Below are 72,089 nucleotides of genomic sequence, written 5' to 3'. Positions count from 1 at the left end.
ATTCTATCATATGTTGTTTTCTATCCCAAAAAGCATTAGGAATGTCTGCACAAATTTCTTTTTTAAATAATTCTTCTAATTCTGATATTCTTTTTTGTATTTTAATATCATTTAGTTGTTCCTCAATTTTTAAATAAGATTTTTCTTCTTTAATATAGTTTATTTGTTGTTGTACTTTAGTAATGGTATTTATTGTTTTATATATTGAAGATGTTTGTAAGGTTTGTAATTCTCTTTGTCTTATTGGAGTTAAGAATTTAAAGGTAATGATTTTTCCCATTATATTTACTGAAATTCCTTCATTGCTTACTAAAAATGGATAAATTTGAATTAAAAAAGGTGTTCCTAATATAACATCATGATTTATATTGTTTACAATTATGAAATTATGTCTAATGCAATATTCATTATTACATATTGATCCTTTTGTAAATTTATATTTTACTTCTAAATCTTCTCCATTTGCTGCCATTAGTTTTTCTTTTGTTCTTTCACAATATTTAGTTGGAATTATTCCTTCTTTAATACAACTTGTGTCAGCTCCACTATCAATTAGAGCTACAAATGTTTCTTTGAAATCTTCAATTGTGATAGTTACTAAAGCGAACCATTTTTGAAAAGTCATTTTTTCTATAGTATTTATATATTGGTCTTCTCTAACTGGGTTTTCTGCTATTAATATTTCATTTGTTTCAGTATTAGAAGTTGAAGGTTGATTGTTATTTATTAATGTTATTTTTGATTCTATTTCCAAATCTTTTAGTTTTAATTCTATGATTTCTTGTTGTAATTGTTTTACTTGTATTTTTAAATTATTAATTTCGGATTGAAGATCCTTAGTAGTTTCTTTTTTCATTATATTTATATTTGGATATTTATCTATTAATTTTGAAATGCTAAAGGGTTCTATTATCTTTGGCATTTTATCTTCTTGAATAATTAAGCTTTTTAATCTTTCTAAATATTCTTTTTTAGCTATTGGGTCTTCAATTTTTTCTATTATATCTAATAAAAATTCTTTATCTTCTTTTTTAGTTATAACATTTATATATTTTGGATTACAGTTACAATCTTCTTCACTTTCGGAACTAGTAATATCATCATAATAGTCTTCTTCAGAACTTTTATCTTTTTCATTTATTAACAAATTTATTAATTTATTTTTAATTTCTTCGTCATTTACACAGATTTCTGTAATTTTTTCTTTTAATCTACATTTGTTTGCTTTATGTCCTATTTTACCACATTTGTAACAAACAATTTTCTTTTTAATGAATTTCTTTCTTTTAGTTGGTTCATTTTCCTTAGATTTTATATTTCTTGGTTTCTTGGAATATTTTTTAATTCTCTTTTTATATGCTGATGGTGATTTGATTCGTTTGATTCCAAATGCATCACAGAATGATCCTACTTCTTTTTGTTTTGATCCATATTTTATTTGTAATCTTAATTCTGAACATAATATTAATCCTTCTTTTTTCACAAAAGCAAATAATTGTCCAAAAGTAATATTTTCGAATGAAATTACATCTGTTCCCATTTCCTTTTGTAAATTATCCATTATCCTTTGAGAAAATAAACTTGGTAATCCTGTTATGAATCTTTCTTTCCAAAATAAAGCATTACAATCTGGTCTTCTTAATACATTTGTTAAAAACATATCTTTATACCATCTAAAATCTGATAATGTTGGGCATCTTAAATTTGTTAAGAATGTTTTATTTGAATTTAATTCTTCTTTAGGATTTCCTATAAAATACATTACTATTGTTACTATTAAAAATTCTGCAGCATCTGACTGTATTTGAATATTTCCTTGATCATCTTCTATTTCTTGTGTATGATCTAATATTGATAATTTATCTTGTAATGTTAAAGCATTATCCCACCAATTCTTTAATTGTCCAGTAAATCCTGAGACTAATAAAGTTGCAATATTTCTTTCTTGAATATTTTTAATTTTATAGGCTAATCTCGCCATTCCCATTTCTTGCAAATTATTTAATACTTCATATTCTGCTTTGCCATCTATGTTCCATTCATATATTGAGTCTCCATCATATTTAGTTGTTCTAAATTTTGATCTTTCTTCATATTGAATATCTGGAGGACTTGGTCTAGGATAATAATTTTTTGAACTTACCATTTTCCAATTTTTATTATTACTATAGTTCTTTCTTTTTATTCTATTTATTTGATTATTTTCTTCTTCAAATTGATTTTCTATCGGTAAAAGTATATTTTCTTCTATGTCTGAATTTGCTGATTCTTCTGATAAATCTTCTAATTCTTCAGTAGAGTTTTCTTCTATTATTTGGTCTAAGGTATTTATTTTGGGTGTTGTTGTTTTTGAATCTGTAGTTAGATTTTGTAATGCATTAGATATTTTATTTAATAAATTATCTGTATTACTTATCTTTTGAGTACTAATACTTTGTACTAAATCTTGTTCTTTTTCTCTTGTCAGACTTCTAGGTTGAAAATGAGGTGCTGATATATCATTTGGAAATTTTAAATCTGGTTTCTTTAGTGTATCAATTTTTGTATTTAATACTTCCATATGTTGAGATATTGTATGAAGAATTTGATTTGTATAATTATTTTGTTGATAAACTTTTTTAAGATCTTCAAGATTTATTGAATTATTTGTACTTGATTCAGCTTCTCTTCCCTTTTTAAAAGGTGAGGCTATTACTTCTCCTTTTCCTAGATTAATTTTTACTTCTTGTAATGGAGGGTGTATTGATGTTAATATTTGATCATCTTTCAATTTCCATTTTTTATATAAATTAGTTTGAACATTTATTTGTGGAATATTATAAACATCACTTATTCCTAATTTTGATGTATAAAATGTTAACCATGTAAAGAAAGGAAAGTCAAACTTTTGTTTTTCTATTTCTATTTTCCATTCTAATATTAATTTTTCTTTATATTCTGATTCTAATTGAAAAAACCAAATTCTTTTTTCTGTGTTTTCTTCATCATCAAAATCTTCTTGTAAATATTTATGATTTATTTTATATGGTCTATTTATAACATTTATTTCTCCTTGCATTTGAGAATGTGTTGGGGAATAGTCAGATTTATTTTGATTTACAACTTCTGGAATAGGAGTTTTATATTTAAAATTTGATGTACTTTCCATAGGGAAATTAATTTCAGATGACTCATAATTTGAACGTCTAGCTGGTAACCATGAATAAGATGATTCTGGTCTTTCTCTTAATGATGTAAATCTTATTAAAGTACTTCCATCCGATTTTTCTATAATATCTTCTGCAATAGTTTGTTCTATATTTCTTGCTACTTGTGGATTTTTAATTTCAAATTCACTAGGTATAGTAATTTCATTCCATTTTAATCTTTTTGGAATATATGTAGTAGGTCGATCTGCATCTACTTGTAATAAAGTTGTTTCGTCTTTAAGAGTTGGAGTCATTATGAATTTTGGATTTAAATGTGAAGATAAAGGTCTATAATATATTCTGTATATTATTGCAAAATTCTTTGTATGTTTTTCAAATTCATTTCCTTGTAGATGAATATCTAGTATAACTGAATTTAATATATGAGGGTCTGTTAAATCTATTGAAAAATTTGGAGCACAGTTAAAATATATTGGTCCGTTGCAAACATTAGTTTGAATCATTGATAACAAAGATGTTTTATATCTTTTGAGTCTAGTGTCTCTTAAAGCTAGGTATATTGGAGCATCAACTCCTAAATGGAATAAGGGCTTTACAGCAATTTGTATTAATCCAATATGAATATAACGATATCCTTTACTTAAATATTTTTGAATTGTACTATGATTTAATAATTGTATAGTTTGATATTCTTCTTGAATAGATATTGTTTCTTCATGGGTTTTGACTGATAAAGCAGTTTTGAAATCTAAAGGGCCAATTCTATATATGTGTTCAATTTTTTCTTCTGGGATTGTCCAATCTGAATTGTTTATAGGCATATGATATTCATGACTTTGTACTACATTTTCTTGCTTTGAATTAGATCCTATTTTTAATTGTCTAAGAAATGCAGCCATGCTTAATATTTATTTAAATTTTACTTAGACGGGAACAACCGAGCCTATGCCTGGAACATCCTATCATGGACTTACCAACGGTCTGACAAAGCATCAAGTCTTACCAACGTTTTCAGTAAAGTTTAATAAAATATGTAACATAAATGCATGAAATAGCCAAGTTAAAATAGAAACGTAATTCAAATAAAGTAAATGTAAATGCAAAGTTTAAATATGCGTATGCAAATTAAACAAGGGTGTGGCTCTGATACCACTTCTCACCCAGGTATTGAAATGCAATAAACATAAGTAGTTGGACTTACTTTTGATTGTTGAGTGACTAACGGAAGCTTGTAATGAAATGCAATAAACATAAGTAGTTGGACTTACTTTTGATTGTTGAGTGACTAACGGAAGCTTGTAATGAATTCCAACCTTGAAGACTTTAAAAATTGAGGAACAACTAAATGATATTAAAATACAAAAAAGAATATCAGAATTAGAAGAATTATTTAAAAAAGAAATTTGTGCAGACATTCCTAATGCTTTTTGGGATAGAAAACAACATATGATAGAATTACCATATGAAAAAGATTTTAATGAAAAAAATATTCCAACAAAAGCTAGACCAATACAAATGAATGCTGAGCTACTAGAATTCTGTAAAAAAGAAATAAAAATATTAATAGATCCAAAAGATTAATAACACCTTCAAAATCACCTTGGAGTTGTGCTGCATTCTATGTAATGAATCAAGCCGAAAAAGAAAGAGGAGTTCCAAGATTAGTAATAAATTATAAACCTTTAAACAAAGTTTTACAATGGATTAGATATCCTATTCCCAACAAAAAAGATTTGCTTAATAGATTATTTAATGCAAAAATATTCTCAAAATTTGATATGAAATCAGGATATTGGCAAATATTAATAGATCCAAAAGATAGATACAAAACAGCATTTACAACACCTTTTGGACATTATGAATGGAAAGTTATGCCATTTGGATTAAAAAATGCACCATCAGAATTTCAAAATATAATGAATGATATTTTCAATCCTTATAGTTCATTCAGCATAGTCTATATAGATGATGTATTAATATTTTCAGAATCATTATAACAACATTTTAAACATTTAAGTATATTTCTAAAAATAGTTAAGAAAAATGGATTAGTTATTTCTGCTCCAAAAATGAAATTATTTCAAACAAAAATAAGATTTTTAGGACATAATATATATCAAGGAACAATAAAGCCAATAAATAGAGCTTTAGAATTCGCTACTAAATTTCCAGATGAGATAAAAGAGAAAAATCAATTACAAAGATTTTTAGGATGCTTAAATTATATAGCAGATTTCTTTCCAAAATTAAGGCAAGAATGTTCTATATTATATAATAGATTAAAGAAAAACCCAAAACCTTGGACAGAAGAACATACTCAAAAAATAAAATATTTAAAGGAAAAAATTACATCTTTACCATGTTTATGTTTACCCCATCCTAAAGCATTCATGATAGTTGAAACAGATGCTTCAGAATTAGGATACGGAGGAATATTAAAACAAAAAATAGATAATTCAAAAGAAGAATTAGTTAGATTTCATTCAGGAACCTGGTCAGATCCTCAAAAGAATTACTCAACTATTAAAAAAGAAATTCTATCTATAGTTTTGTGTATATCAAAATTTCAGGATGACTTATACAATAAGAAATTTTTAATAAGAATAGATTGTAAATCTGCAAAAGAAATTTTACAAAAAGATGTTCAAAATATAGTTTCAAAACAAATCTTTGCTAGATGGCAAGCTATTTTATCTGTATTTGATTTTGAGATAGAATTTATTAAAGGAGAAAATAATTCTTTACCAGATTTTCTAACCAGAGAATTCCTACAAGGACATGGATCCAGCAATGATGGCTCAAAGAAATGATCGTGAATACACAACTTATTTGAGAACTCAACGAGATTCTCCTAGCCTTCAAAATAAAGAAAAATCAATTCTATCCAGAGGATACGTCTATTCCATTCAGACTCCGAATGGAAGACAATTTATTCCAGCCTACCAAATTCCTAAATATGATGAAATATATATTCATAAAAGTTCCTATGCAACCATTACTCCAAAAGAAAGAGCCTTTATTCTACAAAGACAAATTCAGAAAAACACCCTTCGACTTCTTACTCATCAGAGATTAAGCAGAAGTGGAGATTTTCTTCACAACGAATTTATTCAGCACTATCAAGAACAAAACAGACAATTAGCTGACCAACTTAAAGATGTTGTTTATTAATTTTGCAGGAACATGGATTCAAAAGCAGGAAGTTCTCGGCCAAAGACTCCTCAGGATTATGAGATGAGTCTTACCCCTGTAACTCAAAATAGATTTCAACTTTTATCAGATTTCCCAGCATTGACTTACAGTCAGGCTGCTACTCCAATTACTTCTCCAATTAGACCCATTCAACAACTGGCAAAATCCCCAGAAAAATCTCAAGGAAATACTTATTTTACAAAGCCATTTACTCAACATATTACTTTAACTAGATTCCAAGAAATACCCATATACTCTACTCTTCATCAAGTTACTCAAAGGATCTTTCCTCCAAAATGCTATTGGCAACCAGATGACCCTTCAAAAAATCTAGATTATTATGAATTAATCCTTACAGATACTCAATCTGTAGAGATTTACCCCATTCCAGATAAAAAGAATCCAAATATTATTAGTCATTCCAAGTGTATTATAAAGAAAGTTTGTTCTCCTAATGAATGGACTTCTCTTTATTCCAAAAAATCCTTTTCAGTAAACTTTATTCCAGATGGATTTACATATCAAGATTACAAAATGGCATGGTATTGTGCTTTCCTTTTTAGACCATTCAACCATTCCTGGTTCTTCACATTCAAAGATAGTTGCAGCAAAGAATTCCCAATTTGGTTCAATCACTGGTGGAAATGGTTTGGACCCCAACCAGAGATTCTACCTCCAAATGTTCTCATAGGATTTCAAACATATCTAAAAAGAGCAAAGGGGGAAGAATATACGAGACCAATTTTATTCCATATGGAATTCAAAGTGCCATGGATATTTTGCTGGAGTTTCAAAATTCATCAAGAACTGGAAAAACCTCTGCCAATGTCATTGGTAAGAGAATTCAAAATAAAATGGTGGACTGGATTCAATCAAGAATTTGGCGATCAAACTAATGTGATCAGATTCCTGACCACTGGAGACAAATTAAAGTGGACAGCTACTACCACTACTCAAAAGGAGACAAGACAGTCAACAATCATTCCAACCACTACACCAACTCCACTCACTCCAAAAAGAGACAAAGAAAAAGTGACGGAAATGGCATCCGAAGAAACAGCCAGTAACTTTTTAATAAAGCAAATCATGCAGAATCCCGAGATGCTAAAAGAATATCTGAATTATTTACAAAAGCCAAAAGAAGAAGACAAAATAGAGGAGCCAGCAGGATCATCAGAATCTACTTTTGATCCTTTTGATGACCCCATCGGTGGACAAAATCCAAACGACTTTTGAAAAAGAATGTCGGCCACAACAAATGAAAGCAAAATTGAAATGAAGATGAAATGCAGAACCGAGCCTCTATAAATAGATTCAAGATTCAGAAGACAGGCATCGGCAAAAAAATATCAGAAGTTGTAATAGACTTGTCTTAGTTTTTCTACTACTCCCACTTACTCTTAGTTCTCCTACTATTCCCACTCACTCTAAAATAACCATTGTACTCAAAGTCTTTGTAGAAGTGGATTTCATCATTACAATAAAGTCTTCAAGGTTGGAATTCATTACAAGCTTCCGTTAGTCACTCAACAATCAAAAGTAAGTCCAACTACTTATGTTTATTGCATTTCAATACCTGGGTGAGAAGTGGTATCAGATTAACTATAAGAGTTGCATTGTTGAGTGATAATTTAATAGCATTTCAGGTAAGACCAATATATAAATGACTTTGTACTACATTTTCTTGCTTTGAATTAGATCCTATTTTTAAATGTCTAAGAAATGCAGCCATGCTTAATATTTATTTAAATTTTACTTAGACGGGAACAACCGAGCCTATGCCTGGAACATCCTATCCTGGACTTACCAACGGTCTGACAAAGCATCAAGTCTTACCAACGTTTTCAGTAAAGTTTAATAAAATATTTAACATAAATGCATGAAATAGCCAAGTTAAAATAGAAACGTAATTCAAATAAAGTAAATGTAAATGCAAAGTTTAAATATGCGTATGCAAATTAAACAAGGGTGTGGCTCTGATACCACTTCTCACCCAGGTATTGAAATGCAATAAACATAAGTAGTTGGACTTACTTTTGATTGTTGAGTGACTAACGGAAGCTTGTAATGAATTCCAACCTTGAAGACTTTATTGTAATGATGAAATCTACTTCTACAAAGACTTTGAGTACAATGGTTATTTTAGAGTGAGTGGGAATAGTAGGAGAACTAAGAGTAAGTGGGAGTAGTAGAAAAACTAAGACAAGTCTATTACAACTTCTGATATTTTTTCGCCGATGCCTGTCTTCTGAATCTTGAATCTATTTATAGAGGCTCGGTTCTGCATTTCATCTTCATTTCAATTTTGCTTTCATTTGTTGTGGCCGACATTCTTTTTCAAAAGTCGTTTGGATTTTGTCCACCGATGGGGTCATCAAAAGGATCAAAAGTAGATTCTGATGATCCTGCTGGCTCCTCTATTTTGTCTTCTTCTTTTGGCTTTTGTAAATAATTCAGATATTCTTTCAGCATCTCGGGATTCTGCATGATTTGCTTTATTAAAAAGTAGTTTTGTAAAAAAAGAAGGATTAATATTATGTTCAGAATTAAGATTACAAATAAAATATGGATCAAAACAAAAAGAAGTAGGATCATTCTGTGATGCATTTGGAATCAAACGAATCAAATCACCATCAGCATATAAAAAGAGAATTAAAAAATATTCCAAGAAACCAAGAAATATAAAATCTAAGGAAAATGAACCAACTAAAAGAAAGAAATTCATTAAAAAGAAAATTGTTTGTTACAAATGTGGTAAAATAGGACATAAAGCAAACAAATGTAGATTAAAAGAAAAAATTACAGAAATCTGTGTAAATGACGAAGAAATTAAAAATAAATTAATAAATTTGTTAATAAATGAAAAAGATAAAAGTTCTGAAGAAAACTATTATGATGATATTACTAGTTCCGAAAGTGAAGAAGATTGTAACTGTAATCCAAAATATATAAATGTTATAACTAAAAAAGAAGATAAAGAATTTTTATTAGATATAATAGAAAAAATTGAAGACCCAATAGCTAAAAAAGAATATTTAGAAAGATTAAAAAGCTTAATTATTCAAGAAGATAAAATGCCAAAGATAATAGAACCCTTTAGCATTTCAAAATTAATAGATAAATATCCAAATATAAATATAATGAAAAAAGAAACTACTAAGGATCTTCAATCCGAAATTAATAATTTAAAAATACAAGTAAAACAATTACAACAAGAAATCATAGAATTAAAACTAAAAGATTTGGAAAATAGAATCAAAAATAACATTAATAAATAACAATCAACCTTCAACTTCTAATACTGAAACAAATGAAATATTAATAGCAGAAAACCCAGTTAGAGAAGACCAATATATAAATACTATAGAAAAAATGACTTTTCAAAAATGGTTCGCTTTAGTAACTATCACAATTGAAGATTTCAAAGAAACATTTGTAGCTCTAATTGATAGTGGAGCTGACACAAGTTGTATTAAAGAAGGAATAATTCCAACTAAATATTGTGAAAGAACAAAAGAAAAACTAATGGCAGCAAATGGAGAAGATTTAGAAGTAAAATATAAATTTACAAAAGGATCAATATGTAATAATGAATATTGCATTAGACATAATTTCATAATTGTAAACAATATAAATCATGATGTTATATTAGGAACACCTTTTTTAATTCAAATTTATCCATTTCTAGTAAGCAATGAAGGAATTTCAGTAAATATAATGGGAAAAATCATTACCTTTAAATTCTTAACTCCAATAAGACAAAGAGAATTACAAACCTTACAAACATCTTCAATATATAAAACAATAAATACCATTACTAAAGTACAACAACAAATAAACTATATTAAAGAAGAAAAATCTTATTTAAAAATTGAGGAACAACTAAATGATATTAAAATACAAAAAAGAATATCAGAATTAGAAGAATTATTTAAAAAAGAAATTTGTGCAGACATTCCTAATGCTTTTTGGGATAGAAAACAACATATGATAGAATTACCATATGAAAAAGATTTTAATGAAAAAAATATTCCAACAAAAGCTAGACCAATACAAATGAATGCTGAGCTACTAGAATTCTGTAAAAAAGAAATAAAAATATTAATAGATCCAAAAGATTAATAACACCTTCAAAATCACCTTGGAGTTGTGCTGCATTCTATGTAATGAATCAAGCCGAAAAAGAAAGAGGAGTTCCAAGATTAGTAATAAATTATAAACCTTTAAACAAAGTTTTACAATGGATTAGATATCCTATTCCCAACAAAAAAGATTTGCTTAATAGATTATTTAATGCAAAAATATTCTCAAAATTTGATATGAAATCAGGATATTGGCAAATATTAATAGATCCAAAAGATAGATACAAAACAGCATTTACAACACCTTTTGGACATTATGAATGGAAAGTTATGCCATTTGGATTAAAAAATGCACCATCAGAATTTCAAAATATAATGAATGATATTTTCAATCCTTATAGTTCATTCAGCATAGTCTATATAGATGATGTATTAATATTTTCAGAATCATTAGAACAACATTTTAAACAGTTAAGTATATTTCTAAAAATAGTTAAGAAAAATGGATTAGTTATTTCTGCTCCAAAAATGAAATTATTTCAAACAAAAATAAGATTTTTAGGACATAATATATATCAAGGAACAATAAAGCCAATAAATAGAGCTTTAGAATTCGCTACTAAATTTCCAGATGAGATAAAAGAGAAAAATCAATTACAAAGATTTTTAGGATGCTTAAATTATATAGCAGATTTCTTTCCAAAATTAAGGCAAGAATGTTCTATATTATATAATAGATTAAAGAAAAACCCAAAACCTTGGACAGAAGAACATACTCAAAAAATAAAATATTTAAAGGAAAAAATTACATCTTTACCATGTTTATGTTTACCCCATCCTAAAGCATTCATGATAGTTGAAACAGATGCTTCAGAATTAGGATACGGAGGAATATTAAAACAAAAAATAGATAATTCAAAAGAAGAATTAGTTAGATTTCATTCAGGAACCTGGTCAGATCCTCAAAAGAATTACTCAACTATTAAAAAAGAAATTCTATCTATAGTTTTGTGTATATCAAAATTTCAGGATGACTTATACAATAAGAAATTTTTAATAAGAATAGATTGTAAATCTGCAAAAGAAATTTTACAAAAAGATGTTCAAAATATAGTTTCAAAACAAATCTTTGCTAGATGGCAAGCTATTTTATCTGTATTTGATTTTGAGATAGAATTTATTAAAGGAGAAAATAATTCTTTACCAGATTTTCTAACCAGAGAATTCCTACAAGGACATGGATCCAGCAATGATGGCTCAAAGAAATGATCGTGAATACACAACTTATTTGAGAACTCAACGAGATTCTCCTAGCCTTCAAAATAAAGAAAAATCAATTCTATCCAGAGGATACGTCTATTCCATTCAGACTCCGAATGGAAGACAATTTATTCCAGCCTACCAAATTCCTAAATATGATGAAATATATATTCATAAAAGTTCCTATGCAACCATTACTCCAAAAGAAAGAGCCTTTATTCTACAAAGACAAATTCAGAAAAACACCCTTCGACTTCTTACTCATCAGAGATTAAGCAGAAGTGGAGATTTTCTTCACAACGAATTTATTCAGCACTATCAAGAACAAAACAGACAATTAGCTGACCAACTTAAAGATGTTGTTTATTAATTTTGCAGGAACATGGATTCAAAAGCAGGAAGTTCTCGGCCAAAGACTCCTCAGGATTATGAGATGAGTCTTACCCCTGTAACTCAAAATAGATTTCAACTTTTATCAGATTTCCCAGCATTGACTTACAGTCAGGCTGCTACTCCAATTACTTCTCCAATTAGACCCATTCAACAACTGGCAAAATCCCCAGAAAAATCTCAAGGAAATACTTATTTTACAAAGCCATTTACTCAACATATTACTTTAACTAGATTCCAAGAAATACCCATATACTCTACTCTTCATCAAGTTACTCAAAGGATCTTTCCTCCAAAATGCTATTGGCAACCAGATGACCCTTCAAAAAATCTAGATTATTATGAATTAATCCTTACAGATACTCAATCTGTAGAGATTTACCCCATTCCAGATAAAAAGAATCCAAATATTATTAGTCATTCCAAGTGTATTATAAAGAAAGTTTGTTCTCCTAATGAATGGACTTCTCTTTATTCCAAAAAATCCTTTTCAGTAAACTTTATTCCAGATGGATTTACATATCAAGATTACAAAATGGCATGGTATCGTGCTTTCCTTTTTAGACCATTCAACCATTCCTGGTTCTTCACATTCAAAGATAGTTGCAGCAAAGAATTCCCAATTTGGTTCAATCACTGGTGGAAATGGTTTGGACCCCAACCAGAGATTCTACCTCCAAATGTTCTCATGGGATTTCAAACATATCTAAAAAGAGCAAAGGGGGAAGAATATACGAGACCAATTTTATTCCATATGGAATTCAAAGTGCCATGGATATTTTGCTGGAGTTTCAAAATTCATCAAGAACTGGAAAAACCTCTGCCAATGTCATTGGTAAGAGAATTCAAAATAAAATGGTGGACTGGATTCAATCAAGAATTTGGCGATCAAACTAATGTGATCAGATTCCTGACCACTGGAGACAAATTAAAGTGGACAGCTACTACCACTACTCAAAAGGAGACAAGACAGTCAACAATCATTCCAACCACTACACCAACTCCACTCACTCCAAAAAGAGACAAAGAAAAGGTGACGGAAATGGCATCCGAAGAAACAGCCAGTAACTTTTTAATAAAGCAAATCATGCAGAATCCCGAGATGCTGAAAGAATATCTGAATTATTTACAAAAGCCAAAAGAAGAAGACAAAATAGAGGAGCCAGCAGGATCATCAGAATCTACTTTTGATCCTTTTGATGACCCCATCGGTGGACAAAATCCAAACGACTTTTGAAAAAGAATGTCGGCCACAACAAATGAAAGCAAAATTGAAATGAAGATGAAATGCAGAACCGAGCCTCTATAAATAGATTCAAGATTCAGAAGACAGGCATCGGCGAAAAAATATCAGAAGTTGTAATAGACTTGTCTTAGTTTTCCTACTACTCCCACTTACTCTTAGTTCTCCTACTATTCCCACTCACTCTAAAATAACCATTGTACTCAAAGTCTTTGTAGAAGTGGATTTCATCATTACAATAAAGTCTTCAAGGTTGGAATTCATTACAAGCTTCCGTTAGTCACTCAACAATCAAAAGTAAGTCCAACTACTTATGTTTATTGCATTTCAATACCTGGGTGAGAAGTGGTATCAGATTAACTATAAGAGTTGCATTGTTGAGTGATAATTTAATAGCATTTCAGGTAAGACCAATATATAAATGACTTTGTACTACATTTTCTTGCTTTGAATTAGATCCTATTTTTAAATGTCTAAGAAATGCAGCCATGCTTAATATTTATTTAAATTTTACTTAGACGGGAACAACCGAGCCTATGCCTGGAACATCCTATCCTGGACTTACCAACGGTCTGACAAAGCATCAAGTCTTACCAACGTTTTCAGTAAAGTTTAATAAAATATTTAACATAAATGCATGAAATAGCCAAGTTAAAATAGAAACGTAATTCAAATAAAGTAAATGTAAATGCAAAGTTTAAATATGCGTATGCAAATTAAACAAGGGTGTGGCTCTGATACCACTTCTCACCCAGGTATTGAAATGCAATAAACATAAGTAGTTGGACTTACTTTTGATTGTTGAGTGACTAACGGAAGCTTGTAATGAATTCCAACCTTGAAGACTTTATTGTAATGATGAAATCCACTTCTACAAAGACTTTGAGTACAATGGTTATTTTAGAGTGAGTGGGAATAGTAGGAGAACTAAGAGTAAGTGGGAGTAGTAGAAAAACTAAGACAAGTCTATTACAACTTCTGATATTTTTTCGCCGATGCCTGTCTTCTGAATCTTGAATCTATTTATAGAGGCTCGGTTCTGCATTTCATCTTCATTTCAATTTTGCTTTCATTTGTTGTGGCCGACATTCTTTTTCAAAAGTCGTTTGGATTTTGTCCACCGATGGGGTCATCAAAAGGATCAAAAGTAGATTCTGATGATCCTGCTGGCTCCTCTATTTTGTCTTCTTCTTTTGGCTTTTGTAAATAATTCAGATATTCTTTCAGCATCTCGGGATTCTGCATGATTTGCTTTATTAAAAAGTAGTTTTGTAAAAAAAAAAGGATTAATATTATGTTCAGAATTAAGATTACAAATAAAATATGGATCAAAACAAAAAGAAGTAGGATCATTCTGTGATGCATTTGGAATCAAACGAATCAAATCACCATCAGCATATAAAAAGAGAATTAAAAAATATTCCAAGAAACCAAGAAATATAAAATCTAAGGAAAATGAACCAACTAAAAGAAAGAAATTCATTAAAAAGAAAATTGTTTGTTACAAATGTGGTAAAATAGGACATAAAGCAAACAAATGTAGATTAAAAGAAAAAATTACAGAAATCTGTGTAAATGACGACGAAATTAAAAATAAATTAATAAATTTGTTAATAAATGAAAAAGATAAAAGTTCTGAAGAAAACTATTATGATGATATTACTAGTTCCGAAAGTGAAGAAGATTGTAACTGTAATCCAAAATATATAAATGTTATAACTAAAAAAGAAGATAAAGAATTTTTATTAGATATAATAGAAAAAATTGAAGACCCAATAGCTAAAAAAGAATATTTAGAAAGATTAAAAAGCTTAATTATTCAAGAAGATAAAATGCCAAAGATAATAGAACCCTTTAGCATTTCAAAATTAATAGATAAATATCCAAATATAAATATAATGAAAAAAGAAACTACTAAGGATCTTCAATCCGAAATTAATAATTTAAAAATACAAGTAAAACAATTACAACAAGAAATCATAGAATTAAAACTAAAAGATTTGGAAATAGAATCAAAAATAACATTAATAAATAACAATCAACCTTCAACTTCTAATACTGAAACAAATGAAATATTAATAGCAGAAAACCAAGTTAGAGAAGACCAATATATAAATACTATAGAAAAAATGACTTTTCAAAAATGGTTCGCTTTAGTAACTATCACAATTGAAGATTTCAAAGAAACATTTGTAGCTCTAATTGATAGTGGAGCTGACACAAGTTGTATTAAAGAAGGAATAATTCCAACTAAATATTGTGAAAGAACAAAAGAAAAACTAATGGCAGCAAATGGAGAAGATTTAGAAGTAAAATATAAATTTACAAAAGGATCAATATGTAATAATGAATATTGCATTAGACATAATTTCATAATTGTAAACAATATAAATCATGATGTTATATTAGGAACACCTTTTGTAATTCAAATTTATCCATTTCTAGTAAGCAATGAAGGAATTTCAGTAAATATAATGGGAAAAATCATTACCTTTAAATTCTTAACTCCAATAAGACAAAGAGAATTACAAACCTTACAAACATCTTCAATATATAAAACAATAAATACCATTACTAAAGTACAACAACAAATAAACTATATTAAAGAAGAAAAATCTTATTTAAAAATTGAGGAACAACTAAATGATATTAAAATACAAAAAAGAATATCAGAATTAGAAGAATTATTTAAAAAAGAAATTTGTGCAGACATTCCTAATGCTTTTTGGGATAGAAAACAACATATGATAGAATTACCTTATGAAAAAGATTTTAATGAAAAAAATATTCCAACAAAAGCTAGACCAATACAAATGAATGCTGAGCTACTAGAATTTTGTAAAAAAAGAAATAAAAATATTAATAGATAAAGGATTAATAACACCTTCAAAATCACCTTGGAGTTGTGCTGCATTCTATGTAATGAATCAAGCCGAAAAAGAAAGAGGAGTTCCAAGATTAGTAATAAATTATAAACCTTTAAACAAAGTTTTACAATGGATTAGATATCCTATTCCCAACAAAAAAGATTTGCTTAATAGATTATTTAATGCAAAAATATTCTCAAAATTTGATATGAAATCAGGATATTGGCAAATATTAATAGATCCAAAAGATAGATACAAAACAGCATTTACAACACCTTTTGGACATTATGAATGGAAAGTTATGCCATTTGGATTAAAAAATGCACCATCAGAATTTCAAAATATAATGAATGATATTTTCAATCCTTATAGTTCATTCAGCATAGTTTATATAGATGATGTATTAATATTTTCAGAATCATTAGAACAACATTTTAAACATTTAAGTATATTTCTGCTCCAAAAATGAAATTATTTCAAACAAAAATAAGATTTTTAGGACATAATATATATCAAGGAACAATAAAGCCAATAAATAGAGCTTTAGAATTCGCTACTAAATTTCCAGATGAGATAAAAGAGAAAAATCAATTACAAAGATTTTTAGGATGCTTAAATTATATAGCAGATTTCTTTCCAAAATTAAGGCAAGAATGTTCTATATTATATAATAGATTAAAGAAAAACCCAAAACCTTGGACAGAAGAACATACTCAAAAAATAAAATATTTAAAGGAAAAAATTACATCTTTACCATGTTTATGTTTACCCCATCCTAAAGCATTCATGATAGTTGAAACAGATGCTTCAGAATTAGGATACGGAGGAATATTAAAACAAAAAATAGATAATTCAAAAGAAGAATTAGTTAGATTTCATTCAGGAACCTGGTCAGATCCTCAAAAGAATTACTCAACTATTAAAAAAGAAATTCTATCTATAGTTTTGTGTATATCAAAATTTCAGGATGACTTATACAATAAGAAATTTTTAATAAGAATAGATTGTAAATCTGCAAAAGAAATTTTACAAAAAGATGTTCAAAATATAGTTTCAAAACAAATCTTTGCTAGATGGCAAGCTATTTTATCTGTATTTGATTTTGAGATAGAATTTATTAAAGGAGAAAATAATTCTTTACCAGATTTTCTAACCAGAGAATTCCTACAAGGACATGGATCCAGCAATGATGGCTCAAAGAAATGATCGTGAATACACAACTTATTTGAGAACTCAACGAGATTCTCCTAGCCTTCAAAATAAAGAAAAATCAATTCTATCCAGAGGATACGTCTATTCCATTCAGACTCCGAATGGAAGACAATTTATTCCAGCCTACCAAATTCCTAAATATGATGAAATATATATTCATAAAAGTTCCTATGCAACCATTACTCCAAAAGAAAGAGCCTTTATTCTACAAAGACAAATTCAGAAAAACACCCTTCGACTTCTTACTCATCAGAGATTAAGCAGAAGTGGAGATTTTCTTCACAACGAATTTATTCAGCACTATCAAGAACAAAACAGACAATTAGCTGACCAACTTAAAGATGTTGTTTATTAATTTTGCAGGAACATGGATTCAAAAGCAGGAAGTTCTCGGCCAAAGACTCCTCAGGATTATGAGATGAGTCTTACCCCTGTAACTCAAAATAGATTTCAACTTTTATCAGATTTCCCAGCATTGACTTACAGTCAGGCTGCTACTCCAATTACTTCTCCAATTAGACCCATTCAACAACTGGCAAAATCCCCAGAAAAATCTCAAGGAAATACTTATTTTACAAAGCCATTTACTCAACATATTACTTTAACTAGATTCCAAGAAATACCCATATACTCTACTCTTCATCAAGTTACTCAAAGGATCTTTCCTCCAAAATGCTATTGGCAACCAGATGACCCTTCAAAAAATCTAGATTATTATGAATTAATCCTTACAGATACTCAATCTGTAGAGATTTACCCCATTCCAGATAAAAAGAATCCAAATATTATTAGTCATTCCAAGTGTATTATAAAGAAAGTTTGTTCTCCTAATGAATGGACTTCTCTTTATTCCAAAAAATCCTTTTCAGTAAACTTTATTCCAGATGGATTTACATATCAAGATTACAAAATGGCATGGTATCGTGCTTTCCTTTTTAGACCATTCAACCATTCCTGGTTCTTCACATTCAAAGATAGTTGCAGCAAAGAATTCCCAATTTGGTTCAATCACTGGTGGAAATGGTTTGGACCCCAACCAGAGATTCTACCTCCAAATGTTCTCATGGGATTTCAAACATATCTAAAAAGAGCAAAGGGGGAAGAATATACGAGACCAATTTTATTCCATATGGAATTCAAAGTGCCATGGATATTTTGCTGGAGTTTCAAAATTCATCAAGAACTGGAAAAACCTTTGCCAATGTCATTGGTAAGAGAATTCAAAATAAAATGGTGGACTGGATTCAATCAAGAATTTGGCGATCAAACTAATGTGATCAGATTCCTGACCACTGGAGACAAATTAAAGTGGACAGCTACTACCACTACTCAAAAGGAGACAAGACAGTCAACAATCATTCCAACCACTACACCAACTCCACTCACTCCAAAAAGAGACAAAGAAAAGGTGACGGAAATGGCATCCGAAGAAACAGCCAGTAACTTTTTAATAAAGCAAATCATGCAGAATCCCGAGATGCTGAAAGAATATCTGAATTATTTACAAAAGCCAAAAGAAGAAGACAAAATAGAGGAGCCAGCAGGATCATCAGAATCTACTTTTGATCCTTTTGATGACCCCATCGGTGGACAAAATCCAAACGACTTTTGAAAAAGAATGTCGGCCACAACAAATGAAAGCAAAATTGAAATGAAGATGAAATGCAGAACCGAGCCTCTATAAATAGATTCAAGATTCAGAAGACAGGCATCGGCGAAAAAATATCAGAAGTTGTAATAGACTTGTCTTAGTTTTCCTACTACTCCCACTTACTCTTAGTTCTCCTACTATTCCCACTCACTCTAAAATAACCATTGTACTCAAAGTCTTTGTAGAAGTGGATTTCATCATTACAATAAAGTCTTCAAGGTTGGAATTCATTACAAGCTTCCGTTAGTCACTCAACAATCAAAAGTAAGTCCAACTACTTTTAGATCAGGAATTACTCAGATTAAAATTCAAAAAGGAATTCCGTTAGGCTATTACACTAAAGAAACCAGATTTAAAATTTCCAAATGATATATCAGCACCTCATTTTCAACCTAGAAGTCTGACAAGAGAAAAAGAACAAGATTTAGTACAAAGTATTAGTACTCAAAAGATAAGTAATACAGATAATTTATTAAATAAAATATCTAATGCATTACAAAATCTAACTACAGATTCAAAAACAACAACACCCAAAATAAATAACTTAGACCAAATAATAGAAGAAAACTCTACTGAAGAATTAGAAGATTTATCAGAAGAATCAGCAAATTCAGACATAGAAGAAAATATACTTTTACCGATAGAAAATCAATTTGAAGAATAAAATAATCAAATAAATAGAATAAAAAGAAAGAACTATAGTAATAATAAAAATTGGAAAATGGTAAGTTCAAAAAATTATTATCCTAGACCAAGTCCTCCAGATATTCAATATGAAGAAAGATCAAAATTTAGAACAACTAAATATGATGGAGACTCAATATATGAATGGAACATAGATGGCAAAGCAGAATATGAAGTATTAAATAATTTGCAAGAAATGGGAATGGCGAGATTAGCCTATAAAATTAAAAATATTCAAGAAAGAAATATTGAAACTTTATTAGTCTCAGGATTTACTGGACAATTAAAGAATTGGTGGGATAATGCTTTAACATTACAAGATAAATTATCAATATTAGATCATACACAAGAAATAGAAGATGATCAAGGAAATATTCAAATACAGTCAGATGCTGCAGAATTTTTAATAGTAACAATAGTAATGTATTTTATAGGAAATCCTAAAGAAGAATTAAATTCAAATAAAACATTCTTAACAAATTTAAGATGCCCAACATTATCAGATTTTAGATGGTATAAAGATATGTTTTTAACAAATGTATTAAGAAGACCAGATTGTAATGCTTCATTTTGGAAAGAAAGATTCATAACAGGATTACCAAGTTTATTTTCTCAAAGGATAATGGATAATTTACAAAAGGAAATGGGAACAGATGTAATTTCATTCGAAAATATTACTTTTGGACAATTATTTGCTTTTGTGAAAAAAGAAGGATTAATATTATGTTCAGAATTAAGATTACAAATAAAATATGGATCAAAACAAAAAGAAGTAGGATCATTCTGTGATGCATTTGGAATCAAACGAATCAAATCACCATCAGCATATAAAAAGAGAATTAAAAAATATTCCAAGAAACCAAGAAATATAAAATCTAAGGAAAATGAACCAACTAAAAGAAAGAAATTCATTAAAAAGAAAATTGTTTGTTACAAATGTGGTAAAATAGGACATAAAGCAAACAAATGTAGATTAAAAGAAAAAATTACAGAAATCTGTGTAAATGACGAAGAAATTAAAAATAAATTAATAAATTTGTTAATAAATGAAAAAGATAAAAGTTCTGAAGAAGACTATTATGATGATATTACTAGTTCCGAAAGTGAAGAAGATTGTAACTGTAATCCAAAATATATAAATGTTATAACTAAAAAAGAAGATAAAGAATTTTTATTAGATATAATAGAAAAAATTGAAGACCCAATAGCTAAAAAAGAATATTTAGAAAGATTAAAAAGCTTAATTATTCAAGAAGATAAAATGCCAAAGATAATAGAACCCTTTAGCATTTCAAAATTAATAGATAAATATCCAAATATAAATATAATGAAAAAAGAAACTACTAAGGATCTTCAATCCGAAATTAATAATTTAAAAATACAAGTAAAACAATTACAACAAGAAATCATAGAATTAAAACTAAAAGATTTGGAAATAGAATCAAAAATAACATTAATAAATAACAATCAACCTTCAACTTCTAATACTGAAACGAATGAAATATTAATAGCAGAAAACCCAGTAAGAGAAGACCAATATATAAATACTATAGAAAAAATGACTTTTCAAAAATGGTTCGCTTTAGTAACTATCACAGTTGAAGATTTCAAAGAAACATTTGTAGCTCTAATTGATAGTGGAGCTGACACAAGTTGTATTAAAGAAGGAATAATTCCAACTAAATATTGTGAAAGAACAAAAGAAAAACTAATGGCAGCAAATGGAGAAGATTTAGAAGTAAAATATAAATTTACAAAAGGATCAATATGTAATAATGAATATTGCATTAGACATAATTTCATAATTGTAAACAATATAAATCATGATGTTATATTAGGAACACCTTTTTTAATTCAAATTTATCCATTTCTAGTAAGCAATGAAGGAATTTCAGTAAATATAATGGGAAAAATCATTACCTTTAAATTCTTAACTCCAATAAGACAAAGAGAATTACAAACCTTACAAACATCTTCAATATATAAAACAATAAATACCATTACTAAAGTACAACAACAAATAAACTATATTAAAGAAGAAAAATCTTATTTAAAAATTGAGGAACAACTAAATGATATTAAAATACAAAAAAGAATATCAGAATTAGAAGAATTATTTAAAAAAGAAATTTGTGCAGACATTCCTAATGCTTTTTGGGATAGAAAACAACATATGATAGAATTACCATATGAAAAAGATTTTAATGAAAAAAATATTCCAACAAAAGCTAGACCAATACAAATGAATGCTGAGCTACTAGAATTCTGTAAAAAAGAAATAAAAATATTAATAGATCCAAAAGATAGATACAAAACAGCATTTACAACACCTTTTGGACATTATGAATGGAAAGTTATGCCATTTGGATTAAAAAATGCACCATCAGAATTTCAAAATATAATGAATGATATTTTCAATCCTTATAGTTCATTCAGCATAGTTTATATAGATGATGTATTAATATTTTCAGAATCATTAGAACAACATTTTAAACATTTAAGTATATTTCTGAAAATATTTAAGAAAAATGGGAATGGCGAGATTAGCCTATAAAATTAAAAATTGAAGACCCAATAGCATTTTGGAGGAAAGATCCTTTGAGTAACTTGATGAAGAGTAGAGTATATGGGTTTTTCTTTAATCTATTATATAATATAGAACATTCTTGCCTTAATTTTGGAAAGAAATCTGCTATATAATTTAAGCATCCTAAAAATCTTTGTAATTGATTTTTCTCTTTTATCTCATCTGGAAATTTAGTAGCGAATTTTAAAGCTCTATTTATTGGCTTTATTGTTCCTTGATATATATTATGTCCTAAAAATCTTATTTTTGTTTGAAATAATTTCATTTTTGGAGCAGAAATAACTAATCCATTTTTCTTAACTATTTTTAGAAATATACTTAAATGTTTAAAATGTTGTTCTAATGATTCTGAAAATATTAATACATCATCTATATAGACTATGCTGAATGAACTATAAGGATTGAAAATATCATTCATTATATTTTGAAATTCTGATGGTGCATTTTTTAATCCAAATGGCATAACTTTCCATTCATAATGTCCAAAAGGTGTTGTAAATGCTGTTTTGTATCTATCTTTTGGATCTATTAATATTTGCCAATATCCTGATTTCATATCAAATTTTGAGAATATTTTTGCATTAAATAATCTATTAAGCAAATCTTTTTTGTTGGGAATAGGATATCTAATCCATTGTAAAACTTTGTTTAAAGGTTTATAATTTATTACTTTTATTAAACTTTACTGAAAACGTTGGTAAGACTTGATGCTTTGTCAGACCGTTGGTAAGTCCAGGATAGGATGTTCCAGGCATAGGCTCGGTTGTTCCCATCCTCAAAATTTAAATAAATATTAAGCATGGCTGCATTTCTTAGACAATTAAAAATAGGATCTAATTCAAAGCAAGAAAATGTAGTACAAAGTCATGAATATCATTTGTTTATAAACAATTCAGATTGGACAATCCCAGAAGAAAAAATTGAACACATATATAGAATTGGCCCTTTAGATTTCAAAACTGCTTTATCAGTCAAAACCCATGAAGAAACAATATCTATTCAAGAAGAATATCAAACTATACAATTATTAAATCATAGTACAATTCAAAAATATTTAAGTAAAGGATATCGTTATATTCATATTGGATTAATACAAATTGCTGTAAAGCCCTTATTCCATTTAGGAGTTGATGCTCCAATATACCTAGCTTTAAGCGACACTAGACTCAAAAGATATAAAACATCTTTGTTATCAATGATTCAAACTAATGTTTGCAACGGACCAATATATTTTAACTGTGCTCCAAATTTTTCAATAGATTTAACAGACCCTCATATATTAAATTCAGTTATACTAGATATTCATCTACAAGGAAATGAATTTGAAAAACATACAAAGAATTTTGCAATAATATACAGAATATATTATAGACCTTTATCTTCACATTTAAATCTAAAAGAAAGAAATTCATTAAAAAGAAAATTGTTTGTTACAAATGTGGTAAAATAGGACATAAAGCAAACAAATGTAGATTAAAAGAAAAAATTAAAGAAATCTGCTATATAATTTAAGCATCCTAAAAATCTTTGTAATTGATTTTTCTCTTTTATCTCATCTGGAAATTTAGTAGCGAATTCTAAAGCTCTATTTATTGGCTTTATTGTTCCTTGATATATATTATGTCCTAAAAATCTTATTTTTGTTTGAAATAATTTCATTTTTGGAGCAGAAATAACTAATCCATTTTTCTTAACTATTTTTAAAAATATACTTAAATGTTTAAAATGTTGTTCTAATGATTCTGAAAATATTAATACATCATCTATATAGACTATGCTGAATGAACTATAAGGATTGAAAATATCATTCATTATATTTTGAAATTCTGATGGTGCATTTTTTAATCCAAATGGCATAACTTTCCATTCATAATGTCCAAAAGGTGTTGTAAATGCTGTTTTGTATCTATCTTTTGGATCTATTAATATTTGCCAATATCCTGATTTCATATCAAATTTTGAGAATATTTTTGCATTAAATAATCTATTAAGAAAATCTTTTTTGTTGGGAATAGGATATCTAATCCATTGTAAAACTTTGTTTAAAGGTTTATAATTTATTACTAATCTTGGAACTCCTCTTTCTTTTTCGGCTTGATTCATTACATAGAATGCAGCACAACTCCAAGGTGATTTTGAAGGTGTTATTAATCCTTTATCTATTAATATTTTTATTTCTTTTTTTACAAAATTCTAGTAGCTCAGCATTCATTTGTATTGGTCTAGCTTTTGTTGGAATATTTTTTTCATTAAAATCTTTTTCATAAGGTAATTCTATCATATGTTGTTTTCTATCCCAAAAAGCATTAGGAATGTCTGCACAAATTTCTTTTTTAAATAATTCTTCTAATTCTGATATTCTTTTTTGTATTTTAATATCATTTAGTTGTTCCTCAATTTTTAAATAAGATTTTTCTTCTTTAATATAGTTTATTTGTTGTTGTACTTTAGTAATGGTATTTATTGTTTTATATATTGAAGATGTTTGTAAGGTTTGTAATTCTCTTTGTCTTATTGGAGTTAAGAATTTAAAGGTAATGATTTTTCCCATTATATTTACTGAAATTCCTTCATTGCTTACTAGAAATGGATAAATTTGAATTAAAAAAGGTGTTCCTAATATAACATCATGATTTATATTGTTTACAATTATGAAATTATGTCTAATGCAATATTCATTATTACATATTGATCCTTTTGTAAATTTATATTTTACTTCTAAATCTTCTCCATTTGCTGCCATTAGTTTTTCTTTTGTTCTTTCACAATATTTAGTTGGAATTATTCCTTCTTTAATACAACTTGTGTCAGCTCCACTATCAATTAGAGCTACAAATGTTTCTTTGAAATCTTCAATTGTGATAGTTACTAAAGCGAACCATTTTTGAAAAGTCATTTTTTCTATAGTATTTATATATTGGTCTTCTCTAACTGGGTTTTCTGCTATTAATATTTCATTTGTTTCAGTATTAGAAGTTGAAGGTTGATTGTTATTTATTAATGTTATTTTTGATTCTATTTCCAAATCTTTTAGTTTTAATTCTATGATTTCTTGTTGTAATTGTTTTACTTGTATTTTTAAATTATTAATTTCGGATTGAAGATCCTTAGTAGTTTCTTTTTTCATTATATTTATATTTGGATATTTATCTATTAATTTTGAAATGCTAAAGGGTTCTATTATCTTTGGCATTTTATCTTCTTGAATAATTAAGCTTTTTAATCTTTCTAAATATTCTTTTTTAGCTATTGGGTCTTCAATTTTTTCTATTATATCTAATAAAAATTCTTTATCTTCTTTTTTAGTTATAACATTTATATATTTTGGATTACAGTTACAATCTTCTTCACTTTCGGAACTAGTAATATCATCATAATAGTTTTCTTCAGAACTTTTATCTTTTTCATTTATTAACAAATTTATTAATTTATTTTTAATTTCTTCGTCATTTACACAGATTTCTGTAATTTTTTCTTTTAATCTACATTTGTTTGCTTTATGTCCTATTTTACCACATTTGTAACAAACAATTTTCTTTTTAATGAATTTCTTTCTTTTAGTTGGTTCATTTTCCTTAGATTTTATATTTCTTGGTTTCTTGGAATATTTTTTAATTCTCTTTTTATATGCTGATGGTGATTTGATTCGTTTGATTCCAAATGCATCACAGAATGATCCTACTTCTTTTTGTTTTGATCCATATTTTATTTGTAATCTTAATTCTGAACATAATATTAATCCTTTTTTTTTTACAAAACTACTTTTTAATAAAGCAAATCATGCAGAATCCCGAGATGCTGAAAGAATATCTGAATTATTTACAAAAGCCAAAAGAAGAAGACAAAATAGAGGAGCCAGCAGGATCATCAGAATCTACTTTTGATCCTTTTGATGACCCCATCGGTGGACAAAATCCAAACGACTTTTGAAAAAGAATGTCGGCCACAACAAATGAAAGCAAAATTGAAATGAAGATGAAATGCAGAACCGAGCCTCTATAAATAGATTCAAGATTCAGAAGACAGGCATCGGCGAAAAAATATCAGAAGTTGTAATAGACTTGTCTTAGTTTTTCTACTACTCCCACTTACTCTTAGTTCTCCTACTATTCCCACTCACTCTAAAATAACCATTGTACTCAAAGTCTTTGTAGAAGTAGATTTCATCATTACAATAAAGTCTTCAAGGTTGGAATTCATTACAAGCTTCCGTTAGTCACTCAACAATCAAAAGTAAGTCCAACTACTTATGTTTATTGCATTTCAATACCTGGGTGAGAAGTGGTATCAGAGCCACACCCTTGTTTAATTTGCATACGCATATTTAAACTTTGCATTTACATTTACTTTATTTGAATTACGTTTCTATTTTAACTTGGCTATTTCATGCATTTATGTTAAATATTTTATTAAACTTTACTGAAAACGTTGGTAAGACTTGATGCTTTGTCAGACCGTTGGTAAGTCCAGGATAGGATGTTCCAGGCATAGGCTCGGTTGTTCCCGTCTAAGTAAAATTTAAATAAATATTAAGCATGGCTGCATTTCTTAGACATTTAAAAATAGGATCTAATTCAAAGCAAGAAAATGTAGTACAAAGTCATTTATATATTGGTCTTACCTGAAATGCTATTAAATTATCACTCAACAATGCAACTCTTATAGTTAATCTGATACCACTTCTCACCCAGGTATTGAAATGCAATAAACATAAGTAGTTGGACTTACTTTTGATTGTTGAGTAACTAACGGAAGCTTGTAATGAATTCCAACCTTGAAGACTTTATTGTAATGATGAAATCCACTTCTACAAAGACTTTGAGTACAATGGTTATTTTAGAGTGAGTACTAAGAATATCTAATATGACTGAATTTAAAATATGTGGGTCTGTAAGATCTATTGAAAAATTTGGAGCACAGTTAAAATATATTGGTTCATTACAAACATTGGTTTGAATCATTGATAATAAAGAAGTTTTATATCTTTTAAGTCTAGTGTCTCTTAAAGCTAAATATATTGGAGCATCTACTCTTAGATGGAATAAGGGTTTTACAGCAATTTGTATTAATCCAATATGAATATAGCGATATCCTTTACTTAAATATTTTTGAATTGTACTATGATTTAATAATTGTATGGTTTGATATTCTTCTTGAATAGATATTGTTTCTTCATGAGTTTTAACTGATAAAGCTGTTTTGAAATCTAAAGGGCCAATTCTATAAATGTGTTCAATTTTTTCTTCTGGGATTGTCCAATCTGAATTGTTTATAGGCATATGATATTCATGACTTTGTACTACATTATCTTGCTTTGAATTAGATCCTATTTTTAATTGTCTAAGAAATGCAGCCATGCTTAATATTTATTAAATTTTACTTAGACGGGAACAACCGAGCACTATGCTTGGAACATCCTATCCTGGACTTACCAACGGTCTAACAAGGCATCAAGTCTTACCAACATTTTCAGTAAAATTTTAATAAAATATGTAACATAAATGCATTAAATAGCCAAGTTAAAATAGAAACGTAATTCAAATAAAGTAAATGTAAATGCAAAGTTTAAATATGCGTATGCAATATAAACAGGGGTGTGGCTCTGATACCACTTCTAACCCAGGTACTTATATGAATGCATGTATTTAATTGAACTTGCAATAATCATAAAGTATAAGGACTTACTATGAAAGTTTGGAGTTTGGAGTAGCACACGGAAGTCTTTGATATGTAAAACTTGCTTTCTTATTCAAACTTTTGACAATATGGTACAATAGCTTTGAAAACTAGTAGGAGTAAGTGAGAGTAGGTATTGAAAGTTTTGAGAAGATTTCAAGAGGTTTGTCTAAAATTTCTCTAGTGTGTGGTCACCGATGCCTATCTTCTAAAGTCTGGTTCTATTTATAGAGGCTCGGGTCTTCACTTGAATCTTCATTTCAGTCTTCATTTGAATTTGAATTTCATTTGCTTTTTGAGAAGTGGCCGACATCTTTGAGTGATTGCTTTTTCTTTTTGAATTTGCCAGCTCCTTTGATTGACTTTAAAAATCATTTGGGTCTTGTCCGCATGGTCCCCCAAACGGATCAAATGTTGATTCAGATGAGCCTGCTGACTCCTCTATTTTGTCATCCTTATCTTGTTTTTGTAGATAGTCCAAATATTCTTTGAGCATTTCTGGATTCTGCATCATCTTTTTCATCAGAAAGTCATTTGAAAATGCCTCGGATGCCATACTTGTAACTTTTTCTTTATCTTTTTTCTTTGGAGTGGTTGGATTAGGTGGCATTGTTGTTGGAGTGGGTGACAGATTTGTTGAAGTTGTGGTTGAATCTTTTGTCCACTTGAGCTTATCTCCAGTTGTTAGAAATCTTATCACATTTGCTTGATCTCCGTATTCCTGATTGAATCCTGTCCACCATTTAATTTTGAATTCTCTGACTAGAGACATTGGAAGTGGCTTTTCTAATTCTTGATGAATTTTGAAACTCCAGCAAAATATCCATGGTACTTTGAATTCCATATGGAATAAAATTGTACTCTTGTACTCATACTATTGTATAGCATTTTCCAAATAAAGTTTTAATAAGAAGATTCAAGGATTATACATTCATCAGCTTCCGTTTGCAACTCAAAAATTTTATAAGTTCAACTATTTATGATTATTACAAGTTTTAATTGCCTGGGTAGAAGTGGTATCAGAGTCACATATTTACACATACATTTACATGCAAATGCATATTTAAGATTTTGAATTATTATTATTTCATTTGAATTACATTTCTATTTTGATTTGGCTAATTCATGCATTTATGTTTACATATTTTATTAAACTTTTACTGAAATCATTGGTAAGACTTTGAAGCCTTGTGAAACCGTTGGTAAGTCCAGGATAGGATGTTCCCAGTATAGTGCTCAGTTGTTCCCTGATTAGGTAAAAACTTTAAATAAATATTAAACATGGCTGCATTTCTTAAACAATTAAAAATAGGATCTAATTAAAGTTCAGAAGATGACTTTTATAATGATTTAACTAGTTCAGAAAGTGAAGAAGATTGTAATTGTTCTAATACTCCAAAATATATAAATGTTATAACTAAAAAAGAAGATAAAGAATTCTTATTAGATATAATAGAAAAGATTAATGATCCAATAGCTAAAAAAGAATATTTGGAAAGATTAAAAAGTTTAATTATCCAAGAAGATAAAATGCCAAAGATAATAGAACCTTTTAGCATTTCGAAATTAATAGATAAATATCCAAATATAAATATAATGAAAAAAGAAACGACTACAAATCTTCAAACAGAAATCAATAATCTTAAAACACAGATAAAACAATTGCAACAAGATATTATAGAATTAAAAACAAAAGATTTAGAAATAGAAGCAAAAATAACCTTAATAGATAATTAACCTTCAACGTACCATGAATTTTTTTCTGGAGTTTCAAAATTCATCAAGAATTAGAAAAACCACTCCCAATGTCATTAGTCAGAGAATTCAAGATCAAATGGTGGCCAGGATTCAATCAAGAATTTGGAGATCAAACCAATGTGATAAGATTTCTAACAACCGGAGACAAACTCAAGTGGACAAGTCAGCCAACCACTCCAACAACTACACAAATGCCAACCACTCCAACCACTCCAAAAAAGAAAGACAGAGAAAAAGTTATCAATATGGCATCCGAGACAATTACAAATGACTTTTTGATAAAAAAGATGATGCATAATCCTGAGATGCTCAAGGAATATTTGGACTATTTACAAAAGCAGGATAAGAATGAAGAAACCGATAAAATTGAAGAGTCATCCGAATCTACTTTTGATCCTTTCAGGGGACCATGCGAACAATACCCAAATGACTTTTGAAAAAAGATGTCGGCCACATTTCAAGAAAAAGCAAATGAAATTCAAATGAAGATGAAATGCAAGACTAGATGATTCTATAAATAGAGGCAAAATCAGAAGACAAAGCATCGGTGAAAAGAAACAGAAAACCCCTTCTCGTGTAAAATTCCTTAGAATAATCTTCCAAACCCTCTTTATTCAACCACTCTTTGTATTCAACTACTTTTGTTTCCTTCTCCAAATATTCTAATAAGAAGTACAAGGATTCAACAATCAACAAGCTTCCGTTATCAAAGGCAACTCTAAATTTTCAGTAAGTCCAATTTTATATTAAATTTCTATGAACATCGCAATAGAAAGCAGTAGCCTGGGTAGAAGTGGTATCAGAGCCACATTCACCTCATACATAGCATGCATATTTAAGATTTTGAATTACTATTAACTTATTTGAATTATTTTCTATTTTGATTTGGCTAATTCATACATTTATGTTTACCTATTTTATTAAACTTTTACTGAAATCATTGGTAAGACTTTGATATCTTGTTAGACCGTTGGTAAATCCAGGGTAGGATGTTCTCGGCATAGCGCTCAGTTGTTCCTGATTAAGTAAAAATTTAATTAAATAATAAACATGGCTGCATTTTTTAGACAATTAAAAAAAGGATCTAATTCAAAGCAAGCTAATATAGTACAAAGTCATGAATATCATATGCCTATAAACAATTCAGATTGGACAATTCCAGAGGAAAAAATAGAACATATTTACATAATAGGCCCTTTAGATTTCAAAACAGCCTTATCAGTTAAAACCCATGAAGAAACAATATCTATTCAAAAAGAATATCAATCCATTCCATTATTAAATCATAGTACAATTCAAAGATATTTAAGTAAAGGATATAGATATATTCATATAGGTTTAATACAAATTGCAGTAAAACCCTTATTCCATTTGGGAGTAGATGCTCCTATATATTTAGCATTAAGAGATACTAGACTCAAAAGATATAAAACTTCTTTACTTTCTATGATTCAAACAAATGTATGTAATGGACCCATATATTTTAACTGTGCTCCAAACTTTTCGATAGATCTAACAGACCCACACATTCTGAATTCAGTCATATTAGATATTCACCTACAGGGAAATGAATTTGAAAAACATACAAAGAATTTTGCAGTAATACATAGAATATATTATAGACCCCTATTTTCACACTTAAATCCTAAATCTATAATGACTCCAACTCTTAAAGAAGAAACAACCTTACTACAAGTAGATGCAGATAGACCAACGACTTATATTCCAAAAAGACTAAAATGGAATGAAATAACTATACCTAGTGAATTTGAAATTAAAAATCCACAAATAACAAGAAATATAGAACAAACTACTGCAGAAGATATTATAGAAAAACCTAATGGAAATACTCTAATAAGATTTTCATCATTAAGAGAAAAACCTGATTCAAATTACTCTTGGCTACCAGCAAGGCATTCTAATTATGAAGCAACTGAAATTAATTTTTCCTTAGAAAGTACCTCAAATTTTAAATATAAAACTCCTATTCCAGAAGTCATAAATCAGAATCAATCAGAATATTTTCCAACCCATTCACAAATGAAAGGAGAAATAAATGTAATAAACAAACCATATCAAATAAATCATAAATATTTACAAGAAGATTTTGAAGATGAAGAAAACACTGAAAAAAGAATTTGATTTTTTCAATTGAAATCTGAATATAAAAGAAAATTAATTATAGAATGAAAAAATGAATTAGAAAAGCAAAAATTTGATTTTCCTTTCTTTACTTGGTTATCATTCTATACTTCAAAATTAGGAATAAATAATATATATGATACACCTCAAATAAATGTTCAAACTAATTTATACAAAAAATGAAAATTAAAAGATCATCAAATAATAACATCTATACATCCTCCATTACAAGAAGTAAAAATAAATATAAGTCAAGGAGAAATAATAATCTCACCTTTTAAAAAGGGTAGAGAAACTGAATCAAGTACAAATAATAATACAATAAATTTAGAAGATATCAAAAAGATTTATCAACAAAATAATTATACAAATCAAATTCTTCATACAATATCTCAACATATGGAAGTACTAAATACAAAAATAGATACCATAAAAAAACCAGAATTAAAATTCCCTAATGATATTTCAGCACCTCATTTTCAACCTAGAAGCTTGACAAGAGAAAAAGAAGCAGATTTAGTTCAAAACATTAATAATCAAAAAATAAATAATACAGATAATATATTAAATAAAATATCGCAGGCATTACAAAACTTAACTACATAAGTAAAACCTCCAACTCCTAGGATAAATACATTAGACCAAATAATAGAAGAAAATTCATCTGAAGAATTAAATAATTCATCCGAAGAATCAATAAATTCAGAAATCGAAGAAGATATAATTTTACCAATAGAAAAACAATTTGAAGAAAAAGAAAATAATCAAATAAATAAAATAAGAAGAAGAATTTATAATAAAAATAATAATAGAGAATGGAAAATGGAAAATGGTAAGTACAAAGAATTATTATTCAAGACCCAGCTCTCCAGATATTCAATATGAAGAAAGATCAAAATTTCGTACCACTAAATATGATGGAGATTCAATATATGAATGGAATATAGATGGTAAAGCAGAATATGAAGTATTAAATAATTTACAAGAAATGGGAATAACTAGACTAGCTTATAAAATTAAAAATATTCAAGAAAGAAATATTACAACATTATTAGTTTCAGGATTTACTGGACAATTGAAAAATTGGTGGAATAATGCTTTAACATTACAAGATAAATTATCAATATTAGATCATACGCAAGAAATTGAAGATGATCAAGGAAATATTCAAATACAATCAGATGCTACAGAATTTTTAATCGTAACAATAGTAATGTATTTTATAGGAAATCCAAAAGAAAAATTAAATTCTAATAAAACATTTTTAACAAATTTAAGATGTCCAACATTATCAGACTTTAGATGGTATAAAAATATGTTTTTAACTAATGTATTAAGAAGACCAGATTGCAATGCTTTATTTTGGAAAGAAAGATTCATAACAGGATTACCAAGCTTATTTTCACAAAGAATAATGGATAATTTACAAAAGGAAATGGGAACAGATGTAATTTCATTTGAAAATATTACTTTTGGACAATTATTTGTTTTTGTGAAAAAAGAAGGATTAATGTTATGCTCAGAATTAAAATTACAAATAAAATATGGTTATAAAACAAAAGAAGTAGGATCATTTTGTGATGCATTTGGAATTAAAAGAATTAAATCACCATCCGTATATAAAAAGAAAGTTAAAAAATATAATAAGAAAATAAGATATAAAAGATCTAAAAAAGATAAGCCAGAAAAGAAGAGAAAATTTATTAAAAATAAAATTGTCTGTTATAAATGTGAAAAAATAGGTCATAAAGCAAACAAATGTAAGTTAAAAGAAAAAATTACGGAGATTTGTGTAGAAAAAGAAGACATTAAAAGTTGAGTAAATCTTTCCTACACTGACGGTGTATACACTATCATCGTTAGATTCATGACATGTGTACAAAAGTTGAATTTCAAATTCAAATTTTGCATAGTTGTCATTCATCCAATACTGATAGTGTATACACTGTCAGTGTAGGAAAGATTAATCCTTAAAAGTTTTCCTTATCAAATGATATTAGGACTATCATTTATCTTACAGGCATATCATGGCATGATCCTTACCAGAATAGGATTAACATTTCTTAGAGAACATTTTCTACCATATAATACTTTTTTAACAAGCAATAAATTTAAAATAAATAAAGATGATAAATTTACAAATAAACAAATAAGACTTTTAGGATTAGAAGAAAAAGATAATTGTAAATGTGATATAAAAGGTAGCTGTAAGAATAATTCAATCCAAGAATATAGGGGGAAGAATCAGAAAACTAATTCTTTTGACAATATGGGGATGACTGGAGAAAGACCTTTATACTTGTCACAAAGAATCCAAAACTGTTTAGAAGACGAAGAAATTAAAGAATATTTAGAGATAGAAAATTACAACACAATAGAAACTATTGTAAGTAATGAAAAATTATATAATCTGTTAGATACAGGATATACAGATATAGATCAACTAATAAGTGAATTAGAAAAATTAGAAATTTTTGGAGAAGATCCAACAATTCATTGGGATAAAGACAAAACAGAATGTAAGTTAGATATTTTAAATCCAAATCTAAAAATTAGCACAGCAAAGATAGAAGCTAGTAATGACGATATAAAAGAATTTGAAATGCATATAACAGATTTAAATAAGTTAAAAATAATTAGAAAAAGTACTAGCCCACATAGAAGTGCATCATTCATAGTTAAAAAACATAGTGAAATAATTAGAGAAAAAAGTAGAATGGTAATAAATTATAAGAGATTAAATGACAATACTAAGGAAGATAACTATGATATCCCAAATAAAAACGAATTAATAAATAAAATCCAATATAGATATATTTTTAGTAAATTTGATTGTAAGTCAGGATTTTGGCAAGTTAAAATGCATAAAGACAGTATAGAATGGACAGCTTTTACATGTCCTTTAGGACATTATGAATGGTTAGTAATGCCTTTTGGGTTAAAAGATGCACCAGCCATATTTCAAAGAAAAATGGATAATATTTTTAATAAATATAAAGAGTTTGTCATAGTATATATAGATAATATATTAGTATTCTCAAAAAATAAAGAAGAACATATAAGTCATCTAAAATTGGTTTTCTTAGAATTTATTAAACATGGAATAATAATCAGTAATAAAAAAGTACAATTTTTTAGAAAAAATATAGAATTTTTAGGAATCGAAATAGGACAAAGAAAAATAAAATTACAACCACATATTTGCAAAAAGGTTTTAGAATTTCCAGACAAAATAGAAGAAACAAAGAGACTCCAATAATTCTTAGGACTATTAAATTATGCAAGACCTTTTGTTAAAAATTTAAATCATCTGGTAGCACCATTATATAATAAAACCTCTTTAAAGGGACAAAAATTCTTTAACAAAGAAGACATCAAGCTAATACAAGAAATTAAACAAACAATAAGCAATTTACATGATCTAAAATTACCATTAGATACGGATTACTTGATAATAGAATGTGATGGCAGTAGTACCGGATGGGGAGCAGTTCTTTTTGCAAAACCAAATAAGTATAACAGTAAAAATAGTGAACAAATCTGTAGATATGCTAGTGGTAAATATAAGGAAAAAGGCAATAGGAGTAGTATAGATAATGAATTATTAGCAATAAAATATAGTTTATATAATTTTAGACTTTTTATAATCAACAAATTCGAAATAACTATTAGAACAGATTGTGAAGCAATAAAAAAGTTCTTTGATAAACATAATGAAAAACGAAGTTCTACTAGGAGATGGTTAAATTTTGTAGATAGTATTGTTGGTAATGGATATAAAGTATATTTCGAACACATTAAAGGTAAAGATAATAGTTTAGCAGATTTTTTATCACGACTGTTTAACAATTCTTCTGATCTCTCAGCAGATGGCATATAACTTCCAGAAAGTCAAAATTGACCAGTGGGAACATACAAAGTACCCTAAAGGTACAAGTCTACATTTCCATAACCAAGAGAAAGGTAATTTAGAAAACATCCAGTAGGATATCTTAAATAACTTCTGTAATAGCAGAAATAGCACTGATAAAGTTAGAAATCTTAATATCTTGACATTTTATTTTAATAATCTTCCGAAACAAAGTTTTTCATATTATGTAGTAGTAAAAGGAAAAATACCTGAAATCTATTCCAAATAAATTTCCGCTATAGAACAAATAAATCATTTTCGTAATCCTTTATGAAAAGCATTTCATAGCATACATGAAGCACTAGAATTCGCTAGGCAAAATATAGGAACAACATTTTATGTAGATCCTAAGGCTAGCATGGACAGCATGAGGACTCCAGTATATCAAAATACAGATGCACCTAGTAGCAGTAGAACTTAACAATATGCATTAGAAAAAGATAACACAAATAGAATAGAATTTTGTAGACATTGCAAGAGCATGGAGCAAACTATTAGAAGTTTAAATTTAAAGTGTAGGAATTTTGAAGAAGAAGACTTTTCTTAAAAAGAAAAAATAAAATCCTTAACTGAACAGTTTAAAGAAATGTATAAAATCTCAGGCTCACAAGGAGATACTATTCTCTCACAAATTTCTGAGATTGAGGAGCTCAAAGGAAGGCTGTCTTATACAGCATCTCATATGGCCAGTTCTTCATCCGGCCCAATAAAACAGCCAATTTTTATAAAAGAAAAGCCCATTTCAGAAAGACCATTTGAATTTCTTAAGTCCAGAATATTCTTTAAACCATATCACCTACTTGGTTTCCTCCCTTTGCATATCCAAGAAATTATTAGCCAAAAAGCCCAAACCCAATATCATTCAAAATTAATAGCAGTTCAACAATATTTTTGTGACATAGCAAAAGATCCAATTAGAAATACAGCAGCCATTAGACTAAATCCATCTTTTTTCATAGACCCAGAAAAACATTGCCCAAACAATCCAGAAGCCTGTGATCACCAGAAAATAAATAACCATCGTATACATACACTCAGTAATTTTTTCCTCAGAGCCATTATTATCTTATCAAAATATTTATCCCCAAAGATACTGAGAGTAAATGGGGAAAGAGTTATTTTATAACCACAATTTCTTATGGATGTCGGATTCCTAGAAAAAATTATTGTTACAAATCCAGAAGATACTCATTGTCTTGGAACTCATCTCGGATACTTCATCAGAAAAATGTTAGACTATGGACAGTGGGCAACTGTACATATCAAGTCCGCGCCGACAGAATGGATAGGACTTTTTGATATAGAACCAGCAATACACAGAATGATGATTACAGTCAGCAATATACCACCAGCAAGGAGAACGACAGAAGAACTAGAGAAAATCAGCAGCAGTCTAGCGGAATGTCCATTAGAATTAAAAGAACAATTGATAAATGCTAAAATGATCCAATTAGCTTACAGACATTTCATAGATCAATGGGAAAATGGAATTAGATTAGTATATGAAAATAAGATACAAAAGATATACGTCCCATACAGGTTTAATTTAGAAAAAGATTTCACTATAAGTACCAATTATCCAGAAGTCTTTGAAAAATATTTGGAAGGATATCACAGGAGCAAAGCATTTGGATATCAAAGCAGATGAAGAATATAATGATGATCATTATTGGGAAACAATGGGACCAGAAGAAATGAGCAACATCGAAAATATGATGGAAGGATAATTTTTCGGTCATCTTATATAAAACTATATTGTATAGATTGGTCATAAAGCTTTTATTAGTTGTCGGTCACATTGTATAGTTTGGTCATATTGATTTGATGTTTTTAGAATCTATCGTTACGAATTTCAGTAGGTCTCAAGTCCATAAAGTTAACATGTCATATCCACGGACTTTGAGTCAAAAATTTTTAAGTCCGCACAGTTTGCACAAGAAGTCTATAAAAGCATACGTTCCAAACCAATGTTGGATACGATGCATCTTCATTCTGTAAATTAAAGCATCCAAAATAAAACTCCAAATTTTTTCATACGATCTTTAGCAGCTTTTACAGTCTTTAGCTCTCTCATATTGCTAGCATAAGACGAAAGAGAAATATGAAAGTAGAGATTTGAGCAACCAACCCTAGATTAAATTCAAATTGCCGGAAACTCTGAAAAAGATACCTTGATTTTAGATTCTTAAAAGACCAAAAGACGGTGTAGTACCCATTAAAGCCTTTCAGTTGAAAAGCAGGCGTCAGGGGAAGATCCGGTGAGGCAAAACTTCTAATCCCAAGATTCCCATTTTCATAGCATCGGAAGGGAAATTTGGATTTAAAGCAAGGAAGGTAAAATCTCAGTTATCTTTCTTAAAATATCTAGTAGTCATCATTTCCAAAATTCAGTTATTTTGATATTTTAATTCCTATATGAATTTTGAACCGCCTTTTCAATTTACATCCACTCCAGAAAACGCATACAGACTAGCATTAGAAACCCTCAGACAACCAGGTACATATTTAGTGTGTTTGGATTGTGAGTTATTTGAGATATTTTTACTGTAGCACTTTTTGTGATGTGATGTATGTGAGATAAAAAGGTAATTGGGAAGATAAAAAGGTGTATTGAAAATTGTAATGGTGATGTAAGTAAATATATTTGAACAAATAACTTACAATCCAAACACACTGATTATTATTTTGAAAAAATTTTGAAGGAATTAGAAACAACAGACCAGTGTTTAGCACATATACAAATAGAAGCTTTCAGGTTATCTAAAGTAGCACACCACCATCCCGCGTCATTTCTTAAAAATTTAAGACAAGCAAAATTAGATTTATTTTGGCATAGATATTCTGAATTAAAATCAATAGAAAGACAAAAATTAGAAGAACGAGAAAAATACAATAGTAAAAAGATCTCCTGTAACAAGATCTGTGGTATATCGGACTAGGCAAGATTGAGAGAAATAGATACCGCTTCACTACACATTCTCTCCTCTGTTCCACGTATCAAAAGTCTGCACCTTATAACTTCGTAAATAAAAGAATTTTTATTTTTACATACATTTATACATTTATAATACATTTATAAATATTTATAATAAATATATTTATATATTCGCTAAAAAATATATAAATGTATTATATTATATATAATACATAATATTAATATATTTATAAATGTATAAGTGTATATTATTATAAATGTATAAATTATAAATGAATATTATATAAATGTATAAATTAAAATTTTTAATTTTTATATAAATATACATTTATGGATTTATAATACATTTATAAATATTTATAAATAAATATATTTATATAAAAATACAAAAATTTATTATAAATTTATTATATTATATATAATACATAATATAAATATATTTATAAATGTATATTATTGTAAATTTATAAATTATAAATGAATATTACATAAATATATAAATGTATAAATTATATATTTTTATATTAATATATATTAATATAAATGTATATTATGTATAAATGTATAATATATATTATATTATATATATAATTTATATAATATATAATAGTCATATAAATATTTTATAAATATGTAAAAATATTTTTTAAGTAAAATAAAATATTTATAATATGTAAAAATAAATATATAAATATTTAATATATATAATATACATTAATATTAATTATAAATATTATAATATTATAAATATGGTGTTTATATAATATTTCAATTTGTAATATTTATTGTATATTTCATTATATAAATATTCATATAATATATAATATATAAATATATAATATATAATTTTCAATTTGTATAATATACATAATATTGTATATATATAATATATAATAATATAATATATTATACATAATATACATTATTACATTATTACATATTATGTATATTATATATTATACCTAACATTATTAGACATTATTATACACAATAATGTACATAATAATATTATACATTAATAATGTATATATTATAATATAATGTACATAATATATTATGTATAAATATTTACACATTTATGTATACAATATTACATATTATGTATATTATATTATGTATATTATAATATATTATGTATAATATTAATGTATATAAATATTTATATAATATATAATATATATAATTTTCAATTTGTATATTTCAATTTATATTAATATAATATATATATAATATACATAATTGTATATAGTTGTTTTTGATATAATTTTTGGATATGATATTTTTGGAGTTGTTTTGAAAATACATATTTACTGTAACATTTGAAATGTGAAAAACAGTTTTTCAAAAACAACCCCAAAAACAAAGAATCCAAACACACCCTATATATATTTAAAGCATCATTATATTAATTTTTTCCAAATTCTGGAAAAAAATCATCAAGCGCTTTAGGAATCCACATGCCTATCAATTTTCCCCGCTACAAGCCCTAAACTTTCAGGCCTTCTTCAACCTTCCTTCTCCATCAACGATAATCACCGACCATATCAGTTTTTCCAGAAAACGCTGCAAACTCTCCTATTCTCTCTCAAAGTCTTAACAATGGCTTAAAACGGCAATATACATATTTAGGGCTTTGCTAATTCACCATTTGGATTTAAATTTATTTGCTCTTAGAGGTGGGCTGCTTGGAATTTTGGACATGAAGTAGCTTTTTGATGGACTAGTAGGATAGTGGGCCACTTAATAGGCTTATCTCCGTCCTCCATATTAGACTAGGCCCAAAAGTTTTCGCTAGCTATTGAGGCTCTTGGGTCGTAACCTTTATCTTGTGGTTGTTACTAGGCTAAATAGTTAGGACTCAATAGAAACCACTCCTGTTGATAAGCCCCTTTGGTTATTAGATTGGGCTTTAAATTATTTTCCATTGAAATTAGTTCAACCATAGGGACGACGAATCTCTGCATTATGATGATGTAGAAGATTCCAAACACCCAAAGAGATGGTTGTAACTTGCCTTCGGAAGGATTGCTCAAACCCAGAATCCACAATAGCACGCAGAAGCTGTGGCTTCAGTAGCAAGTCTCGGAATCCGGAGCTGTCGATACCAACGTAGCCTCTGCAGTAAGAAATTTAACAACTTAGTAAGACAGATTTTTGCATGTACAAAACATGCAAAAGCTTATAAATGCAACGCCAGGCATGGTCTACAAATCCAACACTTGTTGCAAATGACTGCAAACATGCTGTCACCAATCTCAGATAATGATCATAAACACACAAACTTCATAATTACAACAGAAACAGCAGAACACACAGCAAACAAAATGGGTTCTAAAGATTCCTATCTAACTAAAATGTGATGAAGGTCAGGCTTTATCCAAAATAAAGAACCAAAGATAAACATTCCATTTCATGGTCCAAGCAAATTAGATACTTTGCAATATGTCAAAACATATCACTCACACTTCCGCTGCTTCCTGTAAAGGCCATCTCAAAGACAAGGGCCACAAAATCTGAACCTTAATAGCACTTCATTTTGTTATCCTAGAGAAATTCGATACTTCACAAAATGTCAAAACAAGTAACTTCAACTATACTGATTGTTGAATCATCCAAAAGAAAGCAGCAACAACCAAAAGATCCATCTTTCAGTGAATTCAGTACCCTCCAACAAGTAAGCTCAATTACACAAGGGGAAAAAAGGATGAGCAGAATGAGTCAATAAAATTACCATTCTTCTGTGTCTCCCTACATTTACCCGTGAAGTAAAAACAAAGAGAGGATGATAACATTTTACTAGATCAGGACAGGTACAAAGTCAACAAAAAAAACCTAAAGATGTGAGCAACGAAAAACTACAAATCATGAAACTTATGAACAGAAGAGCTACTGCTCTTCTTTATTTTTTGTTGTTGGGTTTGTTTTTGTTCTTTTTTTTTTTGTTGGGGGTGGGGTGGGGGGGGGGTGTCAGCAAGGATCTATAACTCTTGCCAAGTCAAGCCTAACGAAACCTTAAAATAACCAACGAAAACAAACACAAATCCACAAGAAAGTTTATCGACTTATGACCAAAACAAAACACCCAAACACAAGCAATGAAAAAATGGAAAACTCAAAACTGTTATTGGCAAATCGAGACATCTACAGCTACAAAACCGAAATTAAATTTTATAGCGGATAAAACTACACAAATCTAGTTCTAGAAGGTTGAGATTTGAGGTAAAGGAGCTGACTTTTTAACGGACTCGCCGTTGACTTTAGCGATGACGGAGTCGGGGGCTTTTTCGCCATCTTCCTCATTGTCGAGAAGCTACTCTTCGTCGGCATCGTTCTCCTTTGTCTCTCCCATTATTCTGCGGCTGCTCTGCAGCCACCAAAACAAACCAAAAAATCGAACTAAAAACAAGTCAAAATATAAATAGTAAGAGGAATAACCAAACCACGAGAGAAGGGAAAAAATTATCGAAAAAAATAAAAATGAACCTTCAGAGAAGATCTCATCACCAGGTCCGGCGGGCAGCGATGGAAAAACCAATTACCAACAGAGACCCATATATATAGAGAGAGAGTGTGTGTGTGTGAGAGAGAGAGAGAGAAAGAGAGAGGGAGAAGGAGAAATCAGGGGGCGAGCAGCAAAAATTGATAGATTCAGATTGAAAACTATATATAATTAAAGCATCATGATATTAATTTTTTCCCAAATTCGGGGAAAAAATTATCAGGCGCTTTAGGAATCCACATGCCTATCAATTTTCCCCGCTACAAGCCCTAGACTTTCAAGCCTTCTTCGACCTTTCTTCTTCTTCGTCAACAATAATCTCCGAGCATATCAGTTTTTCCAGAAAACACCGCAAACCCTTCTATTCTCTCTCAGTCTTAGGCTTAGTTTGGGAGTTTATGATAGACTAGGAGAAATAAACCGCGCGACGCCCGTCGGAATGAATAAAATACATACCGAATTAGCTCTATTCACGAGTTTTTCAAAAACTAATTTTTTAAATATTATTAAAATTTTAAAAAATACTTTCAAAAGTAGTCTAAATTTTTTTAATATTTAAAAAAGTTTTAAAATATATTATAAAAACTCTTCTACTCTTAAATATTCTAAAAAAATTTTTAAAATATATTATAAAAATTCCGCTACTGTAAAATTTTTTAAAAACACCTCCAAAAACAGCTAATTTAAACGGATGTTTAACACTAGTGAATAATAACCTTTATAGTTTGTCAAGAATAAATATTCTTCAATAACGAAATGAAATATTATATATACATATATATATTGGTGTCTTTTTCAAAAGAAATATACATTGTTATAACACAACACCAATATGATTGCCCTCGTAAAAGAAAACAGAAAGCCCTATAATCTGCCTATTAGCATTTTAGTCAACCTCTATCCTTGGCGCATCAACTATACAAGTCAAGAACCCAAGAAATATGATGTCCATTTGGAGGCATCTTGACAGTGGAGTTTGGCCATGTTTGTGTACATTGGAATGTTTTGGATTGTTTGGGCATTATTGTAAGGCCCTCAGCTACGATTAAGTGGACTACCATTGTCATCTGATGAATCACTGGATGCACCCTCGGAGGGAGGACTGCCTCCTATAACTGGATTACCAAAACTCAACATGCTTGGGGTTGCTGCAGCAGTTGATCCTTTTGGCTTTTTCCCATTTGCAATGAAGCTACCAACAACCACGTGCAAGAGACAAACAGGTAGTATAGCCAGAACAACGCAGACACGTATCACTAACAGAAAGAAGAATAAAACAGTACCTGTGCAGGTGTAGCAGCCATAAGCATTCCTGCAACTCCGCCACCCAAGACCCTGCCATCTGACCCTGTCAAGGACACACTCAAGCCTCCAGAATATACCTGTAGAACTGAAATTAATCAAATATCAGATCTACAAAGAGATGGAGGACTTGACAGCTTTGAGTTTAGATTAGCATAATCTGCTACAGAAGAGGCCGAACGCACCTTTAGAACCTAAAAGTAAAAAATAAAAGAAAATGAGTTTGCATATAGATCTTGAAGCAGAATCAAGTTGAATGAAGCAAAAGACAATTGCAGCCTAAATTACAAAATCATTTTTTGGGTTCAGCCAGTGACCAATCCCTTTGAAAATTATAGGTGCCTGCTGCACATGTTAATACTTGAACAAGCTAACTGTGAGAAGTTAAGTTCCCAATGATCAAATGCATAAAGTCCAATGTGAAGGTAATGAAATCTAATGTAGAAAGAAACGTATTAAGCCACAATAGCCACAACATCATCGAATATGCAGATGTTAGAACTCAAACACCACTTGAGAAGCGGACTCATAAGTGACGTCAATCTTTTCTTTCCCCAAAATAACTTCAGATTGAAAAAGTACATCAGAGGAAATCAGTGTATGATCTCTCTTAGTTTCTGAGACAGCACACCTTGTTTGATCAACAATCACAGCAGAAGCATGAAGACCTGAGGTAGGGGATGAACCAAAGCAAATACCTCACATCAGCTTCTATCCCAGCCCAAAAAAACTAAAGCTAAGAATCAAATGTAACCCTCATTAATTGTCCAGCTGCAAGGGGAATATGCTACATGCAAGAAAATATAGTCTTAACAAGCCACCAATAACATTCTCTCCTCAGCAGATTGGTACCACCATTCCATCATCTGACATTCACATCAATAACGAAAAGTCATGGATTTTATTCGTTATCTTGTGTGGCTGTCTATGTTTCTTTGAGAGAGAGAGAGAGAGAGAGAGTACAGGACAATAATGGGAAAAAAACAACTAATTAGTGGCATGATTCAACATGATCAAGTCTGGAACAAACAGAGTTTTTAATATAATGAAAAACAGTCCCCAAATGAAGGGGACTTTAAAATAAATAAAGAAGAAGATGAAACCAACAGAAAAATCAAATGAACCAATGATGATAAGACAATGACATGAAGATAAAGAAAGAATCAAAAAAATTTGCTAATGCAGGATTTGACATAATCTCGGTAAAGTGCACTTACTTTAAAGAAAAATACTGCATCAACTAAACAAATTTGTGCATAGTCAAGAACTGCATACATACTGCTTAGAAGTGCACCTTGAAGTGCCTGAATGCAAAGAGCCAAGTTATTATACATAGAACCTTCAAAATAGTCATTGAATTTATAGTTTCAAAAAGATGACAACCACTAGAATCTTAGAGCCAAATTTGTTGAGGTTCAGAAATATGATAGATAGCATGATAGGCATTTAGATGCACAATGCTTGAATAACCATGGTAATTGCTCCATGTAATCTCGGACCATTAACAATATCCGAAGTATCAGCATAAAACCATTAAGAAATATGGAATCACATTCCTTCAGCCAAGGGGGGCCACGGAGTCTCTCACGTCTGTGGCTCCTGATTTTAGAAATTCTTGAAGATGTATCCACCTACCTTGACAAAAGAAGTACCCATGCTCAAAGAAATGGACGAACATAACTGAAACCAATCCATCATAAATGCACTGCTAGGTCCTAAAGAAAGGTTTAAAGATGGCTCAACTGATTCAACTAACAACTACAAGTATGTCTAAGAGTGATTTGATTGAATAAATTAACACTTTCTCCATTTTAAATACAAATTTCTTATTTGATGTTTTCCTCAAACTACCAGCTCTGTGGAGAGAAATATAGGACTTATATGAAAATGCACCTTGCCAAGTGTCAGTTTGACAGTTAAAATACACATAGAAACAAAAAGTTTGTAGTAAGAAACATTAATGGCTTGAAAATATGCATGAATTTCCATGCAAGATCCTATATAAGTATGAATTACCAAGTTGTAAACTGATATAGATAGCAAAGATAGTCCAGAGACAAGAAGGATGACAGTAGATCTAATAGATCAGTCCACATGACACATACCTAGAATAAGTACCAGCTCCTGCCCTGTAGCTTGACAAACATGAATCCCAAAAACGTGTAATCCTAAAGAGTAGAACCCAGTAGCATCTATTAGATACAAAAGCTGATAAGCAAAAGACAATCCTGCAAAGACAAAACAGGTCAATAAACTAAATTCATATCATTGTCACAGCTTATGGAAGACAGTCCAAAGAATAACTACAACTCCATCCAAAAGAAAAAAGTTCACGCTCCTTTCCAAGCACGCCTTTTGGTGCCGTTTTCAGTAGAAAATTATTAAATTCATGACGTGTATTCTTGTGATAGATGCTTCTTCAACAGAACTATTCCAATTTTGTTCCATTTTAATACTAAGATGAGGTACGATAACTTAGCAGCGTACATAAAAAACCTTTATTATAGATATTTTTTAAAATATTTAATATATTGCATAAATAAGATATTTTTTGAATTATTTTTATTTATATATTACTGTAATATTGTATTTGAAAAACTTGTTTTTAAAAAATAGGCCAATCCAAAGGAGAATGCTGCCTAAAGGCTTCTATATTATTGTTCAGAAACTGATTATGAAGTGAATACTTCTACATTTATGGGCTCTACTGGGCAAAAATGACTTCTGTAGTTCAGTATGATCACTTAACATCACCAACGTTGGTAAGATGCTTGAGTTGCAGCAATTACACAGTGTGATATAATGGGGCTCCAAGCGGAGCAACTCTCAACCCCTTCCAAAATGAATACAAATTGAAACTAGTTAAAGATACATGCTACATCTTACGGATCGTTTATTTTCCATATTACAACACTAATACGACAGTTCTCACATTTGCTATTGCTAACCAGATGCAGACCAAAAGCTCCTCCTTGATAGAACGGTTATTTGGCGTATTTTGGACTGTTATTTTGTCCTAATTTTGACTATTCACGGTGCTAAGAACTGGAGTTTCACTCATATTCGATATTTGTGTGAATTGTAGGTGGTAGGCATGAAAAATGATCTCGCGGGGTGAATTTCCAGAAGACTTGCCGTTCCAAGGCATGGCCACGCCTTGGAAGGTGGACGAAACCGAAAGACGGACCGTGGTCCACGTAAACCCGAAGCGTGGGATCAGAACTCTGGAGACAACACTAGGCTTTGCACCAGACGTTTCCTTCTTTGACTCTTCTTGGACGGCGGCTATAAAAAGAAAAGGACAAAGCAAGATTGGATTATCTACTTTTAGGCTTAGTTTTCTTTTCCGACGCTGGTAGCGGTCAGACGCTTTTTCTCTTCTTTCGCTTTCCGTCAGCCGCAATTGGATTTGAGCTTTAAGTTTCCCTTTGTTCTCTTTCGGAAAAAAAACGTAATTTCCTCTCTTTTAGCTGTTGTCTTGCACGGATTTGACTGCTGGGTTGTGACCCTTGTTTTGAGACAATTCGCGTTGGCTTTTTGCTTTGCGATTGCGGTCCTAGAACGAATGCAAAAGCAGGGTCTTCTTCGTTGTTACCGCAATTAACTTCCTTTCCCCAATTCTTTGGCGACTAATTGAATGAATTCAATTAAAGCAAGCGGGATTGACACGATGAGGAGCGGCTAATTTCCTCCTCTACCCAAAGGTTGACGCGAAGGCGCGGTCCATAATATCTATGAGATCTAACCGAATCTTCATTATTTCCTCCAATTAATTGCTATTCGTGCGTTTCCTGAATTAACTGTTCATGGGTATTTGATTAATTGAATATCAACGGCCGGGTATTTGATTTAATTTAATAGTCTACTGCCACGTTAATTAAATAGAATCCGTAATTGTTCATTTAGTTAACACCCCGTGGCAACCACCATAATTGGTTTTATGATGGGGAAACGCAGGATCTAACTTAAATAAACCCTCTTAGCGTGTTTATTGGTTAGGGTTGGGTTCTTCTAACTTTAATGCAATTGGGTAATTAAATTCCCATGGTCGTACCTAGGGTTGTTATCTGGTTAGGGAAGCAGTCAATGGTCGTACCTTGACTGTCGAAAAGGTAAGGAAGAACTGGTTGTCAGAGCTTATTGATAACTATAACCAACCTAGTGAAAATGGATGAAATATCTTTGCATCGATGAGCATTTAATTGGACCGTGCCTGAGCAGTTGATCCTTTGGGTAGAACTTTTATTAATTGCCATTTTTAGTGAATTGTGCTTTGTGAGTTAGTTTTGAATTTTGTTTGTTTTATTTTATTTTATTTTTGTTTGCCTCTCATTGAAAATCCCCCAATTTCGTTCTGCTAATTTGGAAAGAAATAATTTCCTACCTGCTCCCTGTGGAATCGACCCTACTTGCCATTGTACGCAAAATTAGTATTTTTATAGACAAACCCGGTATATCGGATCAAGCAAACTCTTCGGGAACAGGGTGAATCAAGTAACCCATTGCACACCTAGGGTCCCTGCTCCAGTACTTGGATTTGTTCTATGATTATTTAATTGAGGTGGTAATTAGGACTTTTTAGTAATTATTATTGCACAGGTTCGGCACCTGTCACTCCTGCTAATTCTAGAAATGAAAAAAAGGATGGATGATATAAACTAGCCACGTCTCTGTCTCTGGAGACTGTTCCCGGAGAGAGAGATGTTTTCCTCAGGTTTTCACTGGAACAGTAGAGAAATTAGAAAAAGTAATCCTACAATGTAATATTTCTCTACTTCTTAATATTCCACTTATGGGATGTCCGAGGACCAGTTGCAATGCCTTCATAGTAACGAGGCTCTAGCTCAGAGTCGTTCCATCGTACCACAAACTCCGAAAATAGATCTCGGGCGGACTCTGATGAAAGATCAGAGAAAAACAAATGTTTTTCTTCCTTCAGCCAGGCAGCAAATTCATTATTCTTGGAAAAGTAATCATCGCTGGAGAGTTCTTGATGCTTAAATTTCTGAGGCAAGGTAAAAGATGAAAACAAAATGGGGGAAGATGAGTAATCTCTAATGAGTATAAAAACTGTAAATATCAGGAGTAAAAGCAGTCCAACTTTGAAAAGAATGCGATGACGAAACACAACGCATTGTACGTAACTCTAGGTATCTCACCAGTATATAACCGTAAAAATTACAAGCTGAATCGCTGTTATTGAAATGGACCAACTAATGGAATTCCACATGGCCAAATGTCAAACAATGAATCATTGTTCAAAATGTAGATTCAAGAACTCACCGCATGCTTGTGTCTTGTATCTGCATGCTTATCACCAGACTTCTTCTCTGAAACAAATAACAGTCTCTCATGGATAAAATATTTCTTAGGGCCTCAAATAAATAGAGTAAAATTATCAAACTTATGGCGAGACACAGGAAATAAAGTCTGATTTGAAGAATTTATTCATCTATCACACTATCAGGAACCATTATTTGCATGCACCCTCAGTCTCCAATAATGGAGAGTTTTATTTACCAAAACCAGGTTGGCAATAATAATTATCTTGAATAAAATCCATAAGATCACCTAAAGCTTTTGCTGTGGAAGAAGTTTCAACCAACTGATGTTTCTCTTAATGCTAACAAAATAAGCTAGAAAGGAAAAAGGAAACCAGTAATAGCAAATAGTAGTATGATTGATAGTTACAGACATGTAAAATTCCAGTTGAAAGACCCTGTAAAATGGCAACCAATTTAGGGCGTTTGCTTTTTACCTCTCAATTATATCAGCTAGTTTAATAAAGCAGAAACAAATTTTTCCCAAAGAAGGGCGAAAGCTTTGAACTGGAAATGCTCATGAAGTAAAGAGCAAAATCAAGGTCAGAATGTTGTTTTAAGTTGTCTACCAATCCGAACCAACCACCCCCTCCCTCCTTTCCTCCCCTTACCCTGGCTCCAACCCTGCTCAAGAAGAGGAGAAAAGGAAGCAAGTCTGATTACCGACTGTAATGGATAAAGCATGGGCAATGGGTGGGGAAGTAATTTGCATATTCCGGAGTACTGAGGATTTCATGGTTCTATTTATTGGAAGGTCCCATTGGCATGCATCCAGTAGGAATTGAACCTATGAATTTGCTTCTTGTATAGGTTTGCTATTCCTAGAATAAAGCAGAAACAAATTTTCCCAAAGAAGGGCGAAAGCTTTGAACTGGAAATGGGCATTAAGCAAAGAGCGCAATCAAGGTCAGAATATTGTTTTAAGTTGTCTACCATTCCCAACCACCCACTCCCTCCCTTCTTTCCTCCCCTTACCCTGGCTCCAACCCTGCTCGAGAAGAAAAGAAAAAGAAGTAGTCTAATTACTGACAGTAACGGATAAAGCATGGCCAATGGGTGGGGAAGCAATATGCATATTCCGGAGTACATACTGAGGATTTCATGGTTCTATTTATTCAAATATAAACAATAAGGATGGCAGAGGCAAGTAGGTGTATGTCAGGATATGCCATATACTATACGGTAATTAGCAACCAGTTGAAAAGACCCTTGAAAAACCTGCATAACTAGATTTGACTTAAAGAAAAAAAAAGTACTAAGGTAGAATAAAAACCATTAGCATCAATTCTAGTATCGAAGACAGCAAAAGGTAATTTAAGTAACCAGGCCAAATAAACACAAAACAAACACCGAAAGGACCAAACTTTGTGGCTAAGAATTCAGCAGCAGTTACCAAGTTGAGATTTGACTAAAGTGCTTTTGGAACCCTCAATTAACAATAACTACTGATGATGTTAAATTGCAGAAAGGGGATAGAAAAGGGATAAAGGGCCAAAGTAAAAAAAGGCATGAGCAGTAGAGAAAGGAGTTACCTTTAGCATGAGAAGAATGGCGGGGCTTTGAGGATTTAGGATGATGAGACTTGTGGTGGCGCTTGGACTTTTTAGACTTCTCTTTCTTTTCCCTCCTCCTCCTCTTGGATGCTTCTTCTTCACCTCCTGAACTTGCGTGCTTTTTGTGTTTTTTCAATTCATCTGTTCAAATTGCACATAATAATTAACAAGGAAATCTTAGTTTTATTTTTTTTCAGTGTATGTGTTTGTGTGGAGGAAGAAGCAGCGAAGAAGATAGTAAGTCGACCTCCTTGTCGATGGTGTGCATCCGGGGATGAAGACCAACTTGTTCTTTTGCGTTTATCTTTCCTCTTAGCAACAATCTCCTCCTCCTCCTTGCTCTTTCTGTCCCTAGCCATGATGATCTACGATGCCCGTCAGACTAGCTCAATTCCTCCTTAAAACTTGACATAAATAAGATTTTAGGCACTTCTCCTAAACGACGACATTTCATTTGAGCCAAGAAAGAGACGCGTACACACAAAAGAAAAATGGCAAAATAGAATATTTCCTCAAATTTTTGGGGAAAAAAAGAAACAAAAAACTAAATAGAATATTGCTCTTGCATGATTGCAACTTGTCGTGCCCTTTTTTTTCCAAAATAAAAAGATAAAAATTTAGGAATTTTTTTAAAATGATTTTTGGGTTTTTCAAAATTAAAATAAGGAAAATAAAAAGAGGACCTGAAATGAAACTAGGTAAAGGCGACGGATTTAGACACATTAAAGTTTAGGAAAAAAAGGTATTTTAAAAAATTTGAAGTTGCACTTGATATTCAATTTAGGTTGTTCCAAGTCACCTATAAAAATGTAAAATTTTGGTTTTTAAAAAATTACAAATTAAAACCCTTTAAATAGACAACTCCAAGTCTCTTGAAATCAGAGAAATGAATTTGTGAGCTACATTTGTGAGGAGGGAAGGTCAAGGTTTTACCCTCGTGCACTCCCTACACTCAACAAAACTGATTGCGAGTTTAATTTTTATTCTTCTAATTTTAAGACCAAAATGAGTTAAATCTATTGCTAAACACATGACATGCTATTAATAACTATAAAAATATCTAAACACATAGAAGCATGCATAACACATAAGAGTGAAACAAAATGATTAGTTTGAAGACTTCCATTGGCAAATCCGTGGAACAACATACTCGCGGCCCACTCGATCACATTCCACAACAATAAAAAGTAAATAAAAGAAAAATAAAAGAAAATAAATAAAATAAAGGGAAAAGAAAATTGCAAGAATTAAATGCACCTAAGCCCCATAATGGGTTACATCAGTTCTAAAATGGAAAATGGAGATTAACTTCAACTCAATTGACAATTGGAAAGCTAATCAATATAAAAGCTAACTAAACAACTACTAAGGACTTAATTGAAAACATAAAAAGTAAACTATGGGGTCAAATTAGAAAGTACTAGAATTTGGGGAATTAATTACAACAAAAGGGAAAGCCAAGGGACTAATGATGCAATTCTGAAGAAATAATCATCTTCTCCAAACGGTCAGAGGATGCTGCATTCTTGCTTCTTCAATGGAAATTTAACCATAAACTAGAAATCATCATCTCCGGCGAGCATTAGACTTGCCGGAGCCTCGCCCTCTCTCTCCCACACATGCGAAACCCTCACAAAATGCAGAAAAAACAGCAAAAGTAAAATAAAAATGAAATAAAATAAAACAGAATAATCAACCCCAAAATCTCTTGACCTCTTTCACCCTCGAACTCACGGGCTCCGGCCAGCTTTAGACTGGCCGGAATTCCTCCCCTCACGAGCATAGACTACAAGAGATTCACCTATTTTGAATCAAATTTTCATTTGGGCCTTTTATCAAACAGATTGTAGACAGATTTTGCAAGAAATTCAGAAGTAGTCAGAGAAAATTTTGCAGAAAGCTAAACTAAGTCAAACACAATCACAGAGCATTAAAATTTCAACAAATACCACATAGAAATTTAAAGGCAAGAAGACACGTAACATTTCATTATCAGAAAATAACAGAGTAACAGCAACAAAAGGGTTGAGGAATTTTTATAGTGATTTCCGATGAAGACTCACGGTGGTGGTGGCTGATTCCCGCGAGTGGCGGCACTTCCGGCTGCTCCTTTGTTCCTTGCCAGGCCCCCTTTTCTCGTTCCTTTTCGGTTTTTTTTTTTTTTTTTACTCCTGGTTTTCCCTTTAATTTTTGATAAGATATAGACTTCTAGAAATGAAGCTAGAGATTGAAAGTTGTTCGGAGACGATGAATTTTGGTAATGAAAGAACAGTCCCCCAACCTCGGAGTTTCTAGTCTCCGGTTCCTCTTTTCAGTTTTCTCTTGTTCTTTCTTTTTTAGATGATGAGATCAGATGATGGAAATTACCTTTTCGGGTCGGTGGAGTGTCAGTGCCGGTGCACGAGTGTGTCGGGCTATTTTATAATTCAATTCAATATTTAAATTTAATGAAATTGATCTTAATATATTCAAATTATTTGATAATAAAAAATTAAATATTTAAATTAATTAATTGATATTAAATTTTTTAGATAAAACTCATTACTAAAATTAAATGATAAATTATTTATTTATTATTGAATACGATATTCATTAAGATGTATTAGATTTAATATTTAACAATTCAATAATTTAATGAATTCAGATTTCAAAATTCAATTTTCAGATTTCAATTTTATCAAACTTCAAACGCACCTTGAGCTAGGTGGTAATGAATAGGTGCGAGGAAACTTCTTGTAACCTCTAGGCCTCGTTTGATAAGAGAGTTTTTTAAATGTTTGTCTAAAATTTTACTATATCTTATTATAGAAGTTTTTAAAAAAATTTTTAAAGTGTGTTTTTTTTTTAATATTTTGAAATGTATAGTTTAAAAACTTTGAGAAGTTTTTTGAGGTTACTGTAACTAAAGTTTTTAAAAAACTTGTAACAAACAAATTTAACAAAAAACTTGGCTGCCAAACAAGGCCTTGGAACCCAAGACATTTGAAAAAATAAAGTGAAAATACCAATTCTATTAATAAATATACTAATTTACCCTCCATCTTTGTGTTCAAGAAGAATTTTGGAGAAGATATGCAGACACCATCAGGGATTAACAGATTCTTTACAAAAACTTCTTTTCACTAGGGCTCTAACAACCCGCACTGGATTGGTCTGCTGGTGGAAGTAGCCTCCTTAGGTGAGTTCCACCTGGGTTCAATCCCGGACAGCAACCCAGTTGTTATCTTCTTCAGAATCGGTCGGGCCCGCTCTGCTGGAGCGCTGTGGGATTAGTCGGGTGTAAACCCGGATACCCACAGTGATGACCAAAAAAAAAAAAAAAACTAGGGCTCTAACATAGATGGAGATTTACTTTTACGAAAATATTATAGTTTAATAAATTCTTACAATTAATATAACTTTCCAGAGATGCACAAATATTCTTACAAGGATATAATTCGCATTAAGGACAAGAAAATTTGATCCTTTAAAAGCGCTCAGAGTATATGTATATGTATTGCAGAAATACTGGAACAAGTTTTAATTTTTGTCTCCTTGACTGACTAGTTTTTGAATGCAATAAATATAGTCAAAGTTCTTGCTCAAATTTTATGGGAGTATTGCTCTAAATGATAAAAGGCCATAACAATGAGGAAAAGAAAAAGTTTCTTTCTTGGACGGGATTTCCTTTGTCTTGCTTATAATAAGAGCTTAATTAATTTTACTTTAAAAAGGAAAGAAAGAAAAAAGAATACTTATGCATAAACATCAAAAGCTTCCTACTTTTGCAAGAGAAAAGATCTATTATTGATGTGCATTGGCTATGTATTTGGACGTTTATCTAAGAAATTTTGTAATAATTAGCTCGCAATAGATTTTAGTGTTATACACTACATCTTGATTTTTGTTGCAACTATTTTGTTTCGTTAATTATGTTTAAACTTCATGTACTTACCAATTAATGTGAATGTAAAAATTTTGGTAAATTAACAAAAGGATTAAAAACAAAAAAAAACCCCTGTGGTATATCTAATACATAGAAAAGTCTCCCGTGGTTTCAAAACATACAAAACAACACCTCATGTTTTGAACTAAATTGTAAACTAACAGAATTCGTTAAACTAACAGAATTCCGGTAAACTTAACGGAATCCGGTAAGTTTAACAGTCGAGACCGTCATTTTCGTTAAATTTAACGAATTCTGTTAGTTTACAATTTAGTTTAAAATATAAGGTGTCATTTTATATATTTTGAAACTACGAGAGATTTTTCTGTGTATTAGGTATATTACAGGGGTTTTTTTGTTTTTAACCATTAACAAAACAATCAAATGACATGGAATCCAAAGTAGTACTGCTCATACATAAACTATAGTAATAATAGTACTTTACTAAATGTTTCTGTAGCATAAATAGTAAAAGGTATCCACTAGTGCCTAACATTATGTCCTAATAGGCCAAAATTACTAGTTCCTAAGAATAACAGATCAATCATAACTTCACCATGCAAACTAATTTTGCCTGAGGAATCAACTTTGTCTATATTTTCAAGATTATTATCTTTAACTTCATTCTAGCAGTTCTTAGTAGGGTCCTTAATTATTTGGGTCTTTCTAACATTTTCAACAAATATTCACAGTCACTAATGATCCAAAATAGATGATGAATCATATATATTCATGAGATGTCGACAAATATCATAAGCCTATTTCTTTGTACAACCCTCATTATATGGTATCTTTCATCCTACAAAGAAGAAAAGTATACTCCTTGTGCACAGTTTTGTTATATTGTTCCACAACTATGATTTTTTTTCTCCAACTCAAAAATTCTATTTTTGAAAAGTTTTACTTTAATGCTAAGGTTTCAAACTTCTTAAGTAGTTTGTCCTTTTCTTTAGAGACATGAATGGCAAATTAATTTAAAAAAGAATTCCCATGATGCAACCAGTAAATCTAAACATACTAATAAATAGTTGCATTTTTGTCTAGGGTGATAATAAAATCCTAATAACTATTATCCAATTTGTTCCTTTCTTGTCAATAAGGTTCAATATTCTTCTATTCCAAAATTCTTTTATAAGATATGTAGCAAACTAGCGAGATCTTGTTTCCAAAGTCTTTTCCAACAAAATATTACCATATTATTTAATATAATAAATGTTCACAATCATCATGACCAACATGTATATTTTGACAAAAAATTGTTCACAAACAAAAACTATTAGGACAAAGTATTCTAATATAGATTAAATAACAAATAATTTTTCCAAGTGTATGCCAACCAAGTAGAATTTAAGCATATTACTAACCTTATCCATTAGAGAAGAGCATGTTAAAGAGACATGATCAATCTCAAAATCTTTAGATGGACTCTTTTAAAAAAATATTGATATAGTGTTGTTTTTAGTATATACTTGGTACTTTTTTAATGATGCAGTAGAGTTGCCTAAATAGCATTTAAAGTTATTTTGTTATCACATAGTTACGTACATTCAAGCTTGTGCCATAATAAGTGAATTACTTTTCAATATTTATTAAATTTGTACCATGTGATTCATATGCTTGTACTTGTGCCCATCCTTTTTTGAGTGTACATGCGCATTAGTTATAATTTTCTAACAACTTGGCAAATCACTTTAAACTAAACCTAACATTTTCTTAGATGACTGATTGACATTCTTTTTTGAATATAACTTTAGGTTTTTAGATCTTGACATTTGAACTTCAAGTCAATTGCCAAAAAAAAAAAAAAAAAGCTTGAAGTCAATTACAACATCCTTAGAACCATTAATCTTTCAACCATTTTGAATTTCAATTTGACAAGATAATCCATTGTCAAAATCCTACTTGCTAGAAAAGTAGGAATTTTCTCTTATGGTCTTATTATTGTTGTAAAATGTATAGATACAATTATACACATTTGCAAACACACTATACATGCAGCACATTTTTCTCTCAGGCAAGTATGCATGGTAAACATCTTAATTGTCGAGATAACCCATATGTATTTCTCCTTGAACCCATGTCAGTATAAAAGTAGCTTTTATTAAATTATTTCAATCTTCTCACATACATATGAAAAAAATCAGTATTTCTATATCAGTTGTTCAAACTCATTATATCAGTATGTATGTATATATATATACTATCTCATACCATCTTAAATTAATTAAATTAAAAATGGGTCTGTCTATCAGGTAGCCATTTTTACACTCATTAAGATGTACTTCAAGTGTTAGATTTTTGGAAAGATAAGATTAATTAAAGAAAATATATAAATACAAAGAAGATTAGTAATTTTTAATGTATGTATATACATGATAAATTGAGTAAAATTTAGGTATGTTAACGAGTGCACATTTGACACTCGTTAGAAAAAAACCCATAAAAGATTAGATAAGAATACATATCTATTTGTTTTGTATGAATTATTTCAACCTGATTGTTTTACAATATAGACCACCATTTGGTGCACACTTGAAAATACAAAAAATATATATATGGAATGATAATTAGACATAAAAAGACAACAAAAAATATACTCGCTTTAAATAATGAAGAAAACAAGGAAAAGGAATAACCAGTCGAGTGAGTTCTTTATTATTAGGTTCCAAAAATTTCATCAACTTTGACTAATTTGTATCTTGTTATTCTAGTAAATCAATGTTACACAAAAGTATAAAATAAATCTTTGTATGTGTCTTTATTCATTAATTCATAATCATGATTTATCAAATATTAATAGCAAACCCCACAACATATTACTTTTGTTCCGTTAAGTTGTTCTTCCTCTCTATGTTACTCTTGATTATTGGTTTGTATTCAAAAAAGTATTTGGAGAAAATATGCAAACGATTGCTTGGATTATCAGATTTTTATGGATAATATTTTTCCTCTATATTGTGATCATAGATCTATCAATACTCCTACTAGAAATTCAAATGTTATATTTTAATAAATCCTTACCATCAACGTAACTTTAACTAGATCAATCAATACTTCTGCCAGAAATTCAAAATATATTGAGAAAAATAATGAGTATTTGATCATTCAGAAATTTAGCATTGTGCTTTTGGTACATATATTGTTGAAACACTTAATTAGTTTTCAAATTTGTCTCTTTCCATGATTATCTTATGAAAAAATATTCAATTAAGGTTATCACTCAAATTTGACAAAAATATTTCTCTAAATGACAAAAATATATATAAAAATAAGAAAATGAGGTTCTTTCTTGGAACAATTTCCATTGTCTTGACCAAATTAAGAGTTTAAATCCTTCTTCAAAAGGAACTAAAACAAAAAATAAAATTCATACATGTGCATCAAAACTTATCCACTTTTAAGTAAGAAACATTTACTCACTGGTGACTTGCGTTGGATATAAATTGTCCTTTCTACATGCATCCAAGGTTCTTCAAAACCATTTGGCTCACAATACGTTTGGTGCCATACACCATATCTTGAATTTTATTGCAATAATCTATTTTAAATTGTTTGTTGTTTTGGTTATAGGTACTTGCCACTTAGATCAAAAGTTTTGATCATTTGTAGTAAAACATACAAATGATAGGAAAATCAAAAGTATTACTCATAGATAAATTATATTAGTAACAATACTTCATGACATATTACTTTGTAATTGGCATCTAAAAATATTTGACATTACATCTTATAGGTAATATTAATACTCCTACCAATATCAATTTATGCATCAACATTGTCTACGTCTTCAAGATTCTTTTGCTTAACTTCTCTATAAAGGTCTTCTTAGGGTCCTTGCCAGGGTCTTTTTTATCAAGGTCTCAAACAAGGTTATGGTTAATAGGGTCCACCTTCACATAATTAGAAATATTTTAATAATAGAAATGGGTATTTGAAACTTGGAAGGATAAGAAATTCATCATACTTAAGAAAATTCTTGCCCATGAAATGGAGAACCAATAAGCATCCACACCAAGAGAATACATTTTCTCAATATTTTCCTGTCATGATTAAATATAGAAAGCTATAACATAAACCTTATCTCCTTCTGTTACTTTTGTTCGTTGTCACCACAAATTAAGGTCATCAAATATCTCAAGTATCATGGACAGGTGAAAATAATAATAGTAAAGAGAATTTAGTTGATACCAAGTAACAGTAGTAATAATCAGCAGCTATATCTCCATTATCTCCGTTATTTAACTGCTTGCATTATATTCATTGGGAAGTACCATTCATATTTGTTGGCTTCCCATACTTTCTCTGAAACACTCTTTGGCAAACCTTGTTGAACAAGGATGCCTTTCACTCTTCTTTCGTCAAATGTAAAATATGTATGCCCGTTCTATATTTGAATAAAAAATTGCCACCAACTCACTTGACTTTAATAGTTAACTAAATCCTGATCACACTTTCATGTCGATCGTTAAGAGAAATCTTGAAAAGCCTAATAACGAGACCGAGTGTTTTAAATTGGAAACCAACCTTGACCTAGAAATTTAAAGCAGTCCATTTTGATCCTTATCTATGTTAAACACATTCTTTTTTTCTCTCCTTCAACATTGTGGGACAAATGTCCTACTTATAAACCTAATCCCAGTAGATATGGTAGAACCATTTGATCCAAAAAAATAAAATAAAAAAGAAATAATGTAAAAGCAAGTCCTTTCCAACCAAGGTCCAAACTTGACATTTTTTCTTCTTCAAGAATTCCATATTTTTTTCTTCTTTAAGCAAGAATAGATTATCTTAAAATTTTTTGTTAAAACAATATTTAATAAAACAAATGATTCAAATAAATGGGAGGACAATTAGAAAGGGTCTTATCACATGAGTATTCTTTATATATATATATATATATATCTATATCTATATATAAGGTGCATGGATATTTAAGAAAGGTAGAGAAGCAAGAAGCGGGAAAGATGGAGTGTGAGTAGGGAAATGGCCAAACCACGATAGAGGATGATGATGTGCATATGTTAATAAGTTTTTTTAGTGTTTTTTAAGAGCATTCTGATCCTTAGAAAACCTAAACTTTTGTGAAGAAAGTGTTTGTGCACATGGTAGAATTTAATTAAGTTTTAAGGTTTGATGGCCACTTCTTAAGATATATTACAACTAAAAACTAAGCTTTTAAGATTATTATGTGCGTTCCTAATATAAAGAACATGAATTATTTTTTGCATCCCAAGATCTTTGCAATCATTAACTTGACTTTTATTAATCAACCTTTTTCGCCAAACCAATATCTTAAGTTGAAACTAGAGCACAAACTATTTGACTTGCACAACTACAAAGCTAAAAACTCTTCCATGCAATACACATTCCCTCAAAGTAGTATTAAGATGTGTGTGTATTTAAATGTATACATAAATATATATACACACACATACATATAAGTATATGATACATATATTTGTATTCGTATATGCATGTGAATATGCATATATTTTCTTCTTTCATTGATACGTTGTTCTTTATGTTCTATGAGTACAGACCAAAAGTTTGATAATTAGACAAAAGATAATAGAATAGAACTCAGGAATCATCCTTATCTTAGAGATTAAAGAAAACATGCAAATAAATCATTACTTGGGGCACTGTTATATTATTAGGTTAATTTTGTACATTATTATGAGAGTAAATCATTGTTACTTAAAAATTAATAAATTAATCTCTATATTCCTTATATTAAATAATTTATCTTGTTGAATACTTAATTTTCCAATGGGTATTTATATTATACATTGTGACTACTTTTCTTTCCAGAAAAATTTTCTTGTACTCTATCTTACTTTGAATTACAGGTTTAGAATTTAAATTCCTATTCAAGGACATCTATGTGGAGAAGATTTGGATTATTTTATCACTACAATAAAAATGGCCTTTCCTGACATGCTTATAAGGACACTTGCTGGTTCGTGTCATTATAGCACTCCTATCATGACACTTATTATCAACTCAATAATATATATTCTAATTTTTTTATTTTATTAGATATAAAAATAATAATGTGCCTTTAGACTACCTAACATGATGCTTGAGAAAATGTGAGATGTACCAAAAAAAAAAGAAAGACACAAAACGGCATCGTTTGATTTTGGCGGAAGATTCATTTTCTGTAAAATACTCAAAATTTTCATTCTGCCAGCCAAAACACTTACTCAAAACACTTACTCAAAATTTTCATTTTTCGGCTCCACCATTTCTAGCCCCCTCTCCCTCTCTCTGTCTCTCTGTTGTCAAATTCCGACGTAGTTGCTGGGAAAAATGGGTAGCAGCCAGGCAGCAGTTTCGTTCCTGACCAACATAGCCCGTGCCGTCTTTGGTTTGGGTATCGGCGCCACCGTCCTCAACTCCTCCCTCAACATTGTCGATGGAGGGTAGCAGGCTGTCCTCTTCGACCGGTTCCGCGATGTCATCGATGACACCATTGGAGAGGGTACTCACTTCCTCATCCCTTGGCTCCATAAGCCCTTCATCTTTGACATCCGTACACGTCCCCACACTTTCTCCTCCATCTCCGGCACCAAGGATCTCCAGATAGTCAACCTCACTCTCCGGGTCCTCTCCCGACCCGAGGTCTCCCGCCTCCCTAACATCTTCAAAACTCTTGCTCCAAGTTTGTGGATATTGAAGGCTGAGTAGGAGCGGAGGGCCGCTATCATCAGGGCTGAGGGTGAAAGTGAGGCTGCCAAGTTGATTTCTCTCCCGGCGGGAAGATTCATTTGCTGTGAAATGCAAACTAGATTTGGTTTCAATTCTTTTGTGTTTGCTTAATTGCTTTTAGCGAATGATGTATGGTGTGTATACTGTGGACTATAGGAGTTTTGTGCATTAGTGCTTGATTCAGCAGACAATCTTTACCAGAGTGCTTTTCATGAGACAAAAAATCTGGTACTAGAAAGAAATTTTTTTTGAGGCAATTCATCGAACACTAAAAGCATAAGTGTAACTAACTGGTCCAAGTAGTCCACCGTCCTTTTGTGCATTAGCTTTATTCCTCTCGATTGTCTACTTGTGGAATGTGACTATTTTGTTATGGATTTGTTGTCCATAACTTATTCGATAAAATGTCACATAGAATGCAAACCTTTGGTGAGGTGCATAAAATGTTATGATTTCTTAGTAAATATCATCATAAATTGTTGTCTGGGTGTTATTGTTGCAGTATTCTGAATAATAATAATTTCATGTTGTAATATTGGTGCTTTTGGAGTGCAGCAATATTCTCCAGGACTGCTGTAGTTTGCTTAATACTAGGCTTCATGACGCTACTGTCCATGGCCCCCTTGGAACTGGGAAAACTCTTCTTGCAAAAGCTATAGCTGGTGAAGCAGGTCTTCCATTTTTTGCAGCTAATGGGACTAACTTTGTGGAGGTAAAGGATGTTCTATTTCTATTTCTTTTTCTCTTGTGCTCTAAAATCTTCTTTCGCCAACTATAGGTAAAACAATTCAAGTAAGTTTGGACAAGAAATTGCAATTTGATATGTAAGCTTTAGTAATTTGGATAGGGTATTAATTTGGAAATTGTATCGACAATATGAGGTGGATATTCTTTTGATATTACCCTTGAAAGTTCTATATCTATTAATTCTCATATCAACAGAATAAGCTATATAATCTGATACATGGTGCGGATGGTAATTTAATGATTTCCTCCACTTTGGTTTCTTACATGCATTTTATATGTGTGTCAAACTTTTGATGTGATAAATGTGCTTCTGAACATTGAGCTTTATATTGCTGATAATAAAACTTTTAAGAGTCAGAATCTTGTGCTAGAATATGGTGATTTGTGACTAAATTCCACATTAAGGGTGGTATTTAAAGGCATAATATGAGGATGGGACATGGTTCTTCTTGTGTTATTTTTGCATGTTTAGAGTTAAATGCCCATGTTAATAGAGCAACCACTCAATTCTATGTTTTAATCAAATGAGGATTAGCTCAATTATGTGGTTAAGAAAGTACATTGTGATGGACAAAGTGCAATTTCAAATTTTCTCCAATTATTGTAACTGGTGTATATGTTTTTAAAGCTAAATGTAAGTCTTACTATGATGCCTATTGCTGTTATGCCTTATGCATGATAGCAAATATATAGGTGAGCATACGTCTATATGAGAATGCAACGATGGGCTGATAATATGTTCTCTTATTTCAAATTTGTCTACTTATGACTGGATTGGCTGCAGTCGTGGTAGTTGGAGCATATATAGGTAGGCTAGATACTTTCAAGTTTGTGCACATGAGAATCTTTCAAGTTTGTACTTGTTAGGGATTTGCCACATTAGTTGTTACTAACTTTTAGTTCAACAAATTATATTTGAGCATTGACTTTTGCTTTTAGATTATTATATGCATTCTGTTCTTTGGAATAATTTTACAAGTCCTTTGGATTTCTGATTGATAGAATGTATATCATGGAGCATTACCTGTAGGTTGCTTCTATATAAAAAAAATTAAAAAAAAAACTCCTGGCAGTTAAAAGTGTCAGCATAGATCAGCTTCTAAAGCAATATGTAATGACACTTTCGATTATCAAGAAAAGAGATTTTTGTTAGCATATAGAATGCTATTACAGCATAGTTTTCCTGACACTTTTGAATGTTACGAGCCTATCCCCATATTGGAAGGGACGACACTCGTCCGAGGTGTGAGGAAAGGTATAGTGTCAGGTTAGATTATCTATACTAACACTTTTAAATGCCGTTAAAGGTCATTTTTGTTGTAGTGTATCCATTAGAAAAGACTGTTAATATGAGAAAAGAAGAAGGATATAAATTAGCATTATTTAGAATATGAATTGTCTTTATGCAAAAATAGCGTTTTAAAAAATCCTCATAGTTAAAGTTATTGCTCTAAAATTTGTAAGCATATTTCTCTAAAAGATAAAAGACCAAAAACATGAGAAAAATGTAGTAAGAAGTTCTTAATTTATTGCTCAAAATTTTTGTAAGTGACAAGGTGATTCCTGGACGAACGAACTGAGTCAGCTAGGTTAGATTATCTATACTAACACTTTTAAATGCCGTTAAAGGTCATTTTTGTTGTAGTGTATCCATTAGAAAAGACTGTTAATACGAGAAAAGAAGAAGGATATAAATTAGCACTATTTAGAATATGAATTGTCTTTATGCAAAAATAGCGTTTTAAAAAATCCTCATAGTTAAAGTTATTGCTCTAAAATTTGTAAGCATATTTCTCTAAAAGATAAAAGACCAAAAACATGAGAAAAATGTAGTAAGAAGTTCTTAATTTATTGCTCAAAATTTTTGTAAGTGACAAGGTGATTCCTGGACGAACGAACTGAGTCAGCTGCACAACCTCACTAGTCAAGATAGAAACACGGCTGGGGTCTTGTTTCTCAATCTAGTTTCAATGCTAAAGTTAGTTATGTAAGAAATTGAGAGTAAAAACAAGACTAATTGGATTGGAATTATAAGCAAGGGTTAAACAAAGTTGAGTTGGAGTCTCTCCTCCTTTTCACAAAAAAGGAGAAGAGTATTTATAGTGGGGAAACTTACAGGAGGAATAATGAAACCTACTCCCTGTCACCTATAGAGAGTCAGCCTAGGGTGGTGGTATCAAAGATAGGTTTGGGCAGGTCGACAGTGACAATAATGTCACCTTGCCTGGCATTTATCAGCTATACTTGTAGGTGTTAGACATCGAGTGACCAGGTTTGGGGGTACAGCCGAGATGGGATTACCTCGGGAAAGCAGAGATGAGTTACGGAGTAAAGATCAAGAAGCCGAGGTAATCACCTCGGTCTTTGCATATTATGGAGAAGTGAACCACCTCGGCATTGGAAAATTGAGATTCGAGATGAGCACCTACAATAAGGCCCCCAACCTCGGGGAAAGAAGGAAGCTTAAATGACTTTCTACCCGAGGTTGAGTTGTCGGATGATTCTAGAACACATGTCGCGAGATTAAACAAAAGGCGACCAAACGTCAGGAGAGAATGATTGATGGGAAATGTGCTGAGCAGGCGTCAGTTGAACAGGTGCTTATTAATGAGGAGAGAGGGAGATGCATCTTTTAAAATTCGAAACACCTGCCTTTTTGCCTTCCCTCCTTCTTATAAATAGAGAACTTTCACTCTTCACTTTTCACTGTGAGTGAAAATTACAGCGGCGTGGCCTAAGTGATCATACGAATTGTCCTTCACATACCAACCGTAGTCGACTTCAAATTACATAAAAAGAGAGCAAGTCATCTCATTCTTCTTGAATAGAGTTATGGCTAAGATAGCTCGGACACACAAGGAGACAGTGAGGCCAAACCTTGAAATAGAGAGGTCCGACCCATTGAAAGAAGCATCATCAGAAGAGACGTTTAGTGCAGAAGAGGAGACCTCGATAAGTTGGGTTGGTGAAGAGGTCTCTGAATCCCAAGGGGCTGAGACGGTAGACTCTGAGGTCCTGTATAATGGCGATTTCAAATCAAAGGTACCCCAGGATGAAGGGGTGGTTGAATTGGCAACTCCATCGAGACTTGATCAGATAGATTTCGGTGAACTTTCCCGATTCAGAAGCACAGTCGGGGAAGCTAGGGCGGAGGCCTTACTATGAAAATATCCCTTCCGCCAAGGCTACAGCATAAATTGGGCCAAGGCAGATCAATCAACTGCAACATCACCGAAGTTAAGGGTAGCCGTATATGCGAATCAGTTGGAGGCAGGGTTGAGAATGCCAACGACGAGATTCTTCTGAGACAACCTTCGATACTGAGGGGTCCGGATAACCCAACTCGTCCGCAACGCCATCCGGACCCTCGTCGGATTCGAGATGCTCTATCGAGAGCAAGCGGTGACCCTCAATGTTAACCTCTTCTAGAGATTTTATACCATAAAAAAACGGAACAAAAGGGGGTGGGGTTCTATTTCGGAACTCGAAATAAGAAAGTGGCAAAATTAGTGGTAGACGCCCCGACCTCCGTTAAGAGATGGAAGAATCACTTTGTCTTCGTCTCAACTGAAGACTTTCCCCTAGGTTTTTGGTGGCATCCCTACAATGCCCTTGTTGACCCGTCTCTCAGACTTGGCAAAGAGTAGAATTTCTAGAGGATTTTGGGGTCGGACCTCAGAATCAATAGCTAATTCTTCCCCGAGGCGGTCCTAGAAAATAGGGGGATCAGCCAAGCTCTTCTCAACCCCAACGAACTCCCTTATTACTCTTCTAAATTTCGAAAAAATCGTAATTTCTATTCCTTATTTCGTGGCTTTTTTACTTGTTTGAATAATAATGTATCTTCTTCTTGCAATGATGAAAGTATCCAACCTCATCACTTCCGAAGCCGAAACGGTAGCGAAGAGACAATTTAAGCGAAAGGCTCTAGCCGAGACATCAGGAGCGGTAAAGAAGAAAAGCAGCTCAACTGTTCTCCTTCCCCACAATTGGACGTTCGGGAATGGGCTCCTCCTCTCTCATAATCATAGTCAATGAGGGGAACTCAATGATCCCTACGATTCTAGAGGGATTGCCCAACCGAGGTGTTGCTTTGGCCTCAGTAGGACATGGTCAAGACATATCTCTACAATCCTATCCCCCAGTCGTCGTAGGGTCATCGTTGTGAAATTGATACTCCGTGGCGCCACACCTAACTGGGGATGATAAAAGACACCCGATGAGTACTATTGCCCAAAATGGGACATCAGTGTAAACCATTGGTATCAGGACCCGCAACTAGCCAAGGAGATGTTGGTCCACTCAACATTGTCGAGGGATGTGGAGTATACCAAAAAACTGATCACTCCCGAGCTGATGGATCACTTGGCCATTACCATCGGGATCTCTTGGTAATATTGCTATCTACTAAAATCCCATCAGTCTACAACCGAACTCCAGGACAAAATATCTCTATTGGAGAAGAAATTGGCCATAGCCGACCATGAGGGGGCTCGCATTCATGAGGAATGCGATCAGGCCATTATCGAGGTCAATTCACTAAGGACGGCCCTCGAAGAAGAACAAAAAATAGAGCAGCAAGAGGAGTCATGTAAGAAGGCCATTGAGAAGGCTGCCACTACGGTGGAATCTTTTTTGAAGTCTAAAGGCTTCAACAAGGATCTTGATAAGCTCACGTTACCGAGTTTCACGTTCAGATACACTTCGACCATAAATGAGGTCGGCTCGCTCCTGTCCCAGGAAGACTTGGATTCCCTTAAATCCAAGAACAATTATAATGAAGACGCCAAGGAACTGTATGATCGTGTGGTCACAGGAATTCAAGATGGAAGAAACCTGACCGAGACCTAAGAGGAGTTCAACCAATGGTTATCCGAATTCGAGATCGAGAAGTTCGGACGGGAGGAAGAGGTCAGGCATGATAGTAAGACTACATTGGGAGTCGAGATAGCTAGGGACAGTAGTGCGATCGAGATGGGGATATTTAGAAGTGCTCCTAAGTCCAATCTTGTACTCATATTATTGTACTCAATATTTACAATAATAAAAATATCATTTCTTTTCCTTTGAATCAGATCGGCTGTAGCCCCCCATATTTCCCTTTATTTTTAAGAGCAATATGTAATTATATTAGAAATAACTGAACAAGTGGTAAATCAAATAGTTCATTGATTGTATTATCATGGATGATACAACTTAAGGTTTTCAACATGCCATGTCTGAGACACTAAAGTACCATCTTAGTAGGCAAATTTACAATAGGCATTAAGATTGGACTTGACAACCCGGTAAAGCTCCTCCCATCTAGGAGTTAATTTTTCCTGGGGTTCGATTTGACTTGCCAAATTCTTACGTTTAACCAAGTCCCCTAGTCGGAAGCAGAGATGTTTGACTTGAGCATTGTAATAATTAGCGAGGATATTTTTATACAAGGTAACTCTTGCTGTCGAGACATCTCTTTTTTCCTCAAACAAATCTAGGTCAGCCCGTTGTTCTTCATCATTCACCTTGACAACATAAGCCGCCATTCGAGGATTTAAGGTGTAAAATTCTACATGGACAGCGGTCTCAAACCCATAGGTTAAGAAAAATGGTGTTTTCTGAGTTGCTGACCTCGAAGTGGTGCGATAGGCCCATAAGACACCGAACAACTCGTCTACCCAAAACGCTCCTGCTGGGTGTAGGCGAGTCTTGAAACCATGCAGAAGGGTTCTGTTGAAATTCTCAGCTTGACTATTAGCCTGGAGGTACCCTACAGAGGTAAAATATTATTTAATACTGAGGTGCTCGTACCATCCTTTAAAAGGGTTGTCAGCAAACAACTTTTCATTGTCCGAGATGATGACGCAGCGTACTCCAAAGCAGCAAACTATATGCTACAAAAGAATTTCTGGATAGTTCGGTCATTATGCTGCTTAAGGGCTCGGTCTCAACCCATTTGATGAAATAATCAATTGCCATCATCAAATAAGTATAGTTATCCAGAACTCAAGGGAAAAGGCCAATTAGATCAGTTCCCCACTGCTCGAAAGGACAAGGAGGTGTGGTAGGAACCATGACATTGGTAGGTTGGTGGTGCTCTGATGCATGGAATTGACAAGAAGGGCAACTCAATACTAGGACCTAAGAATCCCTTTAAAGGGTTGGCCAGAGATACCCAAGCAATAGGGTCTTATTGGCCAATATCTGAGCCCCTACATGGACTCCGCAAAATCCGTCATGAATCTCCTCGAGTGTATGCTCTCCCTCTTCTGGGGTAATACACCTTAGTCGTAATTCGAGATAAGATCTCTTGTGTAACGATCCATTGTGCAGGGCATAACAAACCGATTTGTGTTGTATTTTCCTTGTTTCGGCTTGATCATCTAGAATAATGCCTCAGTCAAAAAATCTGACAGTAGGGGCCATCCACGTCCCTTCTGAGTGGATGGGATATACCGCCTCCTCGCAATATTCTTGGGTCATTAAAACCTCTACCAAAATCATTTTATTCAATTGGGAAAATGAGGTGGAAACCAAATAGGAGAGAGCATCTGCTTATTTGTTATAGGACCTAGATATCCGGCGGATTGTAAATGACTCAAAAAAATTGGAGAGTTATTGAACTTGGGAGATGCACCTCTGCATGGCTTCCCCCTTAACTTCGTATTTAACGAGACGATTTCTGGACGAACGAAACAAGTCAGCTGCATAAGCTCACCTGTTAACATAGAGATATGGCCGGGGTCTTATCTTCCGATCTAGATCTGATGCTAAAGTCAGTTATGTAAAAAATCGAGAGTAAAAACAAGACTAATTGGATTGAAATTATAAGCAAGGGTTAAACAAGTTGAGTTGGAGTCTCTTCTCCTTTCCACAAAAAAGGAGGAGACTATTTATAGTGGGGAGACCTATAGGAGGAATAATGGATCCTACTCCTTGTCACCTGTAGAGAGTTAGCTTAGGGCGGCGGTATCAGAGATATGTCTGGACAGGTCAACGGCGACGGTCATGTCATCCTGTCTGGCATTTATCAACTATGCTTGTAGGTATCAAACATCAAGTGATCAAGTTTAGGGGTACAGTCGAGGTGGGATTACCTCGGGAAGGCGAAAATAAGTTACGGAGTAAAGATAAAAAAGCCGCGGTACTCAACTTGGTCTTTGAGTATTATGGAGAAATGAACCATCTCAGCATTGGGAAATCGAGAGCTGATGTAAGCGCCTACAATAAGGCCCCCAGCCTCAGGGATGAAAGGAAACTTAAATGACTTTCTACCCGAGATTGAATTGTGGAATGGTTCTAGGACACGTGTCACGAGATTAAACAAAAGGCCACTAAACGTCAGGAGAGGATGATTGATAGAAAATATCCTGAGCGAGCGTCAGTTGAACATATGCTTATTAATGAAGAGAGAGGGAGGCGCGTCTTTTAAAATTTGGAACGCCCGCCTCTTTGCCTTCTCTCATTCCTATAAATAGAGGACTTTCACTCTTCACTTTTCACTGTGAGTGAAAGTTACAGTTGAGTAGCCTAAGTGATCATACGAAATGTCCTTCACATACCAGCCATAGTCGACTTCAGATTTCATAAAAAGAGAGTAAGTCATCTCATTCTTCTCGAATAGAGTTATGGCTAGGGTAGTTCGGACACAAAAGGAGACAGTGAGGCCAAACCTTGAAATAGAGAGGCCCGACCCATTGGAAGAAGTATCATCAGAAGAAACGTTTAGTGCAGAAGAGGAGATCTCAATAAGTCGGGTTGGTAAAGAGGTCTCTCAATCCCAAGGCGCCGAGACGGTAGACTTTGAGGTCATGTATAACGACGATTTCATATCAGAGATACCCAAGATGAAAGGGTGGTTGAATCGGCAACTCCACCAAGGCTTGATTAGATAGATTTCGGTGAACTTCCCCGATTCAGAAGTACAGTCAAAGAAAAGTTGGGGCGGAGGCCTTGCTATGAAAGTATCCCTTCCACCAAGACTACAACATAAATTGGACCAAGACAGATCAATCAACTGCGACACCATCAAAATCGAGGATAGCTGTATATGCGGATCAGTTGGAGACGGGCTTGAGAATGCCAACGATGAGATTCTTCTGAAACAACCTCCGATACTTGGGGGGTTCGGATAACCCAACTTGTCCACAATGCTATTCAAACCCTCGTCGGGTTCGAGGTGCTCTACTGAGAGTAGGGTGACCCCTAGTGTCAACCTCTTTTAGAGATTCTATACCATCAAAAATAACGGGAACGAAAGGGGGTGATTCTATTTTGGCCCCCGAAATAAAAAAGTGCCAAAAATGGTGGTAGACACCTCGACCTCCGTTAAGAGATGAAAGAATAACTTTGTCTTCGTCCTAGTTGAAGAATTTTTGCGAGATTTTTGGTGGCGTCCCCACAATGCTCCTACAGACTCGTCTCCTGGACTTGGCAAAGAGCAGAATTTTCAGAAGATTATGGGGTCGGGTCTCAAAATCAATAATTGGTTCTTGTTCATCTTCATTACCTTCTATCTAAGTCTTGGCACTCACATCAGATTCAATTCAGGGAGCTTGATGGCTTTTAGAATGCATAGGTTTCATGTCAATGGATCTAACGTTTACCACAGACGGCGCCAATTGATGAGATAATTTCTGGATGAACGAATCAAGTCGACTGCACAAGTTAACATGTTAAGATAAAGACACAACAGGGATCTTGTCCTCCGATCTAACTTCAATCCTAAAATTAGTTATGTAAGAAATTGAGAGTAAAAACGAGGCTTATTGGATTGGAATTATAAGCAAGGGCTAAACAAAATTGAGTTAGAGTCTTTCCTCCTTTCCACAAAAAGGGAGGAGACTATTTATAGTGGGGAGACTTACAGGAGGAATAATAGAATCTATTTCGTGTCACCTGTAGAGAGTTAGCCTAGGGCGGCGGTGTCAGAAATAGATCTGGACAGGTCGATGGCGACGGTCATGTCACTCTGCTTGACATTTATCAGCTATACTTGTAAATGCCAGACATTGAGTGACCTGGTTTGGAGGTACGATTGAGGTGGGATTACCTCAGGAAGGCGGAGATGAGTTATGGAGTAAATATTAAGAAATCGAGATAATCACCTCGATCTTTGAGTATTATGGAGAAGTAAACCACCTCGACATTGGAAAACTAGGGGCCAAGGTGAGCGCCTATAGTATTCCCTTAAGACCTGACGAATCACTAGTTGAGACTCACTGAGTGTGTTTGGATAGAGTATTATTTGAAATAATTACTGTAACACTTTTTGTGATTTGATGTATGTGAGATAAAAAATAGTTGAGAATATAAAAAGATGAATTGGACAATGTAATTATGATGTAAGCGAAATATTATTTAAGATAAATTTGCAATCCAAACACACTCATTATATTCACTTGGATGTGCCTAACTATAAACTCTCGGGTTAGTCGTAAACCTGCAATTTGTGTCTCATATTCGGCCTTGTTGTTAGAAGTTGGGAAGTCGAAACGTAAGGCGTATGAGCACTCTTTCCCATTTGATTCAACAGGAAGCCATCAAGCACCATTTCCTTCATTATTAGAGGACCTATCTACGTAAAAGGTCTACTCTGTGGGGGTCAAGACTTGAAAGTTAGCTTCTTGGTTCACCGCGGGGTAAACTAGGCTAGAAAATCGGCTAAATCTTGCGCCTTGATTGCAGTCCTGGATTCATAAGTCAGATCATATTTTCCCAACTCAATAGTCCGCTTAGTCGATTGACCTGAGGCTTCAAGTCAAGTTAAGATCTGTCGAATGGGCTGATTCGTCCTAATGCAAATAGAGTGGGCCAAGAAGTATGATTTCAGTTGTCGAGCGACATGCATTAAGCACAATACCAGTTTCTCTATTTGAGGGTATCGGGTCTTGGTCCCATGAAGGGCTCGGCTAACATAGTAAACGGGCAGCTGGACCTCGTCCTCTTAAACTAACACCGTAATGGTAGCTTCTTCTGCCGAGGTGAGATAAATGTATATGGTTTCTCCTAACCAGGGAGAGGTAAGAGTAAGGAGTCAATGAAGGTAGTCCTTCATTTGGTCAAAAGGTTATTGGCATTTCTCGTTCCAAAAAAATCTCTCTGCTTTCTTTAAAATCTTGAAGAAGGATAACTCTTTTTAGGCAACCTAGGAAAGAAATCGGTTTAAAGCCGCTAACCATCCTGTTAGTCTCTGAACTTCGTGGACGTTGCGGGAGGAACCATTTCTTGGATAGTTCTTATTTTATTTGGATTAGGTTCGATGCCTCGGTGAGACACTAAATATCCTAAGAATTTTCCCGAAATGTCCCT

General features: G+C 31.6%; 2 protein-coding genes and 1 long non-coding RNA gene across 4 annotated transcripts; all 3 read right to left on the bottom strand.

Annotated features, from left to right (window-relative positions):
* Positions 1 to 40,124: 40,124 nt before the first annotated feature.
* LOC113770604 lies at positions 40,125 to 42,653 on the bottom strand. Its single transcript, XR_003468411.1, has 3 exons — positions 42,222 to 42,653; positions 41,972 to 42,134; positions 40,125 to 40,854 (listed from the first exon to the last, which is right to left on the bottom strand). It is a non-coding gene; the product is annotated as an uncharacterized LOC113770604 (long non-coding RNA).
* Positions 42,654 to 48,159: 5,506 nt separating this feature from the next.
* LOC113770820 (style cell-cycle inhibitor 1-A) lies at positions 48,160 to 52,715 on the bottom strand. 2 transcript variants are annotated; one of them, XM_027315409.1, is made up of 5 exons: positions 52,477 to 52,715; positions 50,661 to 50,817; positions 50,393 to 50,554; positions 48,823 to 48,869; positions 48,160 to 48,544 (listed from the first exon to the last, which is right to left on the bottom strand). In XM_027315409.1, the coding sequence occupies exons 2-5, from the start codon at positions 50,770 to 50,772 to the stop codon at positions 48,311 to 48,313; spliced, it is 555 nt and encodes a 184-aa protein (XP_027171210.1). In that variant the 5' UTR covers positions 50,773 to 50,817; positions 52,477 to 52,715; the 3' UTR covers positions 48,160 to 48,310. The 2 variants fall into 2 exon arrangements, with proteins under 2 accessions (XP_027171210.1, XP_027171211.1); XM_027315410.1 differs by having other exon boundaries at positions 50,661 to 50,810.
* A 14,321-nt stretch (positions 52,716 to 67,036) lies between these two features.
* On the bottom strand, positions 67,037 to 69,347 carry LOC113771106. The gene is made up of 2 exons (XM_027315726.1): positions 69,341 to 69,347; positions 67,037 to 67,548 (listed from the first exon to the last, which is right to left on the bottom strand). Exons 1-2 carry the CDS (start codon positions 69,345 to 69,347, stop codon positions 67,037 to 67,039), a joined length of 519 nt encoding a protein of 172 aa, XP_027171527.1.
* Between the last annotated feature and the right edge of the window lie 2,742 nt (positions 69,348 to 72,089).

The sequence above is a fragment of the Coffea eugenioides genome, chromosome 5 (genome assembly GCF_003713205.1).
Source record: "Coffea eugenioides isolate CCC68of chromosome 5, Ceug_1.0, whole genome shotgun sequence".
Classification (NCBI taxonomy): domain Eukaryota; kingdom Viridiplantae; phylum Streptophyta; class Magnoliopsida; order Gentianales; family Rubiaceae; genus Coffea; species Coffea eugenioides.
The sequence above is the reverse complement of the archived record's forward strand: the minus strand, read 5'-3'. Positions and strand labels throughout refer to the sequence as shown.

Excerpts from the sequence above, each read along its gene's own strand:
- LOC113770820 (XM_027315409.1), bottom strand. The coding sequence starts at position 50,772 with ATGGCTAGGGACAGAAAGAGCAAGGAGGAGGAGGAGATTGTTGCTAAG. Across the intron at positions 48,870-50,392 it reads CCATTCTTCTCATGCTAAAG|AGAAGAAGTCTGGTGATAAG; the intron begins GTAACTCCTTTC and ends TATTTGTTTCAG. Across the intron at positions 48,545-48,822 it reads ATACAAGACACAAGCATGCG|AAATTTAAGCATCAAGAACT; the intron begins GTGAGTTCTTGA and ends ACCTTGCCTCAG.